Source organism: Papaver somniferum, chromosome 11, assembly GCF_003573695.1.
Source record: "Papaver somniferum cultivar HN1 chromosome 11, ASM357369v1, whole genome shotgun sequence".
NCBI lineage: Eukaryota > Viridiplantae > Streptophyta > Magnoliopsida > Ranunculales > Papaveraceae > Papaver > Papaver somniferum.
In genome coordinates, this window is record NC_039368.1 from 32,041,691 (window position 1) to 32,113,779 (window position 72,089).

The 72,089-nt window shown below is 36.8% G+C and overlaps 2 protein-coding genes and 1 pseudogene across 2 annotated transcripts; all 3 read right to left on the reverse strand.

Moving 5' to 3' along the window:
- Nucleotides 1–18,910: 18,910 nt before the first annotated feature.
- Nucleotides 18,911–21,958, reverse strand: LOC113321370 (annotated as a pseudogene).
- A 174-nt stretch (nt 21,959–22,132) lies between these two features.
- Nucleotides 22,133–24,886, reverse strand: LOC113320381 (fatty acyl-CoA reductase 2-like). Its single transcript, XM_026568295.1, has 9 exons — nt 24,398–24,886; nt 24,212–24,315; nt 23,927–24,126; nt 23,713–23,813; nt 23,393–23,603; nt 23,141–23,302; nt 22,944–23,025; nt 22,445–22,851; nt 22,133–22,358 (listed from the first exon to the last, which is right to left on the reverse strand). Exons 1-9 carry the CDS (start codon nt 24,864–24,866, stop codon nt 22,190–22,192), a joined length of 1,905 nt encoding a protein of 634 aa, XP_026424080.1. The 5' UTR covers nt 24,867–24,886; the 3' UTR covers nt 22,133–22,189.
- A 1,216-nt stretch (nt 24,887–26,102) lies between these two features.
- On the reverse strand, nt 26,103–31,474 carry LOC113321352 (serine/threonine-protein phosphatase PP2A catalytic subunit). Its single transcript, XM_026569246.1, has 11 exons — nt 31,155–31,474; nt 30,265–30,321; nt 29,573–29,656; nt 29,368–29,439; nt 28,686–28,757; nt 28,428–28,468; nt 27,673–27,739; nt 27,227–27,418; nt 27,043–27,132; nt 26,842–26,949; nt 26,103–26,706 (listed from the first exon to the last, which is right to left on the reverse strand). The coding sequence occupies exons 1-11, from the start codon at nt 31,245–31,247 to the stop codon at nt 26,641–26,643; spliced, it is 942 nt and encodes a 313-aa protein (XP_026425031.1). The 5' UTR covers nt 31,248–31,474; the 3' UTR covers nt 26,103–26,640.
- Between the last annotated feature and the right edge of the window lie 40,615 nt (nt 31,475–72,089).

A 72,089-nucleotide genomic window follows, 5' to 3' on the forward strand; every position in this document is an offset into this window, starting at 1 on the left:
GGTTTGAGAACTTAGCCGGTTCGCGGACTTGTCTCACGCAAGAAGTTTGTTAACTCCAGCAGAAATTCTCGGTTTGAGAACGTCGGCAGTTCGCGGACTGAGTTCGCGGACTTGGCTACTAGCCATTCTTCCAGTATAGGACTTTTGCACATATGTGTTTCAAAAAAATACTTATGTCCATCATTGGTTATGTAATCCAAAAAATAGTTGTTACACTATTTCTCGTCAAAGCAATTTTCAAGATGACCGAAACATATCTTGACTTGCCTCACTAGGTAAAGAAAAACACGGTTAAAGCGAAATACTTACCAACACATATTTCGAGATATAGATAGGCGAGGTATACTCAGATCGAAATACCAAATGTGTATAATCTAAGTCTATATATATAGCATACGACTTTTGTCTCAAGAAGTAGGAGATAGAATAGATAGACTTTTGAGTGACAGATAAGTTCAAGTCTTCGCATACCTTTTTGTCGAGAAGTTCCACCGTTTCCTTGAGTAGTTCTTCCACTTGTATGATGAATCACCATGAAGTCCTTGAGGTCAACTACACTTTCTATCCTAGTCTGAGACTTAGCTATAATATACTAGAAATCAAGACTTATAGTTTTGATCACTAACATTGATAAACATGCTTGATATAGAAACGCATGCGAGTTCGACCGAGCAGTGCTCTAACACAAGCAATGTAAACCTATAAAAGGAGGTATTAGGTTATGAATAAAAGAACATCAAGATATCACGAAAATGTAAAGCTTGGAGAGGAGAAACATCACACGGATCGAAAGCTAGGGTTTCAGAGCGGTTCTTCAATCGTAACGATATCTCTAAACTTTTATCATATGTATAACATGGATGTTTCTACATCCATGAGTAACTAAACACCTATTGATTGAGGATGAATTCTAAGTTGTAAACAAGATTTGAGTTATTATATTAATCTACTTTGAAGTTCTTCATATGATTATCGTTTGTTTATACTATAATGAATATTTATGATTGATTGATAGATTTTTTAGGTGGCCAACTAAATTAATTTGTTGATTCAATCTATTGCTAGTATTAAGTTAGGAGATAAGTAATTGTCGAATAACTTGTTGTTTGTGGGTGAAAACCGTTTATGCTGATTTTGGTAATTTCGTGTGTGTGGAAGAGAAATTAGTCTAAACCCTAAACAATGTACTGCACGGGAGTACTTTTGATTCGATAGATCAATCTGTACAATCCTGGCCTAAACCAATAAATGGCCATTCCAGGCTTGCTTTGGTCACAAAGTGAAGGAGAAGGGTTGGTCTTAGGGAGGGAAGCGAAGAAAGTGTTGAGACCAGAATAGTTAGATTCTGGAAGTGTGGGTGTTTCGGGACTTGTATCAGAAAGTTGAACTGGCTAGCTGAATGAAAAGCTATCAGATGATTTCTGGATGTTGTATTGTTCCTCTGGCCAAAACTTGTCTTTGGTGGAAATAGGTGAGACCTATTTATACAAGTCGCAATAAAACGTACCCTGGTCTCGTAAGAAGTGAAAACGATTGAGTGGTGGAAGAAATAATGCCTGGAATTGATGTTTTCGTAATGAAGGATACGTTTCACCATTACTTCTTGCCATTACTAACCGCCTTGCTTTACGACACCTTCTTGTAACGAGCGTATTGCACACCGCACGCTGTAAACCACCAGACCAATACCCTGATGAGTATCCCCCAGTTTGTGATATGTTTTGATGTCTCGAGTGTTTTCGTGGAAAACACGTAGCACTTTGCTACGTGTGGCAAGTTGGAATTGAGAGGCTTGCCGCAAGTAAATAGCATGTGATGCTATTAGGCTCGTCTTGGCTGGTTGCCTAAAACTTTCCACAAGCTCGCTGGCTTGGTGGCGAACTTCGATGGCTGAGATCGCATCTTATGAAATAAGTGTAGCCGTTGATTGTGGCTACCTTGTGTTGGCGCCTGAAGATGGCGCAGTGGCGTTTTGGTGCACGCCAGTAGCAATGCGGCATGGCTGGCATGGCTCGTGCATGCCAGTGGCACGGTGGTGCAAGTGGCGCTTGGCATAACCATGTCCATTAATTTTAGGCGGCTGGTCACCTGAAAGTTTCCACAAGTCTGTCATCTCGGTGGCGAACTTGGATGGCTGAGATTGCATCTAATGAGGAAGGATAGTCGTTGATTATGGCTACCTTCTGTCGGCGCCTGGAAAATTTGTCTAAATTAGGGTTTGGTATGCCGAAACCCTAAATAGCGTATATGGCATGCCATTTGGCATGTGCGCCTGGCATGCGCGTTTGTCAAGTTAGGCATACCGATTGGCATGTGCGTCTGGCACGCATGCTTTGGAGGGTTTGGCATTCCGATTGGCATGTGCGTCTGGCATGCACGTTTTGACGGGTTTGGCATGCCGACTGGCATGCACGTTTGGCGGGTTTGGCATGCTGCTTGGAATGTTTGGCATGGCGATTGGCATGTGCGTCTGGCACGCACGTTTGGCGGGTTTGGCATGATGCTTGGCATGTTTGGCATGCCGATTGGCATGTGCGTCTGGCATGCACGTTTTGGCGAGTTTGGCATGCTGATTGGCATGTGTGTCTGGCATGCACGTTTTGGCGGGTTTGGCATGCCGATTGGCATGTGCGTCTGGCATGCACGTTTGGCGGGCTTGGCATGCCGATTGGCATGTGCGTATGGAACGCGCGCTTGGTGAGTTTGGCATGCTGCTTGGTATGTTTGGCGTGCCGATTGGCATGTTGGCGGGTTTTTGGGAAACCAACTTAGTATGGCAGCCTCTTTTAAGGATGCGACGGGTTTGGAGCAACCTAATTGGTCAATGAAAGTAGGGGCCGGCCAAGCATGGGTGTGGCTCCCCTTTTAGTGCGCGTGGAGGTTTTAGAGAGACCTGATTGGTCGACGGGAAGTAGGTCCGGCAACCTAGGTGATGAGTGCAAAATATTGTATATATTTGCACCTTTTTATTGGCATTTAACTCATCATTTGTGCACTAACGCTCCATTTTATCCCATATTCTGTGTTTTCGTTGTTTTCAAGAATAAATACTTTTCTCAATTAATTTTGCATTTTTAGGTACTAAATAAAGCCTGATTAACTCACGGAGCGAAAAGAGCAAAGAAACGGCAAAGACTCCCGCAGAAAAGAAGCGAAGATTGATATTTGCAAGAGCCGGATCAATTAAAAGTGGGGTTGAAGAGGAAGAATTGTACTTAAAGAAGATATGGTCTTGGCATACCCAAGGCCCAAAACCCTTACCCAAATCCATTTCCAATATCCATACCCATTTTCATGAGAGCCGTCAGATTGGATCCATCACATCATCCAACGTTCGCCTCATCACCGAGCATCAAATCTTGAAGATCCTGTCAAACATCATAGTACCTAACTCCAATCTAAGCCGTCAGAATTGTTGTATCATGCATCCAATGGTCGCTGCAAGCTTGTTCCATCTTAGTCGTTCGATTCAATCCAGATGTGATCACCCAACGTATCATCTTCGCTGGACATCGAATTTTCTACACCCGCTCAACACCCTAGCACCAAATATCTTCTCCCAAAACCATCGACTTCTCCTCTTCTTCCCAAATTTCTCCTTCTTCCCCGACCAACAGACCTGCAACTCCTTCACCACCATATCCTGCCACCACCAGACCCCGATGTTCACTGCCACCATCTCCATCAAATCATTCCAAACATCTCCACCATATCCCTAGCCTAGTTCTTTTACTCATCTCACAACCACTGAACCCTAGGTTTGGGATGAATAAAACAACTCGAGTTAGGGAACAATTAGAGCATCATAAGAGACAATTGGAGCAGGAGGAGTAGCAGAGAAGGAAGACAAGACATGGGTCGAGGGGGAGACAACAAAAGCAGAGACGGGTGAGCTTTAATTTTAATTTTCAATGTAAACCCTAATTTTGGAATTTTGGGGGAAACTGTTAAGAACCCTAATTTTGGGTATAAATAGAAGATGGTATTGTGTGTGTGGGGGTATGCCCGGATTAGACGGTGCACCAAGCTGTAGTAGTATATTGTGTTCATCATGTTCTATTACTTTTGCTAGGGTTGAGATGAAACCATTAATTTACTGCTAAGTTTGATTCATGTTTCTGATATTGTTCTTGTTGTGCTTAACTTGTTTAGGATAAATATAATCTGAGCTCTTCATCATTTTACTTTCACAGTGTATGTCATGCATCCGTTGTAGTTAGAATACTTCTGTGATGAATGTTCTGCAATTCATGCTTCATTGTCCGTTATTGATCCCTTGACTAATTGTGACCTGAAAAGACAGTTAGTGCTTTGGAAAGATACCCTAATTGCGATTAGAATATCCATCTTAGGAAAGGTTTAATTATCTAAGTTATCAAATTTATTTGTGGTTAGTTGTAATGTGAGAAGACAGCTAATACTAGGGATTAGTTAGTTGGCTTAGTTGATATTAATCCATCCATTGAGACCCTGGATAAGCGACATACTTGCATCTTGTCCGGTGTCCATAAAAAGGGACAAGAACATTATTGAAACTGAACTAACTTAGCTGAGATTAGGTGGTGGATTCGACTACCCTAGTGCCCTTTAATATGCATTCTTGTTTTCTATTTTGTGTTACATAACCAACATCTAGCCGTATCGGCAAACAAAACCCCCTATTTGTGTTACTTCTTGTTCTGAAATCAGTTGTAGTGAGACCATAGTTTCCAAGCTACACCCTCCTTGTCCCTGTGGATCGACTTGTGCTTGCCCTGTGTTACATTGTGACACTGTGCACTTGCAGTTAGACATAGTCGTAGGCTTCTTTCAAGTCCTACCACTAGGGAGTGGCCACACTTCCAGTGCGTTGTGGCGGATTTAATTGCCTAGTTTGGCTAAGCATAGTTTCGACCAAGGGGTCTAGTGTGCTGCGCGGGGCGCGAAACCCTAATTTTTGCAAGTTAGTCGGGTTTATGAGTTTTTGATGAGTTATCACAATAATTGGATGGATTTTGTATGCTGCCACAAAAATCCTTATTTACAGAATGCAGTGTGCTTTCCGTCTGAGCATTTTGTGCAATGGCCTTAATTTTGGTACTTGGAGGTTCATGCTACTCTGCTGCGAGCGAACACAAATCCATCATGCAATACCGATATTAAGGGTTCTGCCGGGGAACATAGCACATGAAAGTACTCAGTGAGTCTTGTATTAGGTGCCAAAATTTACAGAGCGTTTGGGATGGTTGCTACATTCGCCAGTCTGGATAAATTTCATGTAAATATATTGAATGGCTCAATAAATATGTTGGTGGAGAGATTAGAACTCACGGCACTGTTTTCTTGCAGCGTGACGTCAGATGCAAGGTTTTACGATTTTGACCCTAAGCTAAAAACCACCTTCAACACTTTTACACAAGTAGAGAACACAAAACCTTGCAGAGAGATTATGTGGAGCGATTGTGTGTATAAAAAACATTAAAAAGTGGACCTTGATATAAGAGTCTAACTAGTAGGATCAATCTATAAATTCACAAAAGATAAAGCATTCGATTGGATTACACCTTGAGTGATCTACTACTTGGTGGTTCGTTGAATAGAATCTGGTAGGCGAGAACTTCTGTATCCAGTGATATAAGGAATTTAGGGGATATCACTGATCTAAATTTTATTCCACGGTTGGTGATAATCTATGATTAACGACGAGTAAGGAACTATAATAACTCATTGACAGTTTATTAACGAAGAAGGATTCCTCGATCATATCTCTCTCTATTGATCACAATTCAACTTTATTTGCTTTAATTATTTATTTTGTTTAAGTCTAAAACAAAACCCCACCTTGTGACACTTTGACAACTAAAACTCACTTCTCTTTGTGGGAACGATCCTTACTTCCATTATATTACCAGTTAACTGTGTGAAAATAAGATTATTAATTTGTTGAGCCTACGACAACCCATCAGCACTATATCCTAAGAAAACAAAAGAAGATGATCTTGGTTCCAAATTTGTGTTTCTATAAGGTCGCAAATGTGGATAACATAAGAAACCAAAGGTGCATAAGGATAAATAATAAGGCACTCGATTGAATTGAAGCTCATACAGAAATTTGGAACCGGCGGTGGTAGAAGATACTCTATTCATTAGGAAGGTAGCGGTAAAAATGCATCATACCATTAAGACTGCGGAACGGAAGCCATGGACATAAGTGTTAGTCCAGTGTCGATAATATGGCGATGATTCCGCTCAACTAAAACATTTTAAGATGGTGTACGAGGGCAAGAAAAACTGTGATGTGTGCCGTTGTATTGAATAATTTTGGTAAATTTTCGGTATTCCCCTTAATTTCCAAATTAAAAGATCTTAATTTTTGTGCCAAAAATGTTTTCAACATGTTTAGAGAGATTGAGAAATATAGGCACATCATCAAATTTGGCGTGCATAGGGTAATCCAAGTGAAACGGCTAAATACATCAAAAAAAAAAAATGTAATAACGATAGTATTCTTTAGATAAAACAGGAGAAGTACCCCAAACATCTGACACAATAACATCTAGAGGTTTCTCATAAACTGTTATTTCCTAAGATATCCCATATGACAGACTTAAGAAGGCCAAAAGGATATCTTAACACAAGACCGTAAGTACACGTCATATACCATGATAATCAGGAATCCCAAAGTTCACAATTCGGCAAGGTTCATTGAACATGACAATCCCTTCTTAGCGAAGTATTGTGAGGATCAAACTCTAATGCCAGACCAGTCGGATACAAGCCTACCATTACGGATTTCCACTGATGTAGTGGGATCTATCTGGCCTGACAACATACCATCCCAAATGGGTTAGGTGTGATCAATCCTAATGTCTACCAACCGTTACAACTAATGGTCTTCCACCAACTATCTAGTAGGTCGCCATTTAAGTCATGGCAAACTCAGAGTACTCGACTAAATCCAACACGATTTGCAAAGTAACTGGCACATCATCTATGAACTTTCTTCACACGTAACAATTAACCTAGTCTTCCAACTTATTATTTTTCTTTCAAAGAAAATTATGTAGCCACATTAGAAAATACTCACTGATGACTCCAAAGCAAAATCCCTAGGGTTATCTCGGTACTTGCTCTGATACAAACTATGACGGATTAAAAATTTTCATCTCCGATACTAAGCCCTACAGGTCAAAACTCCTTGATGTGCCACTCTTAACACAGTGATCAGGCTGTAAAGCTTCGCCTTCCATCGGGAAAATACTCGTTAATTTGCATTTCCAAGCATATTTTACAAGCATGATGCCTCAAACATAGCTCCTCACTATACTTACCCTTGTGAAAACGTGGGGGTATCAAAATACACCACCACCTTTTTCTTAGGCAATCTGTATGGACAAACTCAATACAACTCAGAGAGTTAAACTTGAAAAAGCGGGGGTCTAACAACACCACCCAATATTTCGCTTAGCAATCTGTATGGACTAACTCGAATATACTTTTAAGATAATCAACAAGACTCAAACAATTAAAAGTATATCAACGGGTTTATATCTCTCTCTTGATTTGATTTACTCAAGCAGAAACTTCGATTTCTAGTCAAATGCAAGGAATAACTTGGATGGTACCAAAGACCAATATCCAAGGATCAATCAATGACAATCAACAACCAAAGGTTGGATTACTCTAATTGATGATCTAACGTACAACCTGTATTATTTCAATTATAAAGATAAAACAATATAATGCGGAAATAGAAATAACACAGATACCAGAAATTTTGTTAACGAGGAAACCGCAAATGCAGAAAAAGCCCAGGACCTAGTCCAGATTGAACACACACTGTATTAAGCCGCTACAGACACTAGCCTACTCCAAGCTAACTTTGGACTGGAATGTAGCTGAACCCCAATCAGTCTCTCACTGATCCAAGGTACAGTTATACTCCCTACGCCTCTGATCCCAGCAGGATACTGCGCACTTGATTCCCTTAGCTGATCTCACCCACAACTAAGAGTTGCTACGACTCAAAATCGCAGGCTTTGACAATAAACAAATCTGTCTCACACAGACAAGTCTATCAAAGGATCAATCTGTATCCCACAGAAAAACCCTAAAGTTTTTGTTCCGTCTTTTGATAATAATAATCAAGGTGAACAGGAACCAATTGATAATCCGGTCTTATATTCCCGAAGAATAGCCTAGATAAATCAATCACCTCACAACAATCTTAATCGTATGGTAGCGAAACAAGATGTTGTGGAATCACAAACAATGAGACGAAGATGTTTGTGATTACGTTTTATATCTTGCCTATCAGAGATATCAATCTCAAGCCAATCAATCTGATTGTACTCGTACGATAGAAGATACAAGATCAGATCACACAAATACGATAAAAATAGTATCGGTCTGTCTTCACAATCCCAATGAAGTCTTTAAGTCGTTAACATGGTTTTAGAAGAAGAAAACCAAAGGTTAAAGGAGAGTCGACTCTAGCATGCAAACTAGCATCACACGTGAGGTGTGGGGATTAGTTTTGCAAAGTTGCTAGATGTCCCCTTATATAGTCTTTCAAATCAGGGTTTCTCCTTGGTCACAAAGCAAACAATATCCACCGTTAGATGAAAACCTGATTTAGATTCAAGCTAATATTTCTCAACCGTTAGATCGAAAACTTAGCTTGTTATACACAAATGAAATGCACGCTTCTAGATTTGTTAACCGTACCCAAACGTGTACATTGTTGGTTCAACAATAGTTAACCAAAAGGTTAGACATATGAGTATTTCATACCAACCACATTCTTCTTCACTATAACTAGTTCATTTGGTTCAAATGACTCAAATGAACTAGTTAGAGAGTTGTTCAATTGCAAGGAAATCTTATGTACTACACAAGGCACAATTGAAGCAAAGATGATTTGATTCACTCGAATTGGTTCATGAAATTTATAGCCACGGTTTGCAAATTGCATTCTTTAGTCTTTATAAGTTTAAGTTCAAAAATCATCTTCAGATATATAACCTTCTTAAGTTCGCATACTAGGTTCGCGGACTTAAGCAACCGGACAGAGTTTACAAACTCCAGCAGAAAATTTCGGCAAAGACTTTCCGCCGGTTCGCGGACTGGTACTCACGCAACTAGTTTGTCAAATCCATCAGAATTTCTCGGGATGAGAAGTTCGGCAGTTCGCGGACTGAGTTCGCGGACTTGGTAACAAGCCATTCTTCCGGTTTCTTTTGATCAACAAAGTTCGCAAACTTTGGTTCAAGGGATAGGACTTATGCACATATGTTTTTCCACAACAATACTTATGTCCATTATTGGTTATGTAATCTAAACTCTCATTCCAATCATTGAAACATTCTTAGAGGACGTTATATAGTTGTGACACCATTTCTCGTCAAAGCAATTTTCAAAGTGATTGAAACATATCATGACTTTCGTCACTAGGTAAAGATAAACATGGTCGAAGAGAAACGCTTACCAACACATATTTTGAGATATAGATAGGCGAGGTATACTCGGTTCGAAATACCAAATGTGTATAATCTAAGTCTATATATATAGCATACGACTTTTTGTCTCAAGAAGTAGGATATAGAGTAGATAGACTTTTGAGTGACAAATAAGTTCAAGTCTTCACATACCTTTTTGTCGAGAAGTTTCACCTGTTCCTTGAGTAGTTCTTCTTCTTGTATGATGAATCGCCATGAAGTCCTTGAGCTAAACTACACTTACTATCCTAGTCCGAGACTTAGATATAATAGACTAGAAATCAAGACTTATAGTTTTGATCACTAACATTGACAAACATGCTTGAGATAGCAACGCATGCGAGTTCGACCGAGCAATGCTCTAACAAAACTCAATCAAGGAATAATACCTAGAATCGTGAACCTAATCACAAAGAGATTACTTGGACAGTACCAAAGACCAATTGTCCAAGAATCAATCATTTTGTATCCAACAAACTAGGTTAGGTGTCTCTACTATGATTGAATAATGCACAACCTGTGATATTTCAATTATAAAGATAAACAATATAATGCAGAAAAAGAAATAACACAAACACTATAAGTTTTGTTAACGAGCAAACCGCAAATGCATAAAAACCCTGGGACCTGGTCCAGATTGAACACCAAATTGTATTAAGCCGCCACAGACACTAGCCTACTACCAATTAACTTCGGACTGGAATGTAGTTGAGTCATAAAAGGTATCCAACCGATTAAGGTACAATCGCGCTCCTTACGCCTCTTGAATCCCAGCAGGACTCCGCGCAATTGATTCCATTAGCTGACATCACACCACCTAAGAGTTGCTTCAACTCAATTTAATACTTTGAACCATAGCTTATTATTAATATGCCTCCCACGGATTAATCTTATATATGATTTCTTTTTACAGTAAAATAGTTTGATCAAAGGAGTGGAAATCGGTAACAATAGATAAAGTCTAGCTAACCTCAAAATCCGGACTTATGCAACCCAAAGTCCATCCTAGATTATTATTCACCTCACAAGTATAAAACTTGTGGAATCAACAATGTTTGAGACGAAGAGAACTTTGATGATTTCTATCTATCTTGATCAAGTGAGTAACTCAATAATCGATCAAGATCACGATACACGAGTTATCAAGGAAAGATAACTGGACATGGCTTCATGAATCCCTATGAAGTATTTGTAGTCACTAAACCCTAAAAGAGTTAGGAAGAGGAAAACTCTAGGTACAACTAGGACACACCAAAAAGTAGTATCGGGATTCAAAGATCCCAGTTGCTTGAAGTTCCCCTTTTATAGACATTCAAAGCATAGGTTGCTTTAGGTTCAAGTTAAGATAGCTTTGGAACCAAGCAAACAATATCCACAATTAGATGAATCTTTGAATCTGATTTACATAAGCAAGATACACACTATGGTTAGGTGAAACCATAACTGAACCGTGTACAAAGATTATGTTCAACATGCTTAGCTTAATATTCATTTTCATGAACACATAAGACATTAACTCTGAGTCACAAACATGTGATCAAATAAGTCTAGTGTTTTGCAGAATTAATCAAATAAAAATTATCTCGTAGAAACCATTTAATCGCACTTGAAAATATAATCAACATGGTTAGTAGGTGTACAAGGTACAAATACCATTGATGCTGGTGAGTTGGTTCAGTCATAGTACGTGTACTGGTTTGTAAACATTTAACCAAACCAAGTTCTGTAGTTAATAGAACAATTTATGTTTGCGTACCGGTTTGGAAACCTTAAGACTGTCACGGGTTCTGGAGTTCACAAAACTAATTTTGGTTTGCGTACCGGTTTGGATACATAGCCGAGTTCGGGAACACTTAACTGTTTTAGTTTGCGTACCAGTTTGGGTACTAATCCCTGTTCCGTAATCACAATTCCAAAATGGTTTGCATGCAACTATGTATAACGATCCGGTTCACGATTTAAATAGATTTTCACATGATGTGCATAAGAATATGTGTACCACAAATATGTAAGTCGATATATAGCTACTCCGCTACGTGTACAAGTACATGTAATACAGGTTCAAACTTATAACATTTTTCCCAGTTTGTAAGACTGGTAACACTGTCTTGTATCCGAATTTATAGTAGTTTTATATCTCTCTAAATTGATTCGAAATATTCCCGAATAACATCAATGACACGTATCATTGTTCCATGTTATTTTGGAATGATAAAACTTGAATCATGATTTTAATTTCGAACAATAAATTGTCCTTAACCGAAATTCATCAAGTATGAACAAATGTTCATTAAGCTTAGTCATTATATATCGAGAACTAATTATTAAGATAAGCTTGACTCGAAATTCTTTTCTATGCATAATAATCTTATTAGTTATGTGACATCGTGTCAAATAATAGAAAAGTGAAATAGGTGGTTCAGTCTTCACTTACCTTTTCCAAAAGCTTCGGTTGATCTTTGCCTTCAAACGGTAAAACGCAATGATTACTGTCGTGATCCACTGTTTCTCAGCTACATTTTTATCCTAGTCGGAGACTTAATGAATTGTAGACTAGAAATCAAGATATAGTTTTGACAACTAAATTTGACAACAAGCTTGAGATAACAACGCTTTTGAGTTCGACCGAGTAATGGTCTAACACCTTTCTTTTCTAAGGGTGCAAGGCCATAAAGGATAGTGCTAATACACTTTGCATGCGTCACTGACTTCAGAGTCATGTCCAGGAATATGGCATTCCTTGGGATTAAATCTATGCTATTGCAAGCCTAATTCCGCGTCTTTGCTTCGGTTATGCATTAAGCTGAAAGCATGCACTGATCTTGCTCGTGTCAAGGGCGCATCATCCAGGCTCATTTCATCCTTGCGTTGCGTCATCCCTTTTATGCAAATGGATTATTCAATCTCCCTTAACTTGCATACTAATTAGCTTTTTTTCTGCCTATATCGTACGACTTGATAGGAAGTATGTGCATCCAAGGAATGGACTGCAACTAACTCATCAAGTTATCGCAATCATCTCGCAATCAAAGGGTATGAGTGATAAGGTGCCGACCATTAATGGTGCAACTCGTTGTGTCCACCTTCGTACCCTCATTTGTAGCTTGAAATGATCAAGCATAGATCGTGATTCATCCTTGTCAGAATTCGCAACAAAATCCAACTCATGGTTCTTACGAAAAGTTGGGTCCGTATCGGCCAAGGGTGTTTCATAAATGATGCAAAAGATAGTGCATCACAAAACTTTTTGTCGAGATGCATTATAGCCATGTATTTTTGGTTCTCTCTCGAGTAAGCAACACGACAAAACGGTACTTTCGCATGATATATGCTTCACCGGCCAAAGCTTTATAGCTTAAGGATGCATCTCCGCTTGATGAACCTTCAAACAACACCCCTTAACTATACATGTCTTGTTGACATTTCTACAAATAGAAAAAGAAGAGTAGATGGTCATACCAAGTCCACCTGCTTTCGTGACAACAAATTTGAAAAATTGCACCATAGTGGTGCAGTTTCAATTCTTAGCCAATGCTCAACTTGATAATTACAGCATAGTGGTGCAATTTCGCTCTTGGCCAGCATCATGATGCACCGTGACGGTGCAATTTATGTTTTGGGCCAACATGCCCTGCACGCACAACACAAGCTTGAGATGAAGCTTCATCTCATTCAATGACGTATCTTTGAGCATGGTGCGGGTATTACACATGATATTGTTCCTTTAAGGAAAAAAATGACAAATTTGTAATTACATTTTAATATTTTCTTGAGGATAAAGGTTAAATCATATTGAAAAGTAAAGGAGATAGCTACAACAAAATAAAGGCATCAAGGAAAATGCTAGCTCAAACAATAAAGAAAACTAAAACGAGCAACCCACACAAATAAGCAAAAGATTAGAACGTTACTAAAACAAGCTGCCAAAAAGAACACAGAAGTAATGAGTTTTAAAAAAAATTCTTAGCATAATTTATTTTCAATTATCCTATCTAGTCATTGCTTTCCTTACCCTTCTTACCTAATTTTCAAGCTCTTTGTCCTTCTTTAGTTTTTGATAAGTATCTATCAAATCGTTGAATATGCTCATATTTTCCTCTTCCTTGCTTCATTTGGAGTCTCCAACCAACTCATTAAACTTAAATTAGTTATCCACATGTTGAGTATTAGTCATTTGAACAAAGAAAGCGGTATCCTCAAGATATTTTTCCTTTCATCATCTTCGATACCCCTTTTGGAGACCTTTAATAAAAAAGTGACCTTCAAGTATTTATCCATGTTCTCATTGTCAATGTCAGTCTCCAATTCAAAAGACTCTTCAACCCTGACAGAATCTTCAATTGAAGCTGCACTAACACTAGTAATATCAAAAGAAGACCTATCTTCATTGTTACGGTAACCTTGCCAAGTTCAATGATCACATCTAGTTCCACAGACCCATCTAAATTTTCCACCTCCATAGTTTTGGTCTCTTACACCAAAACAACACCTTCCTTGACATTCTTGCTTACTTGTACTTTAACATCCATACCTTCTCACCGATCATACCAGCCAAGTCCTTAGGGCACTTAACACTTGAATAACATTTATCTTTTGAACTTCGTAAATACGACATCGATATAATCTATGTAACGTATTGCTTAATTGTGTATTGGATATAGGTGTGATTTCATCCTAGGAAACTATGTTTGATTACATATGTTTAAAGGAAGTACATATACAAAACTTGTTTCATAATCGAAAAGAAATCAATAGACGTTTTGGTCAGGGTTTCATTGAAGATTTATTGGATGACCAATTCGAACCTAGGTAAGAACTTTGGTAGAACCGATCTTGACTTATGTTCAGAGTTACGGTAGAACCGATATTTACCTAGTTTTGGATATACGGTAGAACCGATCTTAACTTATGTTGAGAGCCTTGGTAGAACTGATCCTTACCTATATTGGGATACATGGTAGACCGATCCTAACCATTGTTGGGAGTCTTGGTAGAACCGATCCTAGATATTGTTGGGAGTTATGGTAGAACCAATCCCTACCTATATTTGGAAACTTGGTAAAAATCATCTTAACTTATATTAGGAGTCATGGTAGAACCGGTCTTAAGAGCAAAACTGATCCTCTATACACATTACTTTACGTTTTGTGTGAGTTTGGAATTAGGGTTCGCTAAATAGGAAAGTTCTAGATGTCGACATAATTTGAACATGAATATAATTCTTATCTTTTATTGTTCAAAGATATTCCTTGACACTAAAGGTGATCCCAAAGGACCCAAACCGAAATATTAAGAATCTTTTAAATAAGATTTTTGATTATATGTTTTTGATTTTTCAGCAATCAAAACATATCTCTTAGAAAATTATATTAGTTAAGTGTTAAACTAATATTAGATATTTTTAATGAGAGATTTCCGAATTACAAGTTGGATATTAGTTGGAAATATGAAAAAAGTTGAGTTGGCACTTATTTCAAACTATCATAAGAGCCAGGTAAACTTCATCGTGTTGTTTCTGGTGGAGCCGTCTATCCGGAGAAGAAATTACCCTAATTAGGACAAATCTCTTATGACTGCTTGTTTAAAGACTGTTGTAGGATCAAGAAGCTCGACGAGTACCGTTGGTAGGAAACTATATAATTGCATTGTTATATTAGTTTCCCATTAATTATTTGATTTACTAACGGTTGTTGAAACTTTGATTGCACCTACTTTGATTATTATTGAGAGCCTTCCCTTTTGACATAAGGGTCACTCAAACTAGAACAAAGTATTAACGGGATCTTTAGAACTGTTTTTAAATCTAAAGACAACTTGTAATCATCCATTATTAACAGACTCCGTTTTGTGCATGATCGATCATAAGTGGATTCAAGTTATGTTTTACAGGTACATTAGAAGGCAATTGAGTATTTGAAGAACAAGAAGATTTTTCTTATTGTTTTTCGTATCTCGTGATTTTTTCACACATCTTGATCGGCTGGGATCCAGCTAGATCTTGTTTATCTTTGATAGACTTGTCATTATCTAGTTGATTAGATCGACATCTCTTTATATTTCTCTATGAGATATATTTAGATTGTGTGAATCTAGATCTAGTTACTTCGGTAATTAGAAGTATATTTTGTGCCACAAGCCTTCCTATCTGATAGAAAAGGATCCCATGATCCTGAACCGATCTTACCTGGGATCGCAAATCCCAAGTTTGTCTATGAAGAGCGGATTTAATTGTATTAGTGTCTAGAATAGATTTCTTTTGTGTAATACTAATGGATATGGCCTAATTTGTAAGTTCCATAAGACCTCGTGCATTGGAGGCCATGATCATGTCTAGAATGGATAGGATCTTGATTAATCTAAACCAGGCAAAGAAGTTTACTTGTTAAACGGGAGAGCCTTTGTCGTACTCAACAAATCTTTATCTTAAAGATTGAACAGAGTGGTTACCAAACAACTTTGTTCATTTACTGTTTGGATAACGATCAAAAGGAGTTGGGTGCTTAAAACTTTATAACGGTAAAGCAACTCAAAATAGTGACTTCTATCTTGGGATTTACGTGTGTGATCAGAAGGTCGTAAACGCGCGGATACTGAGGAAATTAAGTTACTAGGGGTAGATTACTTAGTCTCAACTATACGAAGTTGGCATTGTACTTTGTATAGCGGCTTAGTTCTAAGAGTATTCGAATATGGACTAGGTCTCGAGGTTTTTATGCATTTGTGGTTTCCTCGTTAACAAAATCTTGTTGTGTCATTTACTTTACTTTTGCATTATAATTGTTTTATTATAATAAAGTAAATAACACTAGTACGTTAAATCCTAATCACTTGACATTGATTATATAGTCAACCGGTCTTTTACCGTAACTATTGTCAAGTGAATATCTTGGAGTTGTATTATATCGACTTTGTCCATAGACGATCACTTAAGATATCATACTTATAGGTTGAAACGAAGAGATTGTGGTGTACGTGGGTACCCTCGTCATTTCATTACCATTAACTGATTGCGGCTAGTGAAAAGCCAGTTTGCAATTTGATGATTCTGCACTGCTATCTTTGTTTTTTCCAAACATAGATTTTTATTTTCCAGCTGTAGGGTTTTCAGAATACCCAATTGAAACTTCATTACCAATACAAACTCCATATGGTGTAGGAAAATCTTCAAAACCCACAATACCCTCAGAATAACTCGAAGTTATAACCTAAATATAGCAAGATCTGGAGTAGTGGATTCATCCTTCAAAATTTTCTTAACCATGACTGATTTGGAGAAAAAAAAGCTAAAAATGCAACCTCATACTTGTGGTGAATAAAAAAATTAGGAATAATCAAGTGGTTTGATGGTTCTCAAGCTAACTCTGATAACATAGGTTGGGGGTCGAACCCTTATGATAAACGTACATTTGTAATCCAAAAATAAAAATGAACGGGAAAAAGGATGAGAAATATTATTTTTTAATATTAGTTATACGCTAAAGTTAAAAAAAAATACGCTCTTTATTTCTGGAAAATAGTATTATCACTTTTCCAACTTGACCTAACTTTATGCTCAAATAAAAAAGTGATAGTAATTTTTTTCCAGAAACGAGGGAGTAAATCTGAATGTACGATTTTAATATTTTGTAAAATTGAAAAAGTGGAAGATTCAATTTTCATGTGGAACGAAAGTATAATATTGATCATTGATGTAGTTTTTACAGGTGATAAGAAAGGTATCGTTCACTAGGTTTTCAATTCCACTACTTCTAATATTTGTAAACTCAATAATAACAACCTTGACATAATAATCCAAAATACTCAAGGAAGTTTCGAACCCAATCTCATGCCTTGAATGATAAAAAGTTGCAAACAATAAATATGACTCTCGTCGTTAATCTAAAGCCTAATTTTCATTCGCTTATAAAAGATAAATAGTTTAAAAACTACCCAAAACAATTATTATGAAGCATGTAAAGAAGAGAAAAAAAATTAAGCAATTAAAAGGACAAAATGGAGTAAGTATATCAAAGGGATTGATTTTTAAGAATTACTCATAAAAAATAGCTTTTTCCAAAACCTCTGAAAATATGTTTAGCTACTTATGAATCGAAAAATGGAGAAAATTTGATTAATCATTGTATCAAAAAAATATAATTTGCTTACAACAATTTTTAATGGCTAAATTAGGAATCCAAATCCCTTACCGGTCTTGTTTAATCTCTACAAGCCCAAATCAATAAAATCCTACTATTAATAAATCACTCAAGCTATCCACCAAATTCGGAACAGAGAATTTCGTTGTTTATAAGAAAAAAAATTCCGGCTATGGTTTTCTTCAACTCGACAATACAACCAATTTTAAATGAATCAGACACCCTTACTTGTCCTGTTAGGCTAAATCAAGTCTTACCAATCAATTTCAGCCATTGAGTTTCTTCAGAACACCTTCAAATCTTGAATATGCTAATTCAGCCGGTAGAAAAACTATTTTCCCACCAAAAAATGTTTTGCTTAATCTCGACATTCCATCCAATTCTACACGAATCCAAAACCATTACCAGCTTTGTCTATCCCATTAGAACAAACTCAGTTAATTTCGAGGCTTTAGTCTCATTATAACTCACCCAGATTACGAACCCTAATTCTGCCTGTTGAAAATTAATATTTCCCGCCAAAATTCATATTCAAAAGGTTGAAGATGATGGTTGCCCCTTATCAAAATCGGTGTCCCTTAATAAATTCTGGTTGCATTTACCAAATTCCTTAGATGTGCTCAACAACTTTTCCGGATGTTCTTAACACATTTCTGGGGGTGCCCTTATCCACAATCGGGATGCATTTACTACTTTTCCAGGTGCCTTTAGTGATTTTTCGAGCCGATTCCTCCAAAAAAATAATATTTCGTTTTCAAAAATACCTACACATATATAGTAAGTACAAAATTGAGCACTAAACAATATGTAAAATGAAGAAAATCAAACACATAACTGTGTCTATCAATAATCAATATTACAAGTGTTGTAGATACAATTCTGACAACAAGTGTACAAGAGCATAAAAGATATTCGTTACCCAAAATCCGGAGATGTTTAATCCGTGCTTTGTGATCTGTAGGCCTTGTTTGGTAAAATTTATGATTATAGATAATCATAAATTGATACATGATTTTGATATAACCATTTTAAAAATAAATTTTCCAAACACTTTTTTCAGATAATTGATTATCTTAGAATGATGATCTCAAAAAGGAGAGGAAAGAACAATGATCTAGGATATTTTTTAGTCATTTGTTGTTTTTTTGTCTCTCTCTTGATAATTTAGAGAAAATAAGAAGAAAAAATTTAATTTGAGTTCCTTAGAAAAAATAATTGATTATAATAAATTTTCAAAACAACTTTTTTCCTGTTTATGGAAATAATGAATTTTTTCAATTATGATTATTATAATGATTACCAAACACATATAGAATCCATTATAATTTGCATAATGAATTATAAGCTGATAATCTATTAAAATAATGGTCATCAAACAGCCCCGTAACATCAAGGGACTTCTTTAGGTCAATTTTCCATGTCTTCACATGAATCCCATCTATGTAACATGCACTTTTCTTTATGTGTCCTCCGTTGACTGAACTTACCATGCATTGTATCTTTGAAGCTTTGGTTTGAATTTCCAGGAAAGATAACAGTGGAGATTGCAGCTAGCTAGATTGAAGCGGTTGGAGACCGACTCTAGCTTCAAGGTAACAATTGAAGTTTGTTTTTCTGCATGCTACTTACTTAAGCTCATCCAGCTTGAAATCTCCACCACTAGGTCAAAATTGCATCTGCTGAAATTTCCAAGATGAGTCTTGTATATCTTCCCACTTTGTTACCTCTCATGTTTTGCTTTGTTGTGCTGATTCTGGAGACTTTCTAGACTAGAGCAACAAAGAAGCAACTTCAATTTTCTTATGTTACAGGGAAACTGCATGAAAGTGGTACCGTTACAAGTATCAAATTTTGCAAGAATAGCGACCATATAACATAATAACTTGCCAGTGCCAGGTCTAATTCATTTACATCAACATGCACATCTTTCGATTGAGGTTTTAGATTGTAAAACTAATTGATACATACTTAAGTAATGAAGAAACATTTCAAAAGTACTTGCACGTTGTAGGTGTTCCTTGTCAAGTGTAAACCGAAGAATCCAACTTTCAATGCAGGCCTCTGATTTTCATGTTTAGTTATCATTTTCTAGATCTTTTTTAAGAAGCTCCATTGAGTCGGATGCCTCAGCTTTATAAACATAAAACTTTGCCATGATTAAAAACAAAAAGAAATTCAATGTGTTAAGAATTGCAAAGAACCAGTAATAGTAGTCGAGATGAGAATCATTTAAGTTGTTAAGAATCCATCCTTTTCTATGATTTTTTGGGTTATCTCAGCAACGGTTTCCAAAAGAAAACTACTCAGGAAACTACCAACTCCTAAACTAGTCATGTAATATGATGTTCCAAGACTTTTCATGCTTTCGGGTGCTTGATCGTAGAAAAATTCGACCCGGACTACCTCAAAAACTGCGTCTGCCACTCCCATGAGAATGAATTGAGGTAGTAGGATAAAGATACTAAGAGGAACTATCCCTCCATTTTGCACTAAACCATGTTCTCTAGCAACTGATAGTCTCCACCTTTCGGTTAGAGATGCAGCTACCATGACTATAATGTGAAAAGCAAGTCCTAATCCCATTCTTTGAAGAAGTGTAACCCCTCTTGGGTTTTTTGTCCACCTCCTCATTATCGGTACAAATAAGCGGTCGTAAATTATGACAGAGATCAGCATTGAAATTGTGACGAAGCTCGCTAAGCTTGCTGGTGGGATCTGAAAGTTCCCTAAACCTCTATCAAGAGTAGTTCCTTGCTTCACAAATAAGGTATTTACTTGAGCTACCATTGTGCTAGGTAGGATGCTAGTTATCATGATTGGAAACAAACAAAGCATTTGCTTAGTTTCCTCTACTTGAGTAACCGGAATTAACGCTGACACTGAATCAGTTTCTATAGCAGCTTTGTTAAGAAACCTGCATCAAAGTGCAAGCACGTTAAAGATATCAGAATAAATTAGTAACATAGAATGCAATGATAATTTTCCTTGTTTCAGTAAAATCTGACAATCCTCAAGGTATTTGTGGGAGCAATTTTGTATTTTCCTTTCTTGCTATATTCTTCCAGGTTAAGTTCATATAGTTCTTGCCTATCAATAGGTAAAGGTACCCTCCATTTTCTTAAGGCAGCAAATATGACCTTAAACATAGTTGTGAAGGGACTTCCCATGGGCAATTTGTGTCTATAATAGGGTGTACCAGCTAAAAAGACTACAACTGCAATCGCGAGACCGACTGTTGGAATCCCATAACCAAGGCTCCAGCCTACATTATCTTGTATATAAACAAGGAAGGTATTACCCATAAGCGCTCCAAAGAATATGGTGAACATCCACCAATTGAAGAATGAGAACTTTCGAAGTTTCTCCTTCGGATAAAATTCGTCGAACTGGTCAGCACCAAGAACTATCATGTTGGCCTTGGTTCCACCGGCTCCTACACCAAACATGTAGAGTGCAGTAAAGAAGACGCTCAATTGTAGTGTTGATGGTTCCTTGCAGCCTGCAACATTTGCTAGTGCGCAAGATGGTGGTTTTAGTCCCTTCACGGAAACTGATAGCGTTAGCAAACACATTCCCTGCATTGAAGGCAGAGCATGCCAAGACACAAAATTAGTCTTATACAATGAAGAAATTAGATAAAAAAAAAGTTGCAAATGACAACCAAAAACTTACCGTTACGTGGATTAGAGATGCAATTAGGAACGTCCAATAACGTCCTAGATGAGCATCAGCAATATATGCACCAATCATTGGAGCCAACCAAATTGTGCCGTTCCAATTGGTTACGTTGTTTGCTGCGGTAACAGTCCCCTGATGAAGCTTCTTTGTCAAGTACAAGATAAGATTGGACGATATGCCGTAAACGGCAAAACGTTCAAACACCTCATAAACTGCAAGAACAAGAACCAAGAAGTATGCAAAAGAAATTAGAAACAAAGATCATTATCCCAAACCAAAAACAAGCTCTATTCTGGAGGATTGTGTGAGAGAGAGACCAACGAGAAAAGAGCAAGCTTTCCGTACACCTCTTTCAGATCGAAGTATAGGATTTCCTTTTAGATCGACAGAACCATCTTGTGTTTGCAACTCAGTAAGAGTTTCTTCAGCTACAACACCTCCAGATTTTACACTAGTCATGGTGATGACTACTATTAGTTCTCTAACCAGCAAATACAAGATTTTGTTGGAGTAGTTGAAGAAATATTTGAGCTTATGATTGAGTGCACCAAAGATCATACAAATGTCAATCACTGAATTTAGTCAACAAAGGACTGCTGGGTATATCATATTTATATGTAATCATGTCAAGTCATAAGCCCCATGACCATGACAGTCAGGATGGGATTTGGTCAAAATAAGACATCCGGTATAGTGACTTTTTTATGCACCTTCAGCCGTGATGAGAAAGCTGGAAGCCTGGAACTGAGACTTTGGAAATGGAGAAGAGAATTTGGAAATGAAAAAAAGACAGATTCATTTATAGATAGATATACATATAAGTAAAGATTTCATGCTGATCGTATTAGTAAGTTACTATATTACACAAATGTATTTCGTGTTCTTATTTATGGTATCATATTAAGCATTACTCATTCCTCTTCCCTTCATGACATGTCTCCTCAGGCCAGGAATATGAACATTTGATATGTAATCCTTCCAATCTATGCTTCCAACGTCAAACCCGAAGCTTCGTTTTTCTTCCTCGGACATCAGTTCCATTAACTTCTGAGTATTTGAGTTATCAAATCTGTCATACATGAATAGTTCTGTTAGTATATCTTCATTTTGTTAGTAATTTTAACTTAAATACGTGGTATGTGGTGGAATTCTAACCTTCCGCCATAGAATGTATATGGTTCATATATATTGGCCAAGTACTTGGCCTGTTCAACAGATTTCCTGCAAATAACATCAAGTCTTTTTGACAACTTCCCTTGTGAAGAAGCAACAGCTGGAGCCAATACTCGGCCACTTCTTTGAACTGCCTCGGTCCAAATGTGCGAAGAGAAATCACACATTGAACTAAACAACTTCATTTTAGGTACTTGTATTGATCTCCCTCTTGAATCCATGTATGGTGAGGAGCTGAAATGCTCAAAAAGCAGACCAGCTAACTCTTGAAACACCAATGGGTTCACTACAGAAGATGCAATTTGGTAAATGTTTATTCCTGGTTTCCCTGCTTCGCCGTGCTTTGCCATGGCTGCTAAGGTTGCATTCACCACCATGTCGGCCGGTACCTACAACGTCAAATCGTATCTATGAGCAATCTATTGAATAAATTAAACTAAAACCAAAATTTAGGACAAATTTTATAAGTAATAGTACATACCACATCAAGAACTCCTTTTGGGTCAACTAAAAAACCTGTTAGTTGGCCTTTACCATAGTACAAGACTATTGGATCCATCATCCTGAAATCCACTTACATTTAGAGAGAAAAGATGGAACACATTCTCAAAAAAATAATTATGAGGTAGTACATCAACTGCAAGTTCGCAAGATATAATTGGAGCAGCAGCAAGTCACCTGTTTCCTTCCATCCATCCTGGGAAAGGTTCCTTGTAAGTACTCTCAATGACACTCGGACGTATTATGGCTACAGGTATATCCCCTCTCATATTGTCGATCACCATTTCTCCCATGGCCTTAGTGAACACATACGTGTCTTGCCAACCGTAGATCCTCGCCCTGTTACAATGACAAACCATCTTCATGAGCATTATTGAAGAAAGTTGCAACATGTAAGAGTAATTTGAACTCAAATATGTATATTCTTACCTTTCTAAACCCAATTCTTTCATTTTTTGAGATACTAAATTTTCTTGGAAAGTCTCTTTTGAATCCAAGGCCAACTTCATTTCAGCTTCAACATCCAGCAGTGGTGGAGCTCTTGCATGGGTATCAGATATGAGTTGTTCCCTTGCTATGCTATCCCCGATAGAAAATGGCTTTTCCAAGATTCTACCTTGTCTTTGTCCATTAACATAGGCTGTCAATAAAATGAGAATACATCCATGTAAGCAGATTATATTTCAAACTCTAATATACAAACAAAATCATATTTTAAGTTTGTTTTGACTGTTAACTTATACTCTTACCAGTTGATACTTGCAAGAACAGTTGAAGTTTCTTGCACCTTTTTGCCAAGGTCATAAGCCGATAAGGTCCTCGAGTGTTTATGTTCATAGCAACATCATACCTGCAAGCATACACCCACCTGTGTGAGAGAGACTATAATATGTGTGCCGGTGTATGTTGCTTGCCTAAACTAGGGCCGTAAGTGTAAAGAATCAAAATAGATAGAACATGCACCTTTCGTCGAATGTGGTATTAGCCGCAGAATTAACTATTATATCGACTTCATTTGCAATTTCACCAGCTAAGTTTGGTTCAATACCAAGATTAGTTTCACAGACATTTCCTAAAACAGGAACCAATTTGCTCAACATGAAAGTGTTGTAAGATCTTCCATGAGTTTGTTGTAGACACTTAAAAAGTTCTGTGTTTATGATCTGAAAGATGACATATTTCTAAGTAAACACAATGATGATGAAAATTGGCAAAAAGTAGTTCAAGTTTCTCTATAAAAACACATACTTCCTTGTTTAATCTCTCAACTGCTGCATCCTTGTTTTTTGCTTTTATCATAACATATATCTTACCGACATCGGGTGCAGTCCTCAAAATCTTCTCAATTAGAACTGAAATCAACAATCATATTATGAACACAAAAAATGTAAGTAAACAAAACTGAATGTACAAATTTTGAAATGATTTTTATACCTTTGCCTAAGAACCCAGTTGCCCCAGTAATAAGAAGTTTTTTTCCTTTAAGGAATCTGACAATTCCAATTCCTTCAGGGAATTCCATGAAAGTGTTATTGATTCTTTTGTAAGGAACCAAGTCCTTCAATGCTACATCTTCTTGGTTTGCAGTAGTTTGTGATGATAAAACCAAGCTGCCAGCATCAATTGTAGCAGTACCATGGTCAACTGTCGCGGCAACTGTGGCGGGTACAGATGATAATGCTGGTGATCTTTCAGTCAGTATTGAAGGTAACCCATTAGAAGTTTTTACATTTCCATTGCTGCTTTGGCAAAACACTACCATGTTCTTAACATTCTTATTACTTTTCTTCCACGTAAATGACCCATTATCCATGCAACGTCGGTTATGACATGTAAAATCGGATCTCTTTGTAATCAATTTTGGTTCCAATGAAATGGGATTATTGAGGACGAAAGCTCTCATAATGACTGCAAAAAGATGAAAAAATGAAAACCAAAAAAAAGAAAAGAAAAAAAAAACTAATGGGTTTGAAACAAAAGGTAGTTGTACTGAAAACTTAGCTAAACAGTTCCTGAAAACTAAAAAACGGCTAGAAAGGTAGTAAACAAACAAAGGATAGGTGACATGAAAAAGATGGGTGGGGGGAATGAGATTTTAAGGGTGAAGAAGATGTGAGTTAGGTGGTATGATTTTATAACTGAAGAATGTGTTGTTGTTTTTTTTCACAAAGAGGCTCTCTTTTTGCCACCCTTATTCACACACTTTCCACCAACGACTAAGATGGCGCTGGTTAGATTTTTTTGTAATTTCTTTTCAACATCTTATCTAAACATGAGCTACGAGAAACTTGGAAGACAGAAATGAAGAAGAAAGAAACGATCATTCTTCGGGTTAGTTGAAGGTAACCGCTATTTATTCTTGTGGAATCTTTGTATTGGCTGAATTGATTCATCCAACAAGAAGTTATTTTTTGTGTATATATTCTTGAAGGTCTAGTGTTCTTTAAAATCATATGTTGATGATAAGTTTCAAATGTATTTGCTTTTATTAATATAACGTTCAAAGAATGTTTTTCTTCCAGAAACTTTTTTGAAAAGTCCATCAGAAACGAGAAGTATTCATTTTCGAGTCCTCTTTTTTCTGGCGAACTCAGAGTTGAACTCAACCGAATGCAGCTGGTGGAGCTCAATAGTTATGCACCTTATAATTGAATAAGGCTGCTAATGCAAAGCAATTTGCAAGCCCCCAACTACAACATGGAGATCCCTAGCCAAAAAGGCCAGAAAGTTGGCATAATGGACTAAACGAATGACCCTTCGTAGAGAATTTATGAACCCACTAAAATAAAGATGGAGAAGTTCTGGTCTACATTTCTCTAATTACAACAGGTAGAAGAATGTTGAATGAAAACAGTAAGCCAAATCAATTTCACAGTATTTTAAATGGGACTGATCTTCGTATGCATTACTTCTTTTTGAGATGACTCAAAGAAACTATGAGCATGCCTTGGGGTAGAAGGTGTCATCTATTCAGGAACAAGTTGACAACAACTTATCCCTTTGCCATCATCACGACCACTCTCCAGCATCCAAATACCATATGCAACAGCAAGTGAGACACAAAAAAATACGCATAACAGTACAAAATATGAAAAATGGCTAGCTTGGAACAGACTACTTGAGTTGGAGGACGACTATATGAGAGCTTGAAGGGAACCCGCTATCATTACTAGAATCAAATCACAATCAACTTACGATTAACAAAACCCTAAAACAACTGACTTCACTACAACACCCAAGAAAAAGAAAAAAGAATAATAATTGTAATATCCCCTTTTCTTCCCTCTACATATTCCATAAATAACAAGAAAAAACAAAAAAAACAAAAATAAACACATATTCTTTTTGCTGCAAAATGTTACATGCTGCTGCAGCGTTGCTAGCTCCACTGCCACTGTTCGCAAGGATACCCATTACAGTAGTACACTAGTACTAGTTTCAGAGCATTACATATGCTATTGTTTTCTTTTCTTTTTTTCTGAAGTCATCTCCACCACCATCAAAGTAGGCATAGCAGGGTAAAAAAATTTACAGATCATATATCCAATACAGAGACCTCTAAACAAGAATCGGGAATGGAGCCACCTCATTTTGATGTCAATGTGTTAACAAGTAAGCAAGATCTGTAGGTAGTATTTGCCGCTGGGAGATCAGCAATAAACTTGTGCCCAGTTATATTATAGGAAGTAGTCGGGAGTTCTGCGAGTCACATCAGGCTCTCCTCTCCTTGGAGCTGGCTCAAACTGCAGTAACAAACAATCATACCCCTCGAGCGTCAATTTCATGATGAAAGAGAGAGAGATACCTGGATGAATGTGTGTGTGAGTGTGTGTGTGTGTGTGTGTGTGTGAGAGAGAGAGAGAGAGAGAGAGAGAGACCTGGATGAATGTGTGCCCTCTGCAGTCATCAACTTCCAAGATAGATGCCATGTTTCCACAACGGTAGCAATAGTTAGGTGCACTAAATATGGTAACCACTTTTTGTTCCTGTAAGAAAGAGATAGTAGAACCCAAGTCATTAACTTGCAGCAAAATAACTAGCCAAAACCTTGAAAACTGGTAGGGTGCATCATTCATTACATGTCCCCAATTGAATCCCTCCATGACAAGTTGATGCGCTCTAGCAATCAGCTTTAAATTGTTGGTATGGTTAAATTGCTCAGATATGTCCTGCCATCAGTCACACCAAATGAGCGCATCAAATAAGAGAAGAGGAGAGAGGGAGAGAGAGAGAGAGAGAGAGAGAGAGAGAGGTTGTGATTACTTGGCCGAAAGTATATCCAGCTCCACGGGGTGAAATACCCCATCCACATCGGTCATCAGGGTCAGACCATAAGAGGTCACACATAGGCCCTTCGTGAGGAACTTCTTGAACACGGTCAAAATTTCGTATATTATCGAGGGTCTCAATAGACGGCGATAGTCCACCATGCAGACAAAATATTTCCGATTCAACCTTTCACAAAGTTCCAAATGAACAAATAAGATAATACTCCAATAGGGGGGTAAAAGACAAGCAATCACTGATAAAGCCGGTTAACTTGACTGAAAATTGGTAACCAGCATCCAAGGCTTCTACAAGGACGACTATTTCAAAAATCAAACATGCACATGCTAAATATAATAAAAAGATGTGAAATCGTAACAACAATCAAGGAGAAAAAATATCCAAAAACTGACAGCAAATAAAGGTAATAAAATTCGACTGACCAGAGCTGTCAATGGAAAATAGTCGAAGAGATCCGTGAAGGTTTTCCATACATTAGCATTGCCATACCTACCAACAGATATTAGTAAAGAAGCATTAGATCATACGACTTTAGAGGAATAGAGTCACGTGTTTTCACAGGTAAAATATGGATTACAAGAGCGATTACTTTCGTACTACTAGACAATGAAAGCAATAAGGAAAAAAAATATATGCGAGGAATAACAAAGGTACATAATAACTGAAGGTCACGTAAACGAGAAGACAAAAAACGCCCACATCCTAGCAGACACATCTACCTATATCCTGAGAGTTGAGTCGATTGCTTGGTAGGGGATCTATAAGCACTTTACTCTTTCAGTAAGTTCTTACTCAAAAGATGAATATGTAATACCAAAAGATGGCTAAACTTATTGCAAGACATGTGGACTTCATCGCCCCCCGAATCTCAAAATGAAACAAGTATCTAACCAAATGAGAAGAGATGGTGAATGGCAAGTATACACGTAAAACTGAAAACAACCCCATATACAGCTTGAGGTTTCTAAGGAAACAGAAGTTCAATGTGTAGCTTAGTTTTACAAAGAAGATTGAACCGCGTCAATGATCATCCAAAGAACAAAGATAGAGACAAGGATAATATATTAAGACCACAATATGCAGACTATTAGAGTTTTATAATTAAAAACTGAAGGTAATAAATAACTTTTCACATTGGAATCTGCCGTGGATAAATCAGTGCACACAAGAAACTCACTTCCGTAAGCATTCGTCATAAAACCCATAAACCTGTGTAATCTGCAAAGTGAAGTGAAAAGACTGTTCAGCTCGAACTAGTTGTATTTGCAAACCAAATATACACAGTCTAATGCCATTGAGGCACATGTGTCACAGATTACATCTTTTAAGCACAAGTACCACTCTATCACAAAGCTGGAAACAGCCACTAAGAATTAGAATCTATATTCAGCCTATTCCGCATTTGACTTCAATCATGGGTATAAGAACCAAATACCTGACGACTTTCATGGTTTCCTCGAAGAATGGTAATTCGCTGAGGGTAGCGCACTTTCAAAGCCACCAGCAGCTGGAATATGCAATCTAGTCAGTACTATCAAACAGCACGCACAATCATGAAAATCTAAGTTACAAAAAGCACATACTGTAAGAACCAATAACCATTAAGGAGGCTATACAACTCCAACCAAATCCATCAAATAATCTTATCCATCTATTAAAATCGAGTATAAGCAAATTGAAATAATTTCTATGCATGGAAACATGTATTAACGGGCGGAACTACTGTAAGTATGAAGAGATAAAAGGCCCTGCGACTTTGGCACTGGTCTATACAGAAATGTAAGTATTATCTGCATATGTAGTGAGATTAAAAAATGAGCTGCATACTTGACATTTTAGAAGTTCTAACAGTAGTATTATAGGATCAGAGAAAGAAAACTTTGAAAAAAAACAAAGAGGATACAGAACTGGTATACGCTAGAAACTACGTCACCTATACAAGTGCAATGCTACTATATAAGGACATACTCTGAAAGTTCATAAGCAAAATATATATATATATATATTGTGTAGTGTATTATCATCTTCAAATATGTAGCAAAACTGAGTACAGTAAACAACTTACACGTTTACAATGACTGCCACAAAAAGTAATATAACAGTCTGATTGAGCTTACCGTTACAGTTTCAACGGAATAATAACCTCGATCCACATAATCTCCCATAAACAAGTAATTGGTATCTGGACACTACCGGAAAGATAAAAGAAAAGACACCATTAGGTTCCAAATTGGCTGTTGTATGAGATAATACATCTATTGATCACATAATAGCAGAAACATGAGACAACATTGAATCGGAAATGCTAGACTGAGCAAATACCTTTCCTCCAATTCGGAAAAGTTCTGCAAGATCATGAAACTGCCCATGAATATCACCGCAAATTGTGACAGGGCTTTTTACTGGCTGTAGTACATCAAAGAAAGTCCAGATTAATATACAGCTTTTAATTTGCTCCATACAACTATTCACCATAGAAAGTTGGAATGGATATACAACCACCTATAATATTTCATGAAAGTACTGCTAAGGAAAGGATGAAATACAAATCAGTGAAGCATGTATTGGAAAGAAGGAAACATGGAACATTGTGTGCTCGTTTCTCAGTAGATTGGTACCCAAGTTTACTTCTGTTTTATGTAAATTTTAACTTAAACCTAACATATTACACCTAGCTTCGCCACAAACTTCCGCTACATACTTTGATATTTTATGTTTACCAACAAACCCCAAGATAAAGATTCTTCATCAAAACCACAGCGAGGATCATGTGTATGCTAAATAGCTTTTGATGGTGTACCTTACTCTTTTGTTTGCAATATACACAATGTGTGCAAGGATGCAACCATTAAAGTGGGCCACTCCTCATTAAATGTGTGCAATATACAATGTTACTCTTGAGAGAATTATGAGTATAGTAAGCCACACCTTATTGGTCAGATCATATGAAAATTATAATAGGGTTCGGAATTCCATGAGATATGGTAGCAATATAGAGTGAAAAAGTGTCATACCTGTACATTGCTCTCTTCCATTAGTATCTCCTTTGCTTTCTCACATAATCCTCTTACCTAGAGTCAAGCAAAAAACAAATGTTGAAAGCTTAATATGACTCTGACAAGCCAGAAATAGCATTCATTAGAAGGAATAGATGTAACTAGAAGTTTAGCCAAATTCTCCCCTGCAGATCTAGTTTTTATATTCACCAATACAACAATATCAACCAGCAACGATTACAGATTAATACAGAAGTACAATTCAAAAAGTGTTGTCATCCTGCACAACAGCCATCTTGCTTTTAACAAAAAGTTACAACAGACCAGTTTTATATTGGACATTGTTTTAAAAAAGCAACGAGAAGTTCTATGTACGCAAGGAAGTAGCTGAAAATAAAGGTAAAGTATCTCAACCCAAATCCTGCGCTTGAAAATAGTGAAAAATACCTTAAAACTGCTAAGCAAATTCAACTACTGCACAGATTCCAACATCAAGCACTCTCTTTCTATAAACTAACAAGAGAAACAGTCTAAATCTCCACCATTTCCAAACAGATCCTACACCTAAACAAAGCCGATCTGGCTCAAAATTAAGCAAATCTAGTGCAAAATCCCCTGATCTCTAAGAAAAATCTAGTACAAATCAAGATAGAAATTCACACCCATCGGTAATTAACAGATCACTCCCAAATGAGCCCCAAGAAAATGATAAAAATGACACAAAACAAAAAACCGATCCATAAAATGAACCGGATCTTATGAAACCAGCTCAAATATGAATCAAAAAATAGCTCATTTCCATAAAAAAAACCTAATTTGATTTGTTCAAAACAAAGATTCAGAAAATGAGATTTCTAAGAAATGGAGAGAGAAGAAGAAGAGGTAGAGAAGACGTAGAGAGAACGTACCTCTTGCTCAGACAAGGGTTTACACTGCATAAGCTGAGCAATCTCTTCATCAAGATTTCCATGAGAGTTGGGAGTTATTACATCTATACTCATCTTTTCCTTCTTACTTCTTCTTCTTCTTCTTATCAACCAACAATAAATGAATCAAGATAACCCTGACCCGATTTTCTTAATAAACGTTCTCGTCTCCCGGAGGAAGAGAGACAGAGACACCGCGGGAGTAAAGCGAGCGGTGGTGGTGCAACCAAAATGGAAACCCTGGTTTTCTCTTGGATCACCAATTTTATTATTTGGTTTTCCTTTTTCTCTCTCAGGAAAAAAACTAACCTCAAATGAAACTATCAGTGTGGATTCTGTACTTCTGGAGTTGTTTTGAGATCCGTCTATCCAGTATCTTTATTATAGGCCGCGTGGTATCATCTGGTTCGTTCAATACGACGAGACAATCGACATATAGACAAGATATCTCAGCAAGTTGCCCCTTATCCATGCTTACTCAAACTGCCTTTGGGACAATTTTAAAAAGTTTAGCCAGTCGAACAGTGTTATTTTGAGAACCATCAAGTGGTGTGATAGGTTGCCATATTCCCTCCCACTGTGGAGCGCATAATTACCAAGTCAATCTCAATTTAAATGAGTTTGGATGTAGTGAAAGATCATTATACTGTCCTCTCAAACAAGAAAAAGAAAGAAAAAAGAGTTATTCTTTCTTTTGTAATAAACCAGAAATAACTCATGTCATAATGGCATCCGTTGTAAGTTAACATTATGCCCAAACCAAACTAAAAATCAAGGTATTCTAATAATGTTTAATAAAAAACTGAAAAAAGGTAATGTAATATTTATCTAACTTAATTATTGTTTTTAGTGGCAATACAGGTGTCCTCAAAATCTGGTTCGGCTGAATTCCACGCATTTTATACTAGTTCTTAATGATTTTTTTAAGATTTATTTAGATGAGTATTCATATATATATATATATATATATATATGCGATTACCTATTCATTTTTCTATCGTTCCAAAATTAAAATGTAAAAAATTAGAGTGATAAAAATGTCAACACTTGTCCTACACATAAGATATTAAAACAAATAAACACTCCAACGATATTGCATCCTAAAATTTACGCGAGCCTCTATTTCCCTTCACCTAAAATTACTGACTTTCTCAAAAGTAACAACTTCTTTCAAATGCTCATTGATCCCCACTATGTCTTTAGTTATCGCTCTACATAATTTATAGAAAACGTTCGAATTCTCAAGTGATGCAGATCAACCAAATAAATCCATTATTTGATTTTGCATCTCATGTTTACTGAATATTTTGGAGAGGGAGATTAGGCGATTTGATATATCAGATTTGTGATTCATGGTTAAGGATAAAATATGCAAAACCCATTATGTAACTACGATTTTTTGCACTTTCTTTTTCTTTAAGAAACCCTAAATTACATTAAAGCTAAGTACCGAAGCGGAATCGATGTTCTTCAAGTACAAAAACTCAGCCGAAACATCAAAGATAAACAAATTACACCAGTTACAACCACAGATACGAAAGTGAGTTACAACCCTTCCAAGGATCCTGATCGAGTGAAACAGAGACAAAACAACGACAATAAGGTTAAATGGCCATGTTTAGTTTCCTATTAAAATCAACCCAGTTAACAGGTCTTCAAGAACTGTTATGATCAATAGATAACCCAACCATTTCTCAAGGTTTTGAATAATATCAAGAACAAAGTAACTGAAGTAACTAAAGTAGTAGTAGTAGTAACAATAGTCTAGATCGGTCTGAATATAGAGGAATCAGTGTGAATCGAACAGAGTAATCCTTTGAATTGAGTTTCTGAAGCTGCAGATTTTTGTTGATGTTGTTCTATTATTCGGTGATAATGTTGTTAAAACCGAACGTGATTGAGTTGTTGAAACCAAAAGAAATTGAGTGTCCGAAATAGAGAGGACCGGATATGTTGATGAAGCAGTTATTATTATAGTGTGAATGAAACACAAAACATCGAGAGATTTTCCTTGCAACAAAAGAGAATCAATCATTCTCATGACTTAAAAACCATAAAAACAGGGGAAATCAAACAAACACAAACTCTAGAAATAAAATATAAAAACCAGAAGATTAAAGCCTAAAAAACACCTAAAACGGAGCAAAAAAAAGATAGTAAGAGAGGAAGGGAGGATTGTTTTTGTGATGGTGCAACGACACTTAAGGGTTTTTGGTTTCTCTTATCGCTTCAGAGAAGAGAGGGAGCGCTCTAACTGCTTTCTAATTCTTTGCACATGTTTATCAATTGTAGGGGTTGATTCATAGGAATAAATATGGTGGTTTTGATTCTTTACACGATACGTCTTCATATCACCAAGAGAATTTCCAAACAGTTTTGTGCTTTGGTTTGCTTCTACTCTAGCCATGGTATAGGATTTTGTTCTTATGAATAATTTGGATTTTTGGCCTTATTTTATTTTATTTATTTATGTAGTTTAGTTTGCTTCTTCATGCATGATTTAAGATAATGGGTTATCATGGATTTTTTCTTTAATTGGTGTTTTATGCACAGTTTTTCAATGGCTGGAAAACAATTTAGTTTTTTCATTTAATTTTATGGATTTAACTGAAATTTTGTGATTCTTGATTTTGAGGAATATTTGGATTTTATTTATTTATTTGGAGATGATACAATAGAAAAATCAAATAATTAAAAAATTAAAATTAATAGTGTTAAATTTTATTTTATTTTTTACATTCAGTTCTTATTTATGATCCTACTATTGAGGGAACATAATTTTGCAGAAAATACACCTGCAATTCATCATCTTCAGTTTGCAGTCGGTTTGCAGATGACTTAATTGTGTTCTTGGATGATAAAGTGGAGGAAGTTCAAAATTTGAAGAGAATTCTTTTGAATTCTGAGCTTATTTCTGGTTTGAAGGTGAATTTCAAGAAAAGTGCACTTGTAGCTGTTGGTAATGCACTAAATGCTGATGCAGGAGCGTTGTCTTTTGGGTGTCCCATAACCACTTTTCCTATGAAGTACATGGCATTCCTTTAGGCAGTAAATCAAAAGCAATTGGTGTTTGGGATGTGATCATTAAGATATTCCAACAAAAATTGAGTATTTGGAAGAAAAGATACTTGTCTAAAGGTGGGAGATTAATGTTGATTAAAAGTGTGTTGTGTAGCTTACCAGTGTACTATCTTTCACTTTTCCAGTTGTCAGTGTCAGTTGAGAAGCAGTTAGATAAAATCATGAGACAGTTTTTATGGGGTTTTTCAAAGCAGAAGTCAAAAAAGAGTTGGGTGGCTTGGAAAACAGTGCATTTGCCTAAAGAAAGAGGAGGCGTAGGGATTAAAAAGTTGAGAATCATGAACAAAGCATTACATGCTAAGTGGATATGGAGGTATGGTAATGGAGAAAGAGCTTTATGGAGGAATGTAGTCCATCACATATTTGGAGGTAACCAAAAAGCATTCTTGCCAAATCAAACTAGCAACTCAGTTGGAAAAAGTTTATGGTCTGGTATTTTGAAGAGTGCTTATGTTGTGGAGTTAAATTCTGCAATTTAAGTCAACAGTGGGGATAGGTGTTTATTCTGGAAAGACAATTGGATAAATGGCCAATCTTTGAAGGCTCTTTTCCCTGCACTTTACAAAATAACCAGGAAAAAAGATGCCACAATTCAAGATCTTTTGGATAGTAATACAAATTCATGGAATTTGGATTTTTGCATGAACTTGAAGGAGTCTGAAGTGGAAGATGTAGCACATTTGCTAAACTTACTTCCTTATATTAATTCTAGTTTTGGAAATGATCAAAGAATTTGGCTGGCAGGTAATCATGGTTTTTTTGTGGCTGAATGTTATAAGGCTCTTGAAGATGAAGGTTTGATTATGTTCCTTTACAAATATGTGTGGAATCCTAGAATTCCACAGAATGTGGTCTTCTTCATTTGGACTTTATGTTATAATGCAACTCCAACTTTAGATTCTTACAGGAATTCTATTGTGGTCAATGGCTGCTTGCTTTACAAGAAGGCAGCTGAATCAAATCAGCACATTTTCTTGCACTGTGAAACTACAAAGTCAGTATGGCATTATTTCCTAAGTTTTTACAAAGTGCAATGGGTGTTTCAAGACTGTTTAGGAATGTTATTTGGGAATGGAGAAGGAAGAAGGGTGCTGCAATTTCTATAAAGAAAATGATATGGGATATTTATCCTTTTGCAATTTGGTGGGCAATTTGGATTGAGAGGAATGATAGATTATTCAATGGCAGGTATAAAACTTTGGACTCAATCATTGATGGTGTCGAAGCTTTAGTTTTCAACTGGTGTGCCGGTATAGACATTTTCCAGGACTACTCTTTGGACACAGTTCTGCAAAACTGGGAGGCTGTAATGAGTTAATTTTTGTTTTGGTTTTCAATTTTTTTTTTTATGATCTCAACTTTTACTGAGCTTTCTTTATACTCTTTGTGCTCAATTCTCACCATCTTGGTGGTTAATTGAGTTTTTTCAATATATCTGCCCTTTTTGAGTAAAAAAAAATATTGAGGGAACACAATTAATGCATACTCATATTGAAAAGAGGTTACAACTAAAATTAACTAGCATACATGATATACGTTGATAGTATAATAACTAGAGATACGCAAGCCTCCAGGATATGGTAAGCATATATTTTTGAATATCTAAAAGATATTTGTATATTTCGGTTTCAGGATATTGCATTGAGCATCAAATGAAAGTACTTGAGCATTAAGATATGAGAGTTTAGCATGTGTTCAAATCACTATGTCGACATCTTAAGAATATTTTAAATTCAATCTGTATACATTTCGATGTATTTAGAAACCCAATGATAATAAACATATTGAGAACGTACAAATAGAATTGAATTATGTTAGGATCGGTCATGGGATCGATCCTTAACAATAGGGATCAGTCCTGAATCCACTATCAACTGTAAAACATTGTTTCACAAGTATACGTCCTTAAGCTATGTTTATGAATTGCTTTTAAACATAATCCCGAAGTTTGAGTTCATTCGGAAGTTCAATACACTAAATAATAACAAGTTACCGACTAGTGTAATGTTGTTAAAGCCTAGATCGCGTTGGTATGTCAAGTTTGGTTGTCATATTTTAGTATAAAAACTCATCTAGAGTCACTTGATTAAATACTAGAGTCAACTTAGTTTAGGTTAGACTATAAAGTCTAGGAATGTTGAGATATACAAGTATTACTCCGAAGACCTGAAGAATGTGAAGAAGTAACGAACTATAACGTCGACATCATCCTTCCACTCGAGGTTAGTAATATTGACTTGAAATATTTCATTCCTAATGTATCTTTCAATTCGTGCATATTGAAAACATAACATGCAAAGCTGTATATATTGTATATTATACTCTAGTGATGTGACATGATCATGATATTAAGGAATTAGACTGCGAAGTATAACGCTTATCTTTTGAACTTCGTAGATCTGACATCGACATAATCTTATATATAGTTTTATGATTACATGTATGGGTTACAGTGAAGATTTCATCCTAGGAAACAATGTTTTACATTTGTTTAAAGGAAGTACATTCATGAACTTGTTTTGTAAATCGAAAGGGAAATCAGTTGGTTTATTGGTCCGGCTATTCATTGCATATCTTTGAATGACCAATATGTGTGAGTTGGTAGAAGATCTTAACTCAAGTTATTTTTCTTGGTATAACCGATCACAATGCCTAGACTTATGATTTGGTATGTGAAAATGCAGGGGTCTAACAACCACACCCAACAATTCGTTTGGCAATCTGAGAGGACTTACTCCAATATACTTTCTAGAGAATCAACTAGATAGTCAGACTCAATCTAGAGAAAAGTATATCAAAGAGTTTAGTATCTCTAACTCTTAATTCAATTCGCAATCAGCAAATAGAAATCTGCGACCCCGATTGAATATAAGAGGAGTGAACTTGAACGATATCAAAAACCAATGTTCAAGGATCAATCAATCTCAATCAACAACCAAAGGTTGGATTCTCTAATTGATCGATACAACGCGCAACTTGTGATATTTCAATTATACAACAAAATATAATGCGGAAAAGAAATAACACAGACACCAAAATTTTGTTAACGAGGAAACCGCAAATGCAGAAAAACCCCGAGACCTAGTCCAGTTTGAACACCATATTGTATTAAGCCGCTACAGACACTAGCCTACCACCAATGAACTTCGGAATGGAATGTAGTTGAATCCTAACAAATCTCACACTGATTCAAGGTACAGTTGCGCTCCTTACGTCTCTGATCCCAGCAGGATACTACGCACTTGATTTCGTTAGTTGATCTCACCCACAACCAAGATTTGCTATGACCCAAAGTCGAAGACTTGATAAACAAATCTGTCTTACACATAAAAGTTTATAGGATTGAATAAATCTGTCTCCCACAGAAATACCCAAGAGTTTTTGTTCCGACTCTTGATAAATCAAGGTGAACATGAACCAATTGATAAACCGGACTTATATTCCCGAAGAACAACCTAGAATTATCAATCACCTCACAGTAATCTAAATCGTATGATGGCGAAACTAGATATTGTGGAATCACAAACGATGAGACGAAGTTGTTTGTGATCACATTTTATCTTACCTATCGGAGAAATTAATCTCGAGCAAATCTTAGAGAAGATAGTACTCAAACGATAGAATCGGGCAATATCTGAACACACAACTACAAGAGAAATAGTTGGGTATGGCTTCACAATCCCAATGAAGTCTTTCAAGTCGTTAACCAACAAGGTTTAGGAAAACCTAAGGTTAAAGGAGAATCGACGCTAGCTTATGCAACTAGTAACACACAGAAGTGTGGGGATTAGGTTTCCCAGTTGCTAGAGTTCTCTTTTATATAGTTTTTCAAATCAGGGTTTGCAATCCAAGTTACCTTGGTAACAAAGCATTCAATATTTACCGTTACATGAAAAACCTGATTCAACCAAGCTAATATCTTTCAACTGTTAGATCGAACTTAGCTTGTTACACACAAATGAAACGTACCCTCATTTAGATTTATGAACCGTACCCAAACGTGTACACTCATGTTGGCTCAACAAAGGTCAACCGAAGTTAGCCATATGATAACTCTCATATCAACCATATTCATCTTATCCATAACTAGTTCAAATGACTCAAATGAAACTAGTTAAAGAATTGTTCAATTGTTATATTCTCATAGAAGTATACAAGAACACAATCGAAAAAAAATCGGTTTAATTCACTCGAATCAATCATGAACATTACAGCCATGGTTTGCAAAGATTGCATTCCTTATGATTTAAATGTTTAAGTTCATGAAATGACCGATTTGATAAAGTGACCAGCTTAAGTATGCGTACTTAAGCAACCGAATTTGAGTTTGTTTTAGTTTCCAATCTCAGCAGAATTTTTCGGTTTGAAAACTTCTGCAAGTATGCGTACGAGTATGCATACTTAAGGTGACTAGTTAAGAGTTTATCAAAACCAAACTCAGCAGAAATTCTCGGTTCGAAAACTTCCGCCACTATGCGTACGAGTACGCATACTTAACCTGTCTCATTCACTAATTTCGTATACACACATATGCATACACTTGGCTCCCGGTTTATGGATTTATACACTAACGCGCGAACGCACTATATATGCTATATCCAAAGATGGTTACATAATCAACTCTTCATTTCAATTATTGAAACTTTCTTAGAGGACGTTATATAGTTGTTGTTCACAAACTATTTTTCGTCAAAGCAATTTTCAAGTCATTGAAATTATCATAATGAAACATTCCAAGGCAACACCAAATGATTGTATCACACAAACCATGTAAGATGTAACTCGGAAATTTTCATATGATCTTTTTCGGAATTTCGTCACGAATGTAAGATGAATTCGGCCGAAGCGAAAGCTTGCCAACACATATTCCGAGAAATATATAAGCGAGATAAACTCAGCTCGAAATCTCAAATGTGTATAATAGAAAACTATATCGTAACACGACTTATGTCTCAATATAGGAGATGGAGTAGAAATAGACTTTTCAAGTGATAGATAAGTTTAGTCTCTGGAAAAGCGTGGGTCTAACAACCACACCCAATATTTCGATTAGCAATCTGTATGGACTAACTCCAATATACTTTTAAGAGAATCAACTAGATAGTCAGACTCAATCTTAATAAAAGTATATCAAAGAGTTATATCTCACTTTCTCGATTCAATACTTACTCAAATAAATAGAAATATGCGAGTCTAATTGAATACAAGAGAAATCACTTGAATGGTACCAAAGACCAATGTTCAAGGATCAATCAACAACCAAAGGTTGGATTTACCAATTGATCGATTCGATGCAAAACCTGTGATATTTCAATTATATAAACAAATATAATGCGGAAAAGAAATAACACAAACACCAGAAATTTCGTTAACTAGGAAACTGCAAATGCAGAAAAACCACGGGACCTAGTCCAGATTGAACATACACTGTATTAAACCACTACATACACTAGCCTTCTACAAACTAACCTCGGTCTGGACTGTAGTTGAACCCAAATCAATCTCACACTGATCCAAGGTATAATTGCGCTCCTTACGTCTCTGATCCCAGCAGGATACTACGCACTTGATTCCCTTAGCTGATCTCACCCACAACTAAGAGTTGCTATGACCCAAAGTCGAAGACTTTAATAAACAAATCTGTATAGCACAGAAAAGTCTACGACAATAGATAAATCTGTCTCCCACAGAAATACCTATGAGTTTTTGTTATGTATTTTGATAAATCAAGGTGAACAGGAACCAATTGATAACCCGGACTTATATTCCCGAAGAACAGCCTAGTATTATCAATCACCTCACAATAATCTTAATCGACTAGCGGAAAAAGATATTGCGGAATCACAAACGATGAGACGGAGATGTTTGTGACTTCTTTTATATCTTGCCTATCGGAGAAATCAATTTCAAGCCAATCTTACGATTGTACTTAGTATGATAGAAACAACAATATCAGATCACACAACTACGAGAAAGTAGTATCGGTCTGGCTTCACAATCCCAATGAAGTCTTCAAGTCGTTAACCTACAGGGTCTCGATAGAAACCTAAGGTTAAAGGAGAATCGACTCTATCTAATACAACTAGTATCATATTAGAGGTGTGGGGATTAGGTTTCCCAGTTGCTAGAGTTCTCCCTTATATAGTCTTTCAAATCAGGGTTTGCAATCAATGTTAGCTTAGTAACAAAGCATTTAATATTCACCGTTATATGAAAACCTGATTAGATTCAAGATAATATCTTTCAACCGTTAGATCGAAACTTAGCTTGTTACACACAAATAAAATGCACGTTTATTTAGGTTTGTGTAATCGTACTAAAACATGTACATCAAGTTGGTTTAACGGTAGGTAACCAAATGGTTAGCCATATGAGCTCTTTCATATCAACCATATTCTTCTTTACCATAACTTCAAATGAACTAGTTAGAGAGTTGTTAAATTGCTTAGATCTTATAGAAGTAGACAAGACACAATCGAAGTAAAAACGATTTGATTCACTCGAATCGATTCATGAACTTTATAGCCACGGTTTGCAGACTTGCATTCCTTAGTTTATATAAATTTAAGTTCACGAATAATCGTTTTTAGAAAATAACCAACTTAAGTACGCGGACTTAAGTACGCGGACTTAAGTACCCGGAATAAGTTTTTTTTCAGTTCACAAACTCCAGCAGAAATTCTCGGGATGAGAACCTCTCACAGTACGCGGACTTGGTACCCGGACTTGGTACGCAGACTCTAGCTCCGGTTTTCCTGAGCAGCAAAGTACGCATACTTTGGTTTAAGGAATAAGGACTTATACATGTATGGGTTACCACACAGTGTTTATATCCAACCATGGTTATATAATCTAAACTCTTATTTCAATCATTGAAACATTGTTAGAGGACGTTATATAGTTGTTGTTCACACACTATTTTTCACCAAATCAATTTTCAAGTAATTGAAACTTAATATGACTTTCATTACTAGTAAAGATGAACTTGGGCAAAGCGAAAGCTTACCAACACATATTTTGAGAAATAGACAAGAGAGATAAACTCGGCTCGAAATAACAAATGTGCATAATCAAAGTCTATATAGCAAAACGACTTTTGTCTCAAGATAGGAGAAAGAGTAGATAGACTTTTGAGTGATAGATAAGTTCAAGTTTCCACATACCTTTTAGTCGATGAAGTTCCACCAGTTTCTTGAGTAGTTCTTCGTCTTTGTATGATAATCGCCATGGAGTCTTGAGCTCAATTAGACTTTCTATCCTAGTTCGAGACTTAGCTATAAGTAGACTAGAAATCAAGACTTATAGTTTTGATCACTAACATTGACAAACATGCTTGAGATAGAAACCCATGCGAGTTCGACCGATCAGTGCTCTAAAAGTCTCCACATACATTTTGTTGATGAAGTTCCACAAGCTCCCCTTAGTAGTTCTTCGTCTTCAAGAGATGAACGTCGTGAGGTCTAAAGCTCAATTACACGATCTATGTCTTATTCCGAGACACTTATATAGGCTAGAAATCAAGACTCATAGTTTTGATCGCTAACATCGACAAACATGCTTGAGATATCAACGCATGCGAGTTCGACCGAGCAATGCTCTAACAGTATGACCGGTCCTGGTAATAGGTGTAACGGATCCTAAGTAATCACCATGAGATGGTATGACCGATCCTAGTAATTGGTACGACCGATCATAAGTGTTGTGTGACCGATCCTTGTAATTGGTGTAACCGATCACAAGCAGATACCATGTGTAGACGTGTTTTTGAGTAAAAACTGATTCTGTTGGAAATGGTAAATTTGGGTGTGCCGCCGAGAAACGAATCTAAACCCTAAACAAATGTACTGCACGGGAGTACTTTAAATTCGAGAGATCAATCTGTACATTTCTGGCCTAAACCAAGAAATGGCCGTTCCAGTCTTGCTTCGGTCACAAAATGAAGGAGAAGGGTTGATCTTAGGGAGGGAAGCGAAGAAGGTATTGAGATCAGAATGGTTAACTCCGAAGGTGTGGTTGTTTTATGACTTGTATCAGAATGTGGAACTTTCTTGCAGAATGTAAGCTATAAGTTTTTTTTATGTTTTCTGGATACTTGTGTTAATAACCGTTGTCGGTTGAAATAGGTTGACAACCTATTTATATAAGTCATAGTCGAGCTCACCCATATCTCATAGGAACTGGAAGTAGTTGAGTGATGGAGAAGTGGGATCGTGTAGAATGGTGAAAACCATGTCCCTACTATGAGGAAAGACCGGTTGGTTTTATTCCCACTACTCCTCTACCATCAATAACTTTCCACCTTTCCTGACACTTTCTTATAATGGGCATGTTGCATGCTGCACTTTGTAGACCGCCAGACCAATACGCTGATGAACATCCCCCAGTTTGTGCCATGTTTGATGTCTCGAGTATTTTTGTAGAAAATAATTATTTTTACCAATCACGCGCAAGCTAGGGGTTGGGAAGTCATATGTAACAAGACAAGTTCTAAGACTTGTCGTGAAAAATAACATATAATTAATTTAGGTCAAGTAATTAAATTACTTGCGAAATCGATATTTGTAAAACATCGTTTGTAATCGATGCATATAAAGCATCGCTTTTAAGCAAGCAACTCAAAATAATCAATGTTCATGAAGCATCGTTGTATAAGCTCGTTTAGATTAGTCGCGGAGCTTAATGTCTTAAAAGGAGCATGACCGACCATCTTCAGGAAGCTGCCAGGAGCTATTCATGTACGTCAAAGGTGAGCCCATCGGTCCTTATAGGAGAGTGGTGGCTGGTAGCCATTTTGACATCCTATTGGTCGGTCTAAATCAGATCTAGACCGGTTAAATTAACTAGCCAAATTGGTTGGCTGAGATCATTTGCGGCAGTAATGTGCTTACATTGAAGTTGGATGGCCGAGATTGCTTTGCGGCAGTTATGCTCTGCCGTTGCTCGATCTTGAGGCTTTCAAAGCCGTGTGACCATCCTACTTTGAGCTAACGGTTTTAGGCGTTAGCCGCAGGCTGGGAGAAATTCGATTGGTCAGGGCTAAAGGCGAGTCGCATGTGAGCATACTGACACTTCATTGGCCGCCTAGAATTGGATCTGGGTCGGTCGATTTGGATAGCCAAGTTGGACGGACGAGATCGTTTTGCGATAGTAATATGCTTCCTCTAACATAAATTAGGGTTTTCAAAACCTCCCAATCAACCTACTTTGAGTAATCGGTTTGATGTGTTGCTGGCAGGTCGTGAGCAACATGATTAGCCAAGGCTAAAGGCGAGTCCCCGGTGAGCATATCGGCACTTCAGTGGTCGCCCAAAACAAAATCTAAGTCATCCAACTAAGCTGGATAAGTTGGACGGCCGCGATGGATTTGAGACTTCCATGGCCAGTCTAAACTCGTTAAACCTCTTTTTCAACAGCGCGATTAGCCTACTTTGGCTAGCGATCATGGATGTTGCTTGCAGGCTAGAGAAGTTCCAATAGGCTGGAACGGAAGTGGGCTGACCGGTAAATGTTGTGGATATTAATTAGTCGCGACAGGAGGCATCTAAGCTTGATAAATCGGCCGGTGAAATCGTGTGTCTGTAATCGTTTTGAGACTGGCGTGGGCAGCCTAAATTCAATTTTAAAGGAATTTAAGTATGTCGACTAGCCAACTCCCACCTTTAATTAAAAGTGTAAGATGCGTATTTAGATCGATTTGATTGATTGATGGTAAAGGGGGCCGAGAGCCAAAAAAATAAAAGAAGGAGCGCCGGCCAAAGGAAGCTCGAGTTAGGGCAAATTGGCCAGTCGGTCGCGGTTTCCTCTTTTCTTCCTATTTTCCGTTTTTTAGTAGGATTTTCTAGAGCATTGCTCGGACGAACTCGCATGCGTTTCTATCTCAAGCATGTTTGTCAGTGTTAGTGATCAAAACTATAAGTCTTGATTTCTAGCCTATTTAGATGTCTCGGATTAGGACATAGATTGTGTAGTTGAGCTTTAGATTTCACGGTGTTCATCATTTGAAGACGAAGAACTACTAAAGGGAGCTTTTGGAACTTCATCAACAAAAGGTATGTGAGACTGAAACTCATCTATCACTTGGAAAGTCTGTTTCTACTCTATCTCCTATATTGAGACATAAGTCGTGTTACGATATAGAATTTTATTATAAACATTTGAGATTTCGAGCTGAGTTTAACTCGCTTACATATTTCTCGGAATATGTGTTGGAAATCTTTCACTTCGTCCAAGTTCATCTTACATTCGTGAAGAAAGTCCGAATATGATCATATGAAAATTTCCGAGTAACATCTTACATGGTTTGTGTGATACAATCATTTGGTGTAATCTTGGAATGTTTCATTATGATAATTTCAATAACTTGAAAATTGCTTTGATGCTAATAGTATTTTGAAAACGACTATTGGCATCCTCTAAGAAAGTTTTAATGATTGAAATAAAGAGTTTAGAATCAAATAACCATGTTTGGATATAAACATAGTGTGTTAATAACATTAGTGTGCAAGTCCATAACCGGGAGCCTGAAGTATGTGTACCCGTACGCGTACTGGCGGTTGCTGATGTCTGGGAAAGTATGCGTACCCCCACGCATACTGGTGAAAAGTTCACCTCTATGAATTTCTGCTGGAGTTTGGAAGTGTAAGTAGTATACGCACCCGTACGCGTACTGGCGTTACTCAAACTTGGTCTGGCTACTTAAGTATGCGTACCCGTTTGCATACTTGAGTGGGTTACTTTCTAAAACCGGTTGTGTACATGAACTTAAACATTTATATTATAAGGAATGCAATCTTTGAAAACCGTGGCTATAATGTTCATGAATTGATTCGAGTGAATCAAACCGATTTTGCTTCAATTATGTTTTTGTATACTTCTATGAGAATATAGCAATTGAACGACTCTTTGACTAGTTTCATTTGAGTCATTTGAACTAGTTATGGTTAAGATGAATATGGCTGATATGAGAGTTAATCATATGGCTAACTTCGGTTAATTATTGATGAGTCGACATGGTGTACACATTTAGGTACAGTTCATGAACCTAAATGAGGGTACATTTCATTTGTGTGTAACAAGCTAAGTTCGATCTAACGGTTGAAATATATTAGCTTGGTTGAATCAGGTTTTTCATCTAACGGTGAATAATGAATGCTTTGTTACCAAGGTAACTTAGATTGCAAACCCTGATTTGAAAACTATATGAAGGAGAACTCTAGCAACTGAGAAACCTAATCCCCACACCTCCCGTGTGTTACTAGTTGCATAAGCTAGAGTCGATTCTCCTTCCTTAGGTTTTCCTAAACCTTGTAGGTTAACCACTTGAAAGACTTCATTGGGATTGTGGAGCTAGACCCAACTATTTCTCTTGTAGTTGCGTGTTCTGATCTTTCCTGATTCTATCGTTTGAGTACTATCTTCTCTAAGGTTTTCTCGAGATTAATTTCTCCGATAGGCAAGATATAACGTGATCACAAACATCTTCGTCTCATCGTTTGTGATTCCACAATATCTAGTTTCATCATCATACGATTTAGATTATTGTGAGGTGATTGATAATACTAGGTTGTTCTTCGGGAATATAAGTCTGGTTTATCAATTGGTTCTTGTTCACCTTGATTTATCAAAAGACGGAACAAAAACTCTTGGGTATTTCTGTGGGAGACGGATTTATTCAATATATAGACTTTTCTGTATGAGACCGATTTGTTTATCAAATCTTCTACTTTGGGTCATAGCAACTCTTAGTTGTGGGTGAGATCATCTAAGGGAATTAAGTGCGTAGTATCCTGCTGGGATCAGAGACGTAAGGAGCGCAACTTTACCTTGAATCAGTGTGAGATTAATCAGGGTTCAACTACAATCCAGTTCGAAGTTCATTGGTAGTAGTCTAGTGTCTGTAGCAGCTTAATACAGGGTGGTGTTCAATCTGGACTAGGTCTCGGGGTTTCTCTGCATTTGCGGTTTCCTCGTTAACAAAATTCTGGTGTTTGTGTTGTTTCTTTTCCGCATTATATTTTTGTATATAATTGAAATATCATAGGTTGTGAGTTGTATCGATCAATTAGGAAATCCAACCTTTGGTTGTTGATTGATATTGATTGATCCTTGAACATTGGTATTTGGTACCGTTCAAGTTTATTCCTCTTATATTCAATCAGGCTCGCAGACTTCTATTTGCTGATTGAGGATTGAATAAAGAGTTATAGATATAAAACTCTCTGAAATACTTTTCTCTACATTGAGTCTGACTGTCTAGTTGATTCTCTAGAAAGTATATTGGAGTAAGTCCTCTTAGATTGCCAAACGAATTGTTGGGTGTGGTTGTTAGACCCCCGCATTTTCAATTGGTATCAGAGAAGGCAAACACGTTAAAGATCTTATAAGTCTGTGTTTATAGCAATCTGATATGGAAAGAGGTGTTATCTCTACCACCAGTCTTTGATGCCTATAATTACTTGTGGTGGAAAATTGCTATGCGTGCCTTTCTTCAAGCGGGTGATTTTCAATCATGGGTTTATGTTGTTAATGGCTATGATGCTCCCGTTGTTGCAGTCGAAAGTGCGACTGTTCCAAAGAATATTGGTGTATATGACGCTGCTGAGATTCTTGCTGCAAAGCAAAATTCGGACGGTTTGAATGCTATCATACATGCCATTACCCCAGATCTTCAGCACCATGTGACTATGTGCACTCGGTCTAAAGATGCTTGGGATATTTTAAAAATCGTATTTGAAGGTAACACCGGTAAGAAGGAATCTAGGCTTCAAAACCTTAATTCCGATTGGGAAAACCTTCGTATGGCATATGAAGATTCATTTGATGAGTTTAATCACAAAGTATCTGAAATTCTTAATGCATCTTTTGCATTGGGTAAGACTATTCCTGAAAAGGACATTATGATGAAAATTCTCAGATTGCTGCCATCTAGATACGATTCTAAGAAGCATGCCATCGTTGAGGGATATAACCTTGATGCTCTCTCCAGAAATACACTGGTTAGAAAGCTAAAGATCTTTGATCATGAGCATACATCCAAAACAGGAAAGGATGTTGCCTTTAAAGCACTAAAGTACTTGACAAAAGTAAAAGTGTTTGTGTCTCTGAGGATGATCTTTCTGAGGCTGATTCATCAGATGAAGATCTTGACAAGTCAGTCTCGTTGATCACAAGACAGTTTAGAGATCTTCTATTAAAGAGAAGTAAACGGTGTTCCGGAGATAAACCCTGGTCATCAGTTAAACCTCACAATCGTGTTCCTCCTAAAAAAAGGGATGTTTACGAGACTGATGACAAGTATATGCCTCAATGCTTTAAGTGTAAAGGGTTTTGTCATTTTGCAAATGAGTGTCCTAACTGCAGGAAATACACTGGAAACAAAGGTCCTTCTGCAACTGTTGATGAAATGTCTGATCAATATGATTCCAATGAAGACGAAAAATCAAGAGTTGCACTTCTTTGTGAAAATATTGATTTTAATAATTGTAGCAATACATACATCAATCTTGATATTCTTTCAGAAGAAGACTCAACCAATCTGGAAGAAAAAATTGACCTTTCTGTTGGAAACTCTCTGTCTGATTTTTCAGGTTCCATCATGTGTCTTGCAGCTTGCACATCCCAGGTATCTGAATCATCATTTGCGTTGACATGCTCTTATAGTTCAGTCAAGGGTCATGTACTTTCAAAGTGTTTCAAGTACAAAGACAAGATGACATATGTCAACAAACTTCAATGATGAGCAAATCGACTAGCAAACAAGCTTAATCTCGCTCAAAAAACTGCTAAGGTATGTAAGATTTTGTCTTCTTCATCGAAGTTAGTTTCCAGAGATAAGATAAGACCATTAGAAAATAAAGTATGGTCTAAACGTTTTGATAGACAGGGTTTCTATGAATTCCTTCCAAAAGGGATATGGTGGACAGATTGTTGTTCACCGCAACACAACTTAATTGTGTTGTTTAGTGTATCTTGTCTCATGAGCCCGTTAAAAAAAGACAAGATTGTGCACACCCCGGGCTTTAGGAAAAGATTTTTTTTCTCTTTTCTTAGGTTTGCTGTTTTTAGCAAAATTGGAATTCCCTGTCAATCAATAAATAAAGGTTGTTATCGACAATTCTACTCTTTTTAAGGTGGTGAGTTGTGCATGTACGAACCTGTTTAAAGGTTGCGTAACCCTACATTCCTTTTCCTTCTCTGAAACTCTTTCTACCCTAAGACTGCTTGTTGAGTTTAAATTGTGATTTCCTCTCACAAACCCGTACTCTTATGGATACTCCAAGCATCATGTCTTCTGATGGAAAAGATGTTAATATGATTGTTAAGCCATCAATCATGAAGGAAAAAGAGAAATCTCCATTACCTCCAACTTTGAAAATAAAAAGAAGGAATGTGAGGAAGCCAGGAGCTGTTCCTTCAAATTCTCAGAAGTTTTCTGGTGTTCTTGAAGAGTTGAAGGAAACAAGGAAGGAGATTCAAAAAATAAAGGCTATTGTTATGAGAAATCTTGAAATTTAGAAGGCCCTGGTTCGACATCATCAGCCTAAAAGGTTTGTTGGAATTGACTCCTATCTTCACGAACCATATGTTGCTATGGTTGTTGACAACAAGGAGTTCGGGGACGATAAAGAATTCTTCAGAGGTCTTAATATCTAGGAAACTTCTTATGAGAATTTTTATTCTTGTTTTCGTTTAGAAGGATTACTAGGGTTTGAAATAGCCATTATTGTGATTACACATAGCTATTTCCAAATGTTTTCATCTTCTATTTTTTTAGATTTATTTATTTAAATTCTAAGTTATTTGGAAGATGATTTTTGTAGTATTAATCTTTATGGTTTTATATATTGCAAATTGTTATGGGATATGTTGTTTACGTTTGTGACCTTGACTGTCCCATACTTGTTCAAAAGTTATCTCTATTATGTCGGTGTGAAAGTATTGATAAAAAATAGAATGAACTTTTGACAATACAAATTTAAGCCTTTTATGTCGATGTTGATGGAAGAAAGGATGAACTTTTTTTACAAGGATTAAATCTATTATATGTCATTGTGCAAATAGTGATGAAAAATAGAATGAATTCTTGTTTATTCCGCGGTATTGATCTTCCCTGATCCACATCTTTGTGTATGTACTGTGTTGCTCCGTAAGTTTTCTTATGTCGAGCATGACCAATTGAATTGATCATTTTTGTGGTTGATTCAATTGAGATTTTTGGATACAATTCATGTTTTCACGTGATTTAGTTATATCCAAAGAAATCCTTCTTTTCTTGTAAAAGCAAGGTCGCATTTGTTGTTCTTTCGGGAATGACATTTTATGGGGAAGAGTTCTTTTTTGAACTTGTGCTTAATCACCATATCTTTGTGGGGAGTGCGGCCGTGGAATATTATAGTGGTTATCATGTATCTTTATAAACTCCTTGATGAATGCATTTAGCTTAGGCTTTATGATTGCATTTAAATTTGTTGGTACATTGTTCTCTTTTGGTCATGAAGAATCTCTATGGAAATTTCATGAGGATCCCACTAGTTTTCGTACCTTTGTCAATTTATATTGACAAAAAGGGGGAGAATTAATGTGTAGTTTCATACTACAAATACATATGGTTTACAGATCATTATGTAAGGGGGAGTGGTTTTCATATTGAGATGATCTATCGACTAAGGGGGAGTGATACATATCACATGGTATTGTTGTCAAATTTGTGATACAATTGAACTTTGATGTTGTGTAATAGTACTATGACACTGTATAACAACGATTGCATTTATTTTCTCATTGTTATCGTTACGGATATTCAACAACTATGATGTTGAGTTGAACACGTTTAGAATCACGGAGTACTTGGAAGTAACGAATATTTCGAGTCGTTTTGAAGATGCCAAGAAGATCAAGCATTTGGATGAAAAGCTACAAAGTTTTTATCTATTTTATAATCCATATGTATTGATAGTTTTGTCTCTAAAATTGACAAAGGGGGAGATTATTAGAGCATTGCTTGATCGAACTCGCATACGTTGCTATCTCAAGCATTTTTGTCAATGTTAGTGATCAAAACCATAAGTCTTGATTTCTAGCCTATTTAGATGTTTCGGACTAGGACATAGATTGTGTAGTTGAGCTTTAGATTTCACGGCGTTCATCATTTAAAGACGAAGAACTACTAAGGGGAGCTTGTGTAACTTCATCAACAAAAGGTATGTGAGACTGAAACTCATCTATCACTTGGAAAGTCTATTTATACTATATCTCCTGTATTGAGACATAAGTCGTGTTACGATATAGTTTTGTATTATACATATTTGAGATTTCGAGCTGAGTTTAACTCGCTTACATATTTCTCTGAATATTTGTTGGCAAGCTTTCGCTTCGGCCAAGTTCATTTTACATTCGTGACAAAAGTCCGAATATGATCATATGAAAATTACCGAGTAACATCTTACATGGTTTGTGTGATATAGGGCTGGCAACGGATAACCGAAATCCGATATCTTTTTCGAAAATCCGGCATCCTATAGGATAAAATATGACATATCGGATATAGGAATCAGATATTCTATTGGATAATACCTCATAACCCTATCAGAACCGGATTGGGCCGATTCCGTTAGGTTAATACCCGACATCCGATAAGCCTAGGGGTGTACTAGTAATTTCCTACCCCTAGGTATTATTTGTAGAGAGATGGGGTTTGTGTGATGAATTTTTGAAGTTGAGAATACTCAAAGAGAGTAGGGTTGATGTTGGAAAGAACGAGAGTGATTGGGTTTCTATAGGAGAGTCGAATGGTGGTAATTTTGTGTTGTTCTCAGTAATTGGTATTGCAAATTGAAGTTAGATGATGAATTAAAGATAGGGTTTTTCTGTGGATCAATCTTGTTGAAATAAGAATTTTAGAAGAAGGGGATCTCATGTCTGAACTAATGGGTTCAATGGAAGGTAGAGTCATGGTTCGATTGGCAGAAGAATTTGATGAATCTGGTAATGATTAATGAAGAACATAAAGGGGATCTGATGTGTACGGTTTAGAGCTGATGTTGGCTGAGGAATTGTAGGGAAGAGATGATGTTTTTGTTGTGGATTGCAAGAACAAGGTGTTGATTCTGGATGGGTTTTATTGTACAGGAAAGATGGTTGATGTTGTTTATCAAAGAAAAGTTGGGTTAGTGTTGGATTTGAAGAATACACAGAAGAATAGAAGGATTGGTGGTAAAATTGTTGTCATGGTTGCGAGGCTTTTACGAATTTAGGGTGTTGATGTCCATGGGTTACAGGTGAGAATGGTGTTCTCTGAGTTCGATTTTAATATGTGGGAGTTCATTTGTTGAGCAGAATTTGGGGATCTGAGATTAAATGGGTGATTGTGGATGAACAGGGGATGGTGTTGTCTTGCTGCTACGGTAGAGATGGACTGGTAGAGTTGCAGCTGAAGCTACAAAATGAAGGATGTTGGTAGTGTTGGTTGTGACAGTATTTGTGGTACCAGGCTTGGTGGTTGTTGTGAAGATGCTATCGAATTGACGAAAGAAGAGATTGAGGAGATTATGAAATTATGCTGATTCCGGTATTGAACATGGAGATGATGCTCAGATGGTTATACTACAAGAAGTGTGGAAGAATTGGTGAGAACCAGGAGCTGAGAACAAGTCATATCCGGATTTTATCCTAGTTACCGGATTTTTATCGGAAAAATTACGATATCCAATAACTTAACCTTAACCTTATCGGATTGGAATTTTTGGTATCCGCCGGATATCCGATAATCCTTAACCGCAACCTTATCGGAACTGTCAATATCCGTCGGATATCTATCCGTTGCCATCCCTAGTGTGATACAATCATTTCGTGTAATCTTGGAATGTTTCTGAAAAGACGAGGGTACCCAAATATACTTCAAGCTAAAACTTTTCCTACCTATAAGTACTTTCTCCGAAAGTGATTGTCTATGGACTCAGTCGAGATAATACAACAAATCGGTTCACACTTCGTGTGTTCGTCTATGGATATGAGATCGAGACAATACAACAACGAAGTATCTTACTTGATAAAAAGGTTCGGACTTAACCAAACACAATAGGATTCACTTATCAAGTAAATAAGAATTAACGTTTGTGTAATTTACTTTAATTATAATAAAACAATTATAATGCGGAAATATAAAGTAAATGACACAGCAAGATTTTGTTAACGAGGAAACCGCAAATGCAGAAAAACCCCGGGACCTTGTCCAGAATTGTATAATCTCAGGATTAAGCCGATACACAAAATTACACCTAACTTCGTATAGTTGAGACCAAGCAACTAAACCTATAGTTCACCTAGTTCCGTCTGTATTCCCACGCCTCCAACTTATAAATAAGTCACGTACTTGGAAAAATTCCTTTGGTTCGTAATCCAAACAGTAAAGGAACAACATATCTGTTTGGTATCAACTCTATTCAACCAAGTGATGTGATTCGAACAAAGACTCTTCTGTTTATCTTAACATAAACTCCTTCATCAGTTCCTTAGATCTATCTTATGTTCAATTACGAAGTAATCGTTTAAGATTAATCCAACAACACTATTAATCCAAAGAATTGTGTTGATGCCGATCTGCTCAATTAATCAATCCAATCTATCACAAGGATAAACCGATTATTAATTGGATCCTCTTTTACCGAAACAAGTATTGTGCACACCAAAGATTATGAACCAACAAATCATACATCTTTAATATCTTCTTCGTCTTCAAATCTTCTTAGGTCTTCAATAATAACCTGCACACAATTACTTGAATCTCTTGTGATCAATCACGCACAGAACGGAGTTTGTTAACAATGGATTATCACAAGATCGTCTTTAAAACTAACAACAGTCTAAAGATCCCTGTCAAAAATCTGAACTAGTTTGAGTGAATCTTATATCAGAAGAGAAGATTCTCAAGCATAAACAAACTAGGTGAAGTCAAAGTTCAACCACCGTTAGTCAATAAAATCAATGAAAACAAAAGATAACCCGCAATTATCTAGTTTCCCACCAACGGTACACGCTAGAGATTCTCAATCCCAAAGAAGACTTTAAACTGAGCGGCCGTAAGATATTTCTCCTAATTAGGTTACTCTCCTCTCCGAATAGGCGGCTACACCAGTAACACACAACAAAGAGGAAGCTTATTGTTACGAAGGATTAGTTTGCTAGAAAGGAAAACTTTAAGTATTTATAGACAAGGAAGTTTGGACACCAAGGAATTTCCAAAACCGAAAATATTCTCAAGATATTCATTAAAGAACAAATTCGGTTTTCATAATTCCTGGAAATGCTCTGTCCAAAAATAATGATCGAAATCTCTCGGAAAATCTCTAATTAGTAAATGCACATTACTAATTCTTATTTTCCTAAAAATGATGTTAATTAGCTTAATTAAAAGATTCTTAACTTATTTATGTTTCGATCCTTGGATTCTCTTCCCTTAGCTATTAAGGAATAACTTTGAACAATTAAAGAAATAAACATCCACAACACGTATTCAAAGTATGTCGACATCCTTACTTTGTAAGTTCTCTTTCTGTTAGAGCATTGGTCGGTCGAACTCGCATGCGTTGCTATCTCAAGCATGTTTATCAATGTTAGTGATCAAAACTATAAGTCTTGATTTCTAGTCTATTATAGCTAAGTCTCGGACTAGGATGGAAAGTGTTGTTGAGCTCAATGGCTTCATGGCAATTCATCATACAAGTAGAAGAACTACTCAAGGAATCGGTGGAACTTCTCGACAAAAAGGTATGTGAACACTTGAACTTATCTATCACTCAAAAGTCTATCTACTCTATCTCATACTCTTTGAGACAAGAAGTCGTCTGCTATATATATAGACTTTGATTATACACATTTGGTATTTCGAGCCGAGTATACCTCGCCTATTTATATCTCGAAATACGAGTTGGTAAGCTTTTCTCTTTAACCAAGTTTATCCTTACCGTGTGACGAAAGTCATGATATGTTTCAATCATCTTGAAAATTGCTTTGACGAGAAATTGTGTAACAACTATATAATGTCCTCTAAGAATGTTTCAATGATTGAAATGAGAGTTTAGATTACATAACCAATGGCGTACATAAGAATTGTTGTGGAAACACATTTATGTCCAAGTCATATTCCTTGAACCAATGCGAACTTTGTTGATCAAGAGAACCGGAAGAATGGCGTGAGCCAATTCCGCGAACTCAGTTCTCGAACTGTCGAAGTTCTCAAACCCGAGAATTTCTGCTGGAGTTGACAAATTACTTGCGTGAAACTAATTCCGCGAACCCAGTCCGCGAACCGGCGAAGTTCTCATACCCGAGAATTTCTGCTGGAGTTTGTAAACTATGCCCAGTAACTTAAGTCCGCGAACCTAGTCTGTGAACTTGAGAAGGTTATATATCTGAAGATGATCTCTGAACTTAAACTTAAAAAGACTAAGGAATGCAGTTTGCAAAACGTGGCTATAAAAGTTCATGAACCGATTCAAGTGAATCAAATCATCTTTGCTTCAATTGTGTCTTGTGTAGTACATGAGATTTCCTTGCAATTGAAAAACTCTCTAACTAGTTTATTTGAAATCATTTGAACTAGTTATGGTGAAGAAGAACGTGGTTAATATGGAATGCTCATATGGCTAACCTTTTGGTTAACTATCATTGAACCAACAAGTGCATACGTTTGGGTACGGTTAACAAACCTAGAAGCGTGCATTGTCAAGTGTGTGTAACAAGCTAAATTTTCGATCTAACGGTTGAGAAATATTAGCTTGAATCTAAATCAGGTTTTCATCTAACGGTGGATATTGATTGCTTTGTTACCAAGGTAACTTAATTGCAAACCCTGGTTTGAAAGAATATATAAGGGGAACTCTAGTATCTGTGCAAAACTAATCCCATACCTCACGTGTGATACTAGTTTGCATACTAAAGTCGGTTCTCCTTTAAACTTTGGTTTTCTTCTTCTAAAACCAGGTTAACGACTTAAAGACTTCATTGGGATTGTGAAGCCAGACCGATACTACTTTATCATAGTTGTGCGATCTGATCTTGCATCTTCTATCGTACGAGTACAATCAGATTGATTGGCTTGAGATTGATATCTCCGATAGGCAAGATATAAAAAGTAATCACAAACATCTTCGTCTCATTGTTTGTGATTTCGCAACATCTTGTTTCGCTACCATACGATTAAGATTGTTGTGAGGTGATTGATAACTCTAGGCTGTTATTCGTGAATATAATACCGGATTATCAATTGGTTCATGTTCACCTTGATTATTATCAAAATACGGAACAAAACCTTTTAAGCTTTATCCGTGGGAGACAGATTGATCCTTTGATAGACTTGTCTGTGTGAGACAGATTTGTTTATTGTCAAGTCTTCGACTTTGGGTTGTATCAACTCTTAGTTGTGGGTGAGATCAGCTAAGGGAATCAAGTGCGCAGTATCCTGCTGGGATCAGAGGCGTAGGGAGTACAACTGTACCTTGGATCAGTGGTAGACTGATTGGGGTTCAACTACAGTCCAGTACGAAGTTAGCTTGGAGTAGGCTACTGTCTGTAGCGGCTTAATACAATGTGTGTTCAATCTGGACTAGGTCCCGGGGTTTTTCTGCATTTGCGGTTTCCTCGTTAACAAAATTTCTGGTGTCTGTGTTATTTCTATTTCCGCATTATATTTATTTATATAATTGAAATTATACAGGTTGTGCGTTTGAATCAATCAATTGGAAATCCGACCTTTGGTTGTTGATTGATATTGATTGATCCTTGGATATTGGTCTTTGGTACCATCCAAGTTATTCCTTGTATTTGATTTGAACTCACAGTTCTTGCTTGAGTAAATCAAATCAATAAGAGAGATATAAACTCGTTGATATACTTTTAATTGATTGAGTCTTGTTGATTCTCTTAAACGTATATTCGAGTTTGTCCATACAGATTGCTAAGCGAAATATTGGGTGGTGTTGTTAGACCCCCGCTTTTTCAATTGGTATCAGAGCAGGCAAACACGTTTAAAACCTTACAAGTCTGTGTTTGTAGCGATCAGACTCTATGGACAGAGGTGCTATCTCTATTAATATACCACCAGTCTTCGATGGATCTAATTAATTATTGTGGAAAATTGGTATGCGAGCTTTTCTTCAAGCGCGTGATTTTCAATCATGGGTATATATTGTTAATGGCTATGATACTCCCGTTGTGGAAGTTGGAGATGTAAACGTTCCCAATAATATTGGTGAATATAGTCCTGCCGAGATACTTGCTGCAAAGCAAAATTCCGACGGTTTGAATGCCATCATACATGCCATTACCCCAAATCTTCAGCACCATGTGTCAAATTGCACTAGGTCTAAAGATGCTTAGGATATCTTAGAAACCGTATTTGATGGTAACTCTAGTGAAAAGGAAGGTAGGCTTCAAAACCTTAATTCTGATTGGGAGAACCTTCATATGGCAGATGAAGATACATTTGATGAGTTTAATCACAGAGTGTCTAAAATTTTTAATGCATCTTTTGCATTGGGTAAGACTATTTCTGAAAAGGACATTGTGATGAAAATTCTCAGATCACTGCCATCTAGATACGAGTCTAAGAAGTATGCCATCATTGAGGGAAATAACCTTGATAATCTTTCCAGAAATACTTTGGTTGGAAAGTTAAAGAACTTTGATCATGAGCATACATCCAAAATCGGAAAGGATGTTGCCTTCAAAGCACAAAAGAACACTAAATTACTTGATAAAAGTAAAAGTGTTTATGTCTCCGAGGATGATCGATCAGAGGGTGATTTTTTGGATGAAGATCTTGACAAATCAGTCTCCTTGATCACAAGACAGTTTAGGGATCTTCTATTGAAGAGAAGTAAATGGTTTTCAAGAGACAAACCCAGGTCATCCGATAAACCTCACAATCGCGTTCCTCCTAAAAACAGGGATGCTGACGAGGCTGATGACGAGGATATGCCACAGTGCTTTAAGTGTAAAGGTTTTGGTCATTTTGCATACGAGTGCCGAAATCGTAGAAAATACACTGGGAACAAAGGTCTTGTTGTAACACTTGATGAGATGTCTGAGATCTATGATTCTGATGAAGATAGGAAATCAAGTGTTGGTCTTCTATGTGAAAACATTGATTTTGATAATTGTAGCAATACATATATCAACCTTGATGGTTTCGGTGAAGAAGAGAATCCAATCAAGCTGGAAGAATCAATTGACCCATCATTTGTAAACTTTATATGTAATGTTTCAGGATCTACTATGTGTCTAGTTGCTTTCACACCACAGATGCATGAATACTATCCAAGATTGACGTGCTCATTTTGTTCTCAGAGAGGTCATGAACTATCAAGATGTTACAAGTACAAACATCAAGTGAGGCATGCCAACAAACTTCAATGAAGAGCAAATCGATTGGCAAGGAAGCTTGAACTTGCTCAGAAGACTGCCGAGGTATGTAAGATTTTATCTTCGTCTAAGAGGTTGATTTCCAAAGACAAAATGAGGACATTAGAAAATAAGGTATGGTCAAATTGCTTTGATAGACAGAAGTCAGAGGATTCCTCTCAAGAGGAAAATGGTGGACAAATTGCCGTTCACCACAACACAAATTAATTGTGTTGATTGGTAAGTCTTGTCTCATGTGCCTGTTCAAAAGAGATAAGATTGTGTACCGCTCAGGCTTTAGGAAAAGTTTTTTTTTTCTTAGGTTTGTTTTTCCTGTCTATCTAATAAAGGGTTATTATCGACAATTCTACTCTTTATAGGGTTTAGAGTTGGTCGTGCACGAACCTGCTTAAAGGTTGCGAACCCTACATTCCTTTTTCCTCTCTGATATCCTTTATATCTTAAGAATGCTTGATGAGATTGTGAATTCCACTCACAAAAACCAGTTGTTAACTGTTCTCAGAGCATCATGTCTTTGGATGGAAAAGATGTCAACATGATTGTTAAGGCTTCAATCAAGGAAAAAGATAAATCTCCAGTAACTCCGTCCTTGAAAAGAAAGAGGACGAATACAAGAAAGCCAAGGGCTATTCCTTCCAACTCTCAGAAGTTTTCTGATGTTTTTGATGATTTGAAGGAAGCAAGAAAGGAGATTCGTGAAATAAAGACTTGCGTTTTAAGATCTTTGGAAATTCAGAAAGCCCTGGTTCGACACCATCAGCCAAGACGGTTTGTTGACATTAACTCTTATCTCCACGAACCTTATGTTCCAATGGATGTTGACGACAAGGAGTTCGGGAATGATAAATAATTTCTCAAAGATATTGTTGCCTAGTATGTCTTCTTTTTGGTTTAGTTGGAAGAATAACTAGTGCTTTGAATAGCAATGATTGTGACTACACATAGCTATTATTTTTCATCTTTTTGTTCTTTTTTTTAGGTTTATTGGTTTAAATTCTAAAAACTATTTGGAGATGATTTTGCAGTATTAATCTTTATGATTTGTTATATTGCAATTTTTTATGGGATATCGGGGTTTACGACCGTGAACTATGTTTGACCCATACTTTGTCAAAAGTAAAGTCGTTCGTGATCGGTATTCACGTATTGATAAGAGAATGAATGGACTTTTGACAAATACAAAAGTTAAGCCTGTATTGTCAAATATTTGATGGAAAATAGGTTAAAATCTTTTGTTTTCAAGGATTATGCCTATTAAATATCGTTATGCATATACTGATGGGAAATAGAATGAATCCTTGTGTATTACGCAGTATTGATCATCCCTGATCCATATTTTATGTATTATTGTGAGGCTCCATAATATATCTTATGTTGAGCACTATACAACCAAGTTGATTTATTAGCTTAGTTGTTGTTCCGTGAGATATGTTACGTCGAGCATATTGAACTAAATTAATCATCTTGTTTGGTTATTTAGTTATTGCTCTGTAAGTTTTCTTATGTCGAGCAAAACAAATGGCAATTAAATTGATTGCTTTGTGATTAGTTTGGTTGTGTATTCCAGTTAGATTAATTATGGGTTCTCTTGTAATTAATCTAGTTGAGTATTTTCGTGTCTCCATAAGTTTTCTTATGTTGAGAATAATCAATTGAATTGTTCACTTTTTGTGTTTAATTTGATTGCGTATTCCGATTAAATTAATCATGGGTTTAATTGTGATTAATTTGATTGAGTTTTTGGATATAGGAAATCATTCTCATGGTTTTTTGTGTCCAATAAAAATCCTTCTTTTCTTTCGAAATTAAGGTCGCTCTTTTTGTTCCTTCGGGAATGACATCAAATGGGGGAGAGTTTTTTTGAACTCATGCTTAATGGTCATATATTGAGGGGCGTGCGGATGTGGAATTTTAGAGGGGTTATCTTGTATCTTTAAACTCCTCGATGAATGCATTTAGCTTCGGATTTATGATTGCATCTAAATTAGTTGGTAATTGTTTTCCTTTTGTCATGAAATGTCTCTCTCGGAAATTTCTTTATGATCCCGTTCTTATACCTTTGCCAATTTTATTGACCAAAAGGGGGAGAATTAATATGTAGTTCACACTACAAATACATATGGTTTTCGGATCATTGTGTAAGGGGGAGTTGTTTCCATGTGAGATGGAGTATTGACTAAGGGGGAGTGATACATATCACCATAGTATTATTGTTGAAGTTATGATACAATTGAACTTTGACGTTGTGTAATTATACTATGACACTGTACAAAAATGATGGAGAACTATGTTTTCTCATTGTTATAGCTACGGATCTTCAACAGCGGTGATGCTAAGCTTACAACCTTTGGGATCATTGGATTACTTGGAAGTGATGAAGATTACGAGGAATATTGAAGATTAGACATGTGGAATAGGAGCTACTAAAGTTTCTTTATCTTTTTTGTATTCCATACGTATTGATAGTTTTGTCACTAAAATTGACAAAGGGGGAGATTGTTAGAGCATTGCTCGGTCGAACTCGCATGCGTTGCTATCTCAAGCATGTTTGTCAATGTTAGTGATCAAGGAACCGATAGAAAGTGTATTATAGATAAGTCTCGTGCTAGGATAGGAAGTGTAGTTGAGCTCAAGGACTTCATGGAAATTCATCGTACAAGTAGAAGAACTACTCAAGGAACCGGTGGAACTTCTCGACAAAAAGGTATGTGAAGACTTGAAATTATCTATCACTCAAAAGTCTATCTACTCTATCTCCTATTGTTTGAGACAAGAAGTCGTATGCTATATATATAGACTTTGATTATACACATTTGGTATTTCGAGCCGAGTATGCCTCGCCTATTTATATCTCGAAATATGAGTTGGTAAGCTTTTCGCTTTAACCAAGTTTATCTTTACCATGTGACGAAAGTCATGATATGTTTAAATCATCTTGAAAATTGCTTTGACGAGAAATTATGTAACAACTATATAACGTCCTCTAAGAATGTTTCAATGATTGAAATGAGAGTTTAGATTACATAACCAATGGTGTACATAAGCATTGTTATGGAAACACATATATGTATAAGTCATATTCCTTGAACCAAAGTTTGCGAACTTTGTTGATCAAGAGAACCAGAAGAATGGCGTGAGCCACGTCTGCGAACTACCGAAGTTCTCAAACCCGAGAATTTCTGCTAGAGTTGACAAACTACTTGCGTGAAACTAAGTACGCGAACCGGCGAAGTTCTCATACCCGAGAATTTCTGCTGGAGTTTGTAAACTCCGCACGGTAACTTAAGTCCGCGAACCTAGTCTTCGAACTTGAGAAGGTTATATATCTGAAGATGATTTCTGAACTTAAACTTAAAAAGACTAAGGAATGCAGTTTGTAAACCGTGGCTATAAAAGTTCATGAACCGATTCAAGTGAATCAAATCATCTTGGCTTCAATTGTATCTTGTGTAGTACATGAGATTTCCTTGCAATTGAACAACTCTCTAACTAGTTCATTTGAAATCATTTGAACTTGTTATGGTGAAGAAGAACGTGGTTGATATGGAATGATCATATGGCTAACTTTTGGTTAACTAATGTTGAACCAACAAGTGCAAACGTTTGGGTATGGTTAACAAACCTAGAAGCGTGCATTGTCAAGTGTGTGTAACAAGCTAAGTTTTCGATCTAACGGTTGAGAAATATTAGTTTGAATCTAAATCAAGTTTTCATCTAACGGTGGATATTGATTTTTTTGTTACCAAGGTAACTTAATTGCAAACTCTGATTTGAAAGACTATATAAGGGGAACTCTAGTATCTGTGCAAAACTAATCCCCACACCTCACGTGTGATACTAGTTTGCATACTAAAGTCGATTCTCCTTTAACCTTTGGTTTTCTTCTTCTAAAACCAGGTTAACGACTTAAAGACTTCATTGGGATTGTGAAGCTAGACCGATACTACTTTTATCATAGTTGTGCGATCTGATCTTGCATCTTCTATCGTACGAGTACAATCAGATTGATTGGCTTGAGATTGATATCTCCGATAGGAAAGATATAAAAAGTAATCACAAACATCTTCGTCTCATTGTTTGTGATTTCGCAACATCTTGTTTCGCTACCATACGATTAAGATTGTTGTGAGGTGATTGATAACTCTAGGCTGTTATTCTTGAATATAATACCGGATTATCAATTGGTTCCTGTTCACCTTGATTATTATCAAAATACGGAACAAAAACTTTTAAGCTTTATCCGTGGGAGACAGATTGATCCTTTGATAGACTTGTCTGTGTGAGACATATTTGTTTATTGTCAAGTCTTCGACCTTGAGTCGTAGCAACTCTTAGTTGTGGGTGAGATCCGCTAAGGGAATCAAGTGCGTAGTATCCTGCGGGGATCAGAGGCGTGGGGAGTACAGATGTACCTTGGATTAGTGGGAGACTGATTGGGGTTCAACTACAGTCCAGTTCGAAGTTAGCTTGGAGTAGGCTAGTGTCTATAGCGGCTTAATACAGTGTGTGTTCAATCTGGACTAGGTCCCAGGGTTTTTCTGCATTTGTGGTTTCCTCGTTAACAAAATTTCTGGTGTCTGTGTTATTTATATTTCCGCATTATATTTATTTATATAATTGAAATTATACAGGTTGTGCGTTTGAATCAATCAATTGGAAATCCGACCTTTGGTTGTTGATTGATATTGATTGATCCTTGGATATTGGTCTTTGGTACCATCCAAGTTATTCCTTGTATTTGATTTGAACTCACAGTTCTTGCTTGAGTAAATCAAATCAAGAAGAGAGATAGAAACTCGTTGATATACTTTTAATTGATTGAGTCTTGTTGATTCTCTTAAAAGTATATTCGAGTTTGTACATATAGATTGCTAAACAAAATATTGGGTGGTGTTGTTAGACCCCCGCTTTTTCACTTTCACACTTACAACCTTGAAACCGATTTGTCATACTTCCAAACAAGTTTAGAATTGGTCCATCTGACTTTCAAGAACTATGCGGTTGATCAAATAACATTCAAATACAATCATGGGTTTAACGGTTCTACCAAAACAAGTTTCAGTCCTACCTTCCATGTGAGTATTGTGCATAGTAACACTAGCTTTCCAAAATTCGGTTGATTAGGTACTAGGATCGGTTCCACACATATATATGGTATCTAACTTATATGTGTTGCACATGTCCATATGATCGGTTCCCCTTTGCCTAAAAACGTGTTGCACATGTTCATAGGATCGGTTCCCCTTTCTGCTATAAACCTTGCTGCACCTCATACAAGGATCGGTTCCCCTTTGTGATGTACTGCACCTCTTACTAGGATCGGTTCCCCTTTCCCATATTTGGTCAGACATAAAATCACAAACCCGATCATACCATCTCAGGTGATTACTTAAAATCGGTTTCACTAATAAAAGTCATACCAATACATAAGTCAGGCCTTTGTGAATAGTTCTACCAAGAACACCAACAAGTCGAGAACGGTTATACTCAATAACACATATTGGTTGTTCATAAGATATGGAATGAATAACAAAAACAATAACGCCTTGCGATTTCCTTTTCGGTTCACAAACAAGTTTATGAACTTACTTCCTTAGAACACGTGTAAAACATTGTTCCCTAGGATGAAATCCTCACCTTATAACCATACATAATCACAATAGCACTCAAATGATTATGGCGATGTCTTATCTACAAAGTTTAATGGTTAAGCAATAAACCTTGTATTGTATTCCTTAATACTATGTCTATCTAGAGTTAAAATATGCTTCGCAATGTTTTTCTTCAATATGTACGACTTGAAAGATACGTTAGGGAATAAAACAGTTCAAGTCAAATATCACTAACCTCAAGTGGAAGGATGATTGTTGTCGTTGTAGCTCCTTGCTTCTTCACATCTTCAAGTCTTCGTAATACTTGTAATGTCTCATTATCCTAATACTTTCAAGCTAACCTATATGAAGTTGACTCTAGTACATAATCAAGCGACTCTTAACATGAGTTTTGATTCACTAAAATATGACAACCAAACTTGACATACCAACGCTTGGTGGGTTCAACCGAGCTATGCTCTAACAATTTCATTATGATAATTTCAATAAATTGAAAATTGCTTTGATGTTAATAGTATTGTGAAAACGACTATTGTCACCCTCTAAGAAAGTTTCAATGATTGAAATAAAGAGTTTAGAATAAAGTAACCATGTTTGGATATAAACATAGTGTATTAATCACATTAGTGTGCAAGTCCAAAACCGGGAGCCTGAAGTATGTGCACCCGTACGCGTACTGGAGGTTGCTGATGTCTGTGAAATACTGGTGGAAAGTTCACCTCCATGAATTTCTGCTGGAGTTTGGAAGCGTAAGTAGCATGCGCACCCGTACGCGTACTGGCGTTACCCAAACTTGGCCCGGCTACTTAAGTATGCGTACCTGTTTGCATACTTGAGTGAGTTACTTTCTAAAATCGGTTGTGTACATGAACTTAAACATTTATATTATAAATAATGCAATCTTTGCAAATCGTGGCTATAATGTTCATGAATTGATTCGAGTGAATCAAACTTGAAAAAGCGGGGGTCTAACAACCTCACCCAATATTTCGATTAGCAATCTGTATGGACTAACTCAAATATACTTTCTAGAGAATCAACTAGACAGTCAGACTAAATCTAGATAAAAGTATATCAAAGAGTTAATATCTCAATCTCTCGATTTGGTCTTTACTCAAGCAAATAGAAATCTGCGAGTCTTTATCAAATACTGGAGAGATAAACTTGGACGGTACCAAAGACCAATATCCAAGTGTCAATCAATTTAAATCAACAACTAAAGGTTGGATATTCTAATTGAATGATCTTAACGCACAACCTGTGATATTTCAATTATATAACAAAATATAATGCGGAATAGAAATAACACAGACACCAGAAATTTTGTTAACGAGGAAACCGCAAATGCAAAAAAACCCGGGACCTAGTCCAGATTGAACACCACACTGTATTAAGCGGCTACAGACACTAGCCTACTACAAACTAACTTCGATCTAGACTGTAGTTGAACCCTAATCAATCTCACACTGATTCAAGGTACAGTTGCACTCCTTGCATCTCTGATGCGAGCAGGATACTACGCACTTGATTCCCTTAGATGATCTCACCCACAACCAAGAGTTGCTATGATCCAAAATCGAAGACTTTAATAAACAAATCTGTATCACACAGAAAAGTCTATGATACTAGATAAATATGTCTCCCACAGATAAACCTAAGAGTTTTGTTCCGTATTTTGATATAATCAAGGTGAACATGAACCAATCGATAACCCTGACTTATATTCCCGAAGAACAACCTAGAATTATCAATCACCTCACAATAATCTAAATCATATGGTAGCGAAACTAGATATGGCGGAATCACAAACGATGAGACAAAGATGTTTGTGATTTCTTTTTATCTTTCCCTATCGGAGATATAATCTCAAGTCAATTATTCAATTGAACTCGTACGATAGAAAATGGCAAGATCAGATCGCTCAACTACAAGAGAAGTAGTTTCGTCTGGCTTCTCAATCCCAATGAAGTCTTTCAGTCGTTAACCTACAAGGTCTCGAGAAGAAACCTAAGGTTAAAGGAGAACCGACTTTATCAAAACTAACTAGTGTCACACAGAAGGTGGGGGATTAGTTTTTCCAGTTGCTAGATGTCTCCTTTATACAGTTTTCAAACCAGGGTTTGCAATCTAAGTTTCCCTGGTAATAAAGCATTCAATATTCACCGTTAGATTAAAAACCTGATTTAATCAAGCTAATATCTTTCAACCGTTAGATCGAAACTTAGCTTGTCACACATAAATGAAATGTATTTTATTTAGGTTTGAGTAACAATACCTAAACGTGTACACTTAGTTGGTTCACAAATAGTTAACCAATGGTTATCCATATGAGCACTTTCATATTAACCGTATGCATCTTCTTCACAACTAGTTCAAATGACTTCAAAAGAACTAGTTGAAGAGTTGTTCAATTGCTTAGGTCTTTATGCGTAGACACAATTGAAACAAAACCGGTTTGATTCACTTGAATCAATTCATGAACAATATAGCCACGGTTTACAAAAATTGCATTCCTTATTGATTTATTGTTTAAGTTCATGAACTTCCGATTTGACAAATATAACCAGCTTGGGTATGCATACGGGTACTTGTACCATAGCTACCAGATTTGAGTTTACAAACTCAGCAGAAATTTCGGTCGAAAACTTCCGTGGGTACGTGATAAGTGCATAATTCACATGATTTTAGTGATTATTCCATGCTTGTTTTAGTTAGATTTCTTGCATATTATCCTTGTATTACTCTTGTTTTCCATTTTATTTGTTTCTTTAGATGAATCACTCAAAGTCAATGGAAAAGGCTTCAAAAGATCTATAAAGTGGAGTTCTCCAAAGATCCGAGTGTTTAGAGCCAAAGGAAGTGGAAGAAGTGCGACGAAAAGGAGCAAAGAAGGTCGAAAACATAACAAGGACTAGAAGACCAAGTTCTAATCATCCAAATTAAGGATTTATTATAACCATATTGAATAAAATTCAATTTTTAAGAGAATGGTGAAATAATTAGGTCATTCCGAGTTCTGATGAAGAAGTTACGGCCAAAACAGTCGAGACGAAAAATGGCAATGTACAACACCACTTTCGGCATTTCTAAAGCAATACTGAAAGTCACCATATTTTGGGCAGAGAAGATGTATTTCGAGCACCACTTTAGGCATTGCTAAAGCAATACCGAAAGTAGACATATTTCGGGCAGAGAAGGTGTATTTTTGACCCCAACTTTCGGTATTTCTTTGGGGAGTTCGACAACGCCGGCTGAGATAAACCTATGGGGTCCCTTTTGACGTATTTTGACTTCCAAATCAAGGAAACACGGTCCCGGATGGATTCTAATACCTATATCTCTTGAAAACTATATAATAGGACCTTAAAAACATTAAGAAGGGATCTATCACATAACTTTGCAAGCTTGGAGAGAAAGAACAACAACGGAGCTAGGGTTTTGGAGCGGTTCTCATCAATCGTAACGATATCTCTTTACTTCTCTTATATGTTTAACATGGATGCTCTTACATCCATGAGTATCTAAACCCATAATTGATTGAGGATGAATTCTAAGTTCTAGACAAGATTTGAGTTATTATATTAATCTATTTTGAAGTTCTTCTCATATGATTATCGTTTGTTCATACTAAAAAGAATGTCTATGATTGATTGATTGATCCTTTAGGTGGCCAACTGAATTGATTAGTTGATTTAATCTAATGCTAGTATTGAGTTAGGATATAAGTAATCGTCGAATAAATCGTACACAAATAAAAACATGAGACCTTGCAGAGGGATTCTGTGGAGCAATTGTGTGTATAAACAACACTAAAAAGTGGACCTTGATCTAAGAGTCTAATTAGTAGGACCAATTTATAAATTCATAGAGCTAAAATTATTTGATTGGGTTACACCTTGAGTTATCTACTACTTGGTGCTTAGTTGAATAGAATCTGGTAGTCGAGAACTTCCGTGTCCGGTGACTTAAGGAATTTTGGGGATACCACTGATCTAGATGCTTTTCTATGGTTGGTGATAATATGTACTAAGGATGAATGGATTGATATAATAACTTGATGACGGTTTAGTAACGAAAAAGGATTCCTCGATCAACTCTCTCTCTCTCTCTCTATTGCTTACAACTTAATCTTCCAATTGCTGTGTTTATTTACTTTGAAATCTAAAAACCAGAACCCCCTATTTGTGACCTTTTTGACAACTAAACTCCCTGCTCTTTGTGGGAACGATCCTTGCTTCCATTATATTACCAGTTAATTGTGTGGAAATAAGTGATTTAATTTGATTGCACTCACGACACGCATCAAATTTTTGTGCCGCTGCCGGGGAGCAGTCAATAGCTTTAGTTGTTTATTTTAGTTTTATTTTATTTTTAGATTTTCTTTTTTGTTTTTAACTTTGTTTTCTAGATTTTTGTTTTAGGTACTTAGTCTCTAGAATCGAAGGATTGGGATTACCCGAGGTGCGAAATTCAAACTCGAAAAGGAACGGTACTTCAAGCACGTCCAAAGTTTCAAGAAGAACCTTCTACATCAACAATGGTAGGTGGTACAAATGATGCACCACCACCTCCACATGCGGGAGGAAGTTAGGAGAGTTGACATCTCCATGTTTAGATTCACAACCACTGTGCATTACAATCACTAACCCAGTGGAGCGTCGAATCTACTTCATCATCTCCCGAAGTTCAAGGGACATCCTGGTGAAGACCTGAACCGTCATCTTCAAGTATTTCAACACAAGATGACAAGTCGAAGGCAAGGAACCAAAGACAGAGATATGGCTATGCTAGAAGCTTTTCCGTTCTCATTAATAGACTTAGCAGAAGTGTTATAACATGGAATGAGATGAAAAAGCTCCTTCTGGAGAAGTACTTTCCGGCTTCTAAGGAGGCTGCTGCTCGTAAAGAGATTAGTGGTATTCTACAGATTACTGGAGAATCTCTTTATGAATACTGGGAGAGATACAAGAGGTTGATGGCGAGTTTTCCTCACCATAATATATCCTCAATACTTCTACGAAGGATTACTTCCAGAACATAGGAATTTGATTGATGCAGCAGCCGGTGGTTCACTCACTGAGAAGACAATCTCGCAAGCAACTAGTATGATTGAGAGTATGGCCTCAAATGCACAACAGTTTTATACAAGACATGACTCAAATTTCTGAAGGGTTAGCGAGATGGGGGAGTCTCCGAATACAGAGCACCGGTTAAGTACAATTGAGAAGGCGATTCATTGTATAGCTTCTGTAGTAGCTCCACCATATGAAGAGAGGCCGAGGTTAATACTCTATTTCCTAATCGAAGGCCAAGGTATGATCCATATTCTAACACTTATAATCCAGGTTGGAAAGATCATCATAATTTCAGTTATGCAAACAAGCAAACTGCAGCTCCTAATCCTTATGCGAGGCAAGGTGGTTTTCAACAACAATTCTAACCACAACCACAACCACAAGTTCCAAAGGAGGATACCTCTGAGAAGATGATTACCATGATGCAAGGTCTTTCATCTATGTTCCAACAAATTCAACAGAAATCCGAACAAAATCAGTTAACAACTGATAATGCTATTAGAGATCTACAAACTCAAATGGGGCAGTTGGCTACGGATGTGAATCTACTGAAATCACAAGCATCGATAAAGTTTCCATCCCAACCTTTTGTGAATCCAAGAGAGCATCTCAATGCAGTGACTTTAAGAAGTGGGAAACAAACGGAAGAGCCAAAGCAACAAAAAGTGGTTAATAATGACATCGAAAAGGAAGTAGAGGTGGAAACCGTACCAAAGGAAAAGCCAACCTCAACCGGCCAACCTAAGGACACGGTTCCCACTTTTACCATACCACTTCCTTTCCCATTAGTTTTTCGAAATCAAAGAATCAAGCTCAAGATAAGGAGATCATGGACATTTTCAGCAAGATACAAATCAACATTCCATTTATTGAAGCCATCAGAACCGTACCCAGGTATGCCAAGGTTTTGAAGGATTTGTGTACAAGGAAGGATATGTTGATTGCTAATCAAATTACTCAGGTGGGCGAAAGTGCTACATCTATGTTACTAAAGAAGATGCCTGCAAAATGTGAAGATCCGGGTAGCTTCACATTGTTATGCAGCCGATGTTTACGATTCTTTGAATCTTGGACCTTTAAAAGAGGCAAAGATTACTATTCAATTGGCAAACAATTCCAATATATATCCTAAGGGAGTCGTGGAGGCCGTTTTAGTTCAAGTGAATCAGTTAATCTTTCCGGTTGATTTTTACATTGTGGACATGCAAAATGGAGATAATTATTCATCTTCTTCGTTACTTCTTGGGAGACCGTTTATGAAAACTGCAAAGACGAAGATTGATGTGGAAAATGGTACACTCACTATGAAATTTGATAAGGAGATCATTCGATTCAATATATTTGAGGCCATGCGTTATCCTAGTGATGTGCATTCCGCTTTCTCTATTGATGCTATTGATTCATTATCACAACAAATGTTTGATTTGAGCAATGAAGATGAACTTGGAGTGTTGCGAAATAACATTGATTTGGACGTTCATGGGCAGCCGAATTTGGACGTTGAATTAGTCAAAGAGATAGTGGAGATATGTGGTGCTTTAACAACATTACAAGAAGCTAAAACGGGTAATATCTCTTATATTTCTTTACCCGTGACTAATGAGGTTCCTTTACCTTCTATTGTGCATGCACCTAAGCTAGAATTGAAGCCTCTTACCGATCACTTAAATTATGCATACTTGGGTGATAAAGAGTATCTTCCGGTGATTATTGCAAAGAACCTCACTGCCATACAAGAAGAACGTCTACTCCGGGTTCTGAAAGAGCATAAAACGACTATTCGTTGGACTATTGTTGACATCAAAGGCATTAGTCCATCAATGTGCATGCATAAAATCCTTATGGAAGATGATAGTACCCCAGTACGTGATGTTCAGCGTAGGCTTAACCCCCCAATGATGGAGGTCGTAAAGAAGAGATCCTCAAATTACTAAGTGTGGGGGAAATTTACCCAATTTCTGACAGCAAATAGGTTAGTCCGGTACAAGTGGTGCCTAAGAAATCAGGTGTCACTGTTGTTAGAAATAAAGATGATGAACTTGTTCCTACAAGATTTCAAACAGGATGGAGAGTGTGCATAGACTGCCGAAAGCTTAATGCCGCAACAAAAAAGGATCACTTTCCTTTGCATTTCATTGATCAAATGCTAGAAAGGTTAGCGAGACATTCACATTATTTCTTTTTGGATGGTTATTCGGGGTACAATCAGATTGTTATTGCACCGGAGAATCAAGAGAAGACCACTTTTACTTGTCCTTTTGGTACGTTCGCCTATAGACGAATGCAGTTTGGTCTTTGCAATGCGCCTGCCACTTTTCAGAAATGTATGGTGAGTATATTTTCTGACTACGTGGAAAACATCATTGAGGTATTTATGGACGACTTTAGTGTTTATGGAAATTCATTTGATATTTGTTTACGAAATCTTGAACTTGTGCTAAAAAGATGCATAAACACTAATGTTGTTTTAAATTGGGAGAAATGTCACTTTATGGTAAACCATGGTATAGTGCTAGGTCACATCGTGTCCTCTCGAGGGCTTGAAGTCGACAAAGCAAAGATAGACCTAATAAGAGACTTACAATACCCCACTTCAGTGAGGGAGATTCGCTCGTTTCTTGGTCATGCAGGTTTTTACAGGCGGTTTATCAAAGATTTCTCCAAAATCTCAATGCCGATGTGCAAATTGTTGCAAAAAGAGGTTGTTTTTGACTTCAACAAGGAGTGTAAAGAAGCCTTTGACAAATTGTAAGAATTGTTGACAACTGCGCCGATTATCAAGTCACCGCATTGGAGTTTGCCATTTGAATTGATGTTTGATGCAAGTGACTACGTGGTTATAGCGGTTTTGGGTCAAAGAGTGGACAAGCTGTCCCATGTGATTTATTATGCATATAGGACCCTAAACGATGCTCAAATTAACTATTCTACCACCGAGAAAGAGTTTTTGGCTATAGTGTTTGCACTAGAAAAATTTAGATCGTATTTGGTGGGTGCAAAAGTGGTTGTGTATTCCGATCATGCAGTACTTAGGTTCCTACTTAGGAAGAAAGAAGCTAAGCCAAGACTTATACGGTGGATATTGTTATTACAAGAGTTTGATTATGAAATCAAGGATAAGAGAGGTGTTGAGAATACTGTTGCGGATCATCTCAGTAGACTTGTTGTTTCCAAAGAAGAACTTCCTTTACAAGATCGTTTTCCAGACGAACAACTTTTCTCAATTGAAGATTCAACACCTTGGTACGCCGATATAGTGAATTACTTGGTTACAAAGAAAGTACCTAGTACAATGTCTAATTTTCAAAAGCTTAAGCTTAAGAATATAACCAAGCAATATGTGTGGGATGAGCCTTACTTGTGGAAATATGGTCCCGATCAAATAATCCGCAGGTGCGTACCTAACTCTGAATTCCAGTCCATCCTTACTTTTTGCCATACCTATGCATGTGGTGGTCACTTTGGTTCTAAACATACCGCTCTCAAAGTTCTTGACAGTGGATTTTATTGGCCCACCTTATTTGAGGATGCATATATCTTTTGTAAATCTTGTGATAGATATCAACGAACGGGCAATCTAGGTGCTCGAGATCAAATGCCACTCACACCGATTCTTGCTGTAGAAATTTTCGATGTGTGGGGAATTGATTTTATGAGCCCTTTTGTCAATTTGAATGGAAAATTTTATATACTTCTTGTTGTGGATTATGTTTCAAAATGGGTGGAAGCTA

What these genes read in the sequence shown, in the direction of transcription:
- LOC113320381 (XM_026568295.1), bottom strand. Translation starts at nt 24,866, where the DNA reads ATGAGAGCTTTCGTCCTCAATAATCCCATTTCATTGGAACCAAAATTG. An exon ending in AACTGGGTTCTTAGGCAAAG is followed by an intron (nt 24,316 to 24,397) that starts GTATAAAAATCA and finishes TGTTGATTTCAG; the next exon opens with TTCTAATTGAGAAGATTTTG. An exon ending in AATACCACATTCGACGAAAG is followed by an intron (nt 23,814 to 23,926) that starts GTGCATGTTCTA and finishes GTATGCTTGCAG; the next exon opens with GTATGATGTTGCTATGAACA.
- LOC113321352 (XM_026569246.1), bottom strand. Translation starts at nt 31,247, where the DNA reads ATGAGTATAGATGTAATAACTCCCAACTCTCATGGAAATCTTGATGAA. An exon ending in TGGAAGAGAGCAATGTACAG is followed by an intron (nt 29,657 to 30,264) that starts GTATGACACTTT and finishes GATGTACTACAG; the next exon opens with CCAGTAAAAAGCCCTGTCAC. An exon ending in AGGGATTCAATTGGGGACAT is followed by an intron (nt 26,950 to 27,042) that starts GTAATGAATGAT and finishes TCTTTCTTACAG; the next exon opens with GAACAAAAAGTGGTTACCAT.